At 45.5% G+C, this 72,089-nt stretch overlaps 1 protein-coding gene across 1 annotated transcript; it reads right to left on the bottom strand.

Moving 5' to 3' along the window:
* Positions 1 to 34,463: 34,463 nt before the first annotated feature.
* On the bottom strand, positions 34,464 to 40,370 carry PIM1 (Pim-1 proto-oncogene, serine/threonine kinase). The gene is made up of 6 exons (XM_030221642.1): positions 40,066 to 40,370; positions 39,847 to 39,953; positions 39,632 to 39,682; positions 38,897 to 39,269; positions 36,357 to 36,533; positions 34,464 to 35,788 (listed from the first exon to the last, which is right to left on the bottom strand). Exons 1-6 carry the CDS (start codon positions 40,148 to 40,150, stop codon positions 35,631 to 35,633), a joined length of 951 nt encoding a protein of 316 aa, XP_030077502.1. The 5' UTR covers positions 40,151 to 40,370; the 3' UTR covers positions 34,464 to 35,630.
* Positions 40,371 to 72,089: the final 31,719 nt, after the last annotated feature.

The following is a 72,089-nucleotide window of genomic DNA, read 5'->3' as shown; positions in this document are numbered from 1 at the left end:
AGACCACAAAATAGGGAGGGGGAAACAAGACAAGGAGATCAATTAAACAACAGTAAACAAAGAAAACGTGGTATTAACCTGATTATCCCCAGTTATTATTTATCTGAATCATTATTCCACATTGATTGTCTGGTTGGCTTCTTTAAACTCAAAATGGTGTATAGTCAATTTATTTCGTTGGAAACATACTTATTGTCCAATTTTAGTGGAAATAATACAACTGATTCAATTTTTTTCTCTTTTAAAACCAGAAATTATTTAACAATACAAACACTTGAGTCTCTAATCCAATTCCCACTGATTAAGGTAATCCCTGTTTCACAGGCTTCACTCCTTTTGAATAAATATACCAAGAGGAATCATTTCAAAGGAAAAAACTTTAGGAGTCGTACTCGGAACTCTGGGAAAACAACAATCTCAATATTAATCATCTGTAATAATATTCATTTTGTTCAAATTTTTCTGATCTATTAACATCTTCAAAAACTTAACCATTTCCTACTCCTGTAGAACTTAATTTGCCGTATCAATTTTTCAGATGTAAGCCGCATTGAACCTGCTTTGAGTGGGAAAGCGCGGGATACAAATGTAATAATAATTAAACATATAAACGGCAAGTGACCGACTCACCTGCAAATGCGCAGTAGAGTCGGAACGCTGAGAGTGTAGAAGTCCAAGCCCCACCTCCACCAGCAGTACAGCCCAATAGGGAGGAGGGCTTGGACATGGGCGTGGAAATTGGAGGAGGAGGGAGCAGGGAGGGAAGGAGGGGGCGGAACTGTGGGAAACAGTCGCTGGGGGGAGGGCAGGGGAGAGAGCAGGGTTGGTGGACGGGGGGGAGGCCATAGGAAAACAAAAAACTAGCCCGTTGTTACAGGCTTAACGGCTAGTAAATAAATAAATAAATTAATTAAATAATATTCATCAACTCCTTTAGAAATCCTCCAAATGATATCCAATGCAGTGGTGGTTCCGCTCAAATTTCCTGTTGAATCTTTCAGCCCCTTTGTGCCATTTAGGTGTCAGTGCAGAAAAGTGGAATATCCAGGGCAGACCAGGAAATGGTGAGAGAGGACTAAGGGAAGTGTTTTCTTTCCCAGTGTTTATCCATTAAACACCCATTTTCATTGTTCTGAATGGGGATGGTTTATTGGTGTTTATTGGTTAAAACCTAAATCAGAAGCGTTATACAAAATTCCCCTGATTATGGCAACTAAAGTTGCACTCGCAAATCAGCATGCGTAGCCGATTATGTGCGCAATTTAATTGATTAACGAGCCAATCAGCACCAATAATTAGCTGCTAACAACCAACTATTGGAATTAATTGGCATTAATTGGGAGTTATGAACATATTGTATTCTATAAAACTGTACGCGGAACTCCTATACTACTACTACTACTTATCATTTCTATAGCGCTACAAGACGTGCGTACTATCAAGGGGATGTGGACAGGGGTGTTCCAGAGGTGTTCCCAGAATTTACATACATTATTACAGAATATACTCGAACAGCACCTAAAGTTAGGCGTTGTTTATGCACTTAGCGCTATTCTATAAAGGACCTGGATCTTTTATAGACTAGCACTCAGCGCTTACATTTTTCAGCGATGATTTTTCTGCGCCATTTGTAAAATCTAGCTCAATGAGAGCAAAAGCCATTTACTTGAGTAAATAGCTATTGAAAATTTCCCACCCTCCCGAAAGATGAAAATACGCATTGATGGTTCTTTGAGGGGTCCTTTTACTAAGCAGCAATAGGGCTAACGCGTGGGTAGCGTGCGCCAAATCGACACTACTGCCCAGGTAACGCGGGCACCCGGCGGTAGTTTCTAAGTTGGTTGTGCACTGTTTCCCATGGTAGAAAATATTTTTCTACCATGCATTAGGGTGGGCTGCATGATTACCGCTAGGTCAATGGGTGGTAAGGGCTCAGGCATATGCGTGGGATAAACATAAAGGAATCCTGTTCAGAAGGAAGGGATCCTCAGAAGCTTAGCCGAGATTGGGTGGCAGAGCCGGTGGTGGGAGGCGGGGCTGGTGGTTTGGAGGCGGGGCTAGTACTGGGCAGACTTATACAGTCTGTGCCCTGACAATGGCAGATATAAATTAAGGTAAGGTATACACAAAAAGTAGCACATATGAGTTTATCTTGTTGGGCAGACTGGATGGACCGTGCAGGTCTTTTTCTGCCATCATCTACTATGTTACTACTTTAAATTTTAGTGCATGGCCATTTACTGCCCCAGTAAAAAAAAGCCTTTTTTCCCAGCTCGTGCTAGTTTCACGTGTCCGAACTACCTCAGGCCACTTTTACTTTTCAACATTTTTATTGATGACCAACAGTAAAACAAATTCACCATAATGCATGACAGAGAAAAATGTCAATAACAATATCTCATCATTGGCCATCAAATCAGCATTTACCTCCCCCCCCCCCATCCCACTCCCCACCCTCCCACTATAGCACCCCAAAGCCAACACCAATACACTGCAATCCCGAGCAGAAATTTAACAAATCTCATGTCATCATACAATGTCAAAGAACCCCCCTCCCTTCTCCCCCATCTATCCCAACTAGTCCCCAAGTTCACTACAAGTTTGTCTGAACAAACAGTGATCCCTGAAAGTACAAACTGAAAAATTGTATTTAACCCAGACCACTTCAACTCTGGAAATATAACCCTTTAAACTATAGGGGAGACCACTACTCTTCGGCCTTTCCCTACCCATTACACTAGTGTGAACCCCCAACCCCACAAACCTAACCCCCCTCCCACTAAAGTGCAGTGCCCAACTGCCACCCCCTCCAGTTAGTTTTAATTCCAAGGGAATTTGTTCAGTATTTGACTATGCGCCCTTGGCGAAATCTTGTTCAGACAAGCCTCCTGCGTCAGATTCACAGAAACAGAAGCCTGCGCGGCCGCGTTGCTGATCTGCAAGGGCAGGCTTCTACATTACTACTACTACTTATCACTTCTATAGCGCTACAAGGCATACGCAGCACTGTACACCATACACAAAGACAGTCCCTGCTCAAAGAGCTCACAATCTAGATAAACATTAACATTAACAATGTAACTTCTATTCCATTAATATCTTGCGGTTCAGAGTGGATCCCAATTCAAGAAGCCACACATATCCAGGAATTTACAATATGAAAACGAACACAGAATGTAAATCCTAAGCTAATTGTTAGATTGCAAAACAAATTCGTGAAATAGATGAATTTATGATTTATTTATGCCTGGAATAGACTTCCTGGACCTATACGTCTAGCTCCATCTCTACCTGTTTTCAAATCTATGCTGAAAACCCACCTTTTCACTGCCGCTTTTTAGCTCCCATTACTTCCCTCACCCATAACTGTCTTGTCTGTCTGTATTATTTAGATTGTAAGCTCTTTGAGCAGGGACTGTCTCTTTGTATCAGGTGTTCAGCGCTGCGTGCGTCTGGTAGCGCTATACAAATGCTAATAATAATAATAATTTTTATATTTTTCTGAAATTGAAAATAGTTTGACATGGTAAATAGAAAGGATTGAACTTCGTTACTAAGATGAGCCGCTTGAAAAGAGAATCTAGTAATCTATCCTGCTTATTTTCGAAAGGAGAAAAACGCCCATGTTCGGGAGATGGGCGTCTGTTTCCCGTGGGCGGCCAAATTGGTATAATCGAAAACCGATTTTGGTCGTCTTCAACTGCACTCCGTCGCAGGAACGAATAAAGTTGACGGGGGCATGTCGGAGGCGTGGTGAAGGCGGGACTGGGGCGTGGTTATCGGCCGAGCAGAGATGGGTGCGCTCGGCCGATAATGGAAAAAAGAAAGGCGTTTTTAGTGAGAATTTAGGACACTTTTTTTTTTACCCTTTTTTCTCACGAACAGGTCCCAAAAAAGTGCCCTAAATGACCAGATGACCACCGGAGGGAATCGGGAATCACCTCCCCTGACTCCCCCAATGGTCACTAACCCCCTCCCACCAAAAAAAACCCACTTGCAAAAACCTTATTTCCAAGCCTCTATGCCACCCTCAAATTCCGTACCCACCTCCATGACAGCAGAATGTGTTTGATCCTCTCACAGCCTTTCCCTGGGTCAGATGTGGCTCTCGGTTGCACTGCAGGGTCACATCAGCATTGCATTGTGGTGGGTGTAGGATATTGGGCTCCGTGATTTCACTAGCTTGTGTTACAGTCTCACGATGTTGGTAGTTGGTAGGCTTTTCTCCCATGGTGCTTTTCCCTCTGCTTACTGGGTCAGAGTGTGCCCTGTTTTGTTTCCGGTAGTCCACGAGGTAGTGGCCATTTTTGTAAGTCTGTTTTAGATCCCTTTCATGTGTTAGCCACGTTACAGAACTTAGTTCTTACCTTGAATGTTGCTGAAAGAGGGCATTGTACACCATTCTGCCAGCTCTGACCTACTGCTAATCTTAGTACCAGGGAGACTCATTGCCAGTGGGGCACAACCTCTGATCTGCAGTTAACTGTGAGTAAGCACGGTTATTGAAATAAAGGACGATTTCAGCGAGATTAGTCTTACGGTGTGAACTGCTGTGCCAAGGTTATACAGCAGCAACAAGTCCTTTCCCTGGAGCAGTTTTAGTGGGTAATGCAGTGCACTTCAGGCAGGCAGACCCAGGCCCACCCCTCCTACCTGTACCACTTGTGGTGGTAAATGGGAGCCCTCTAACCCCCCCCCCCCAAAACCCACTGTACCCACATATAGGTGCCCCCCTTCACCATTAAGTGCTATGGTAATGGTGTTGAGTTGTGGGGAGTGGGTTTGGGGGGGGGGATTTGGGGGTCTCAGCAGCCAAGGTAAAGGAGCTATGCACCTGGGAGGTAATTTAATGTTTTTTCCTATTTTTTAAAAGTGCCCCCTAGGGTGCCCGGTTGGTGTCCTGGCATGTGAGGGGGACCAGTGCAGTACGAATCCTGGCCCCTCCCACAACCCAAAGCCTTGGATTTGGTCGTTTTTGAGCTGGGACGCTTCGGTTTCGATTATCGCTGAAAAACAAAAACGCCCAGCTCAAACAAACGCCCACATCTCAAAAACGCCCACATCCAAAGCATTTGCCTGGCACAAACCGTATTTTCGAGACTAAAGATAAACGTCCATCTTTTTCGAAAATACGATTTGGCCCACCCCTTCAGGACCCGTTCTCGGAGATGGACGTTCTTACACATGGGCGTTTGCGTTCGATTATGCCCCTCCACGGGTCCCTTTTACAATGGTGCACTAGCGTTTTTAGCACCTATAGGAATATTATGGGCATCTAGTGTATTAACATAAGAATCAAAAGATAGCTTAGAATCAAATAAAATACCCAATACTTTTATTGAAGAAGAAAACTGATACAAAGTTTGATTCTGGCACTATTTTCTTTTTCCATAGCTGAATGACTAATCAATAGAAATTTAGTTTTACCTGAATTTTCATCCAGAAATCTAATGTATCAATGACATTATGAAGCAAAACTGACTGAGATGGAACTGTCGTCATCAGCAAAACTATAAAACAAAACCCCCGATTTCTTCAAAGTGTAACCCAGTGAACACATGTAGACATTAAAAAGAAGTGATTGTCTGGTCCAGTGATTTTCAACCTTTTTCATCTCCCAGCACACTGACAAGGTGCAAAAATGTTCTACACAAAGCGGGTCCAGAATTGGTCACAATAAAAGTCTCTTTATTTTAAAAAATCACCCGACATGGTCCACGTTTCGCCCACACATGGACTGCCTCAGAAGTAAAATACTAAAAACAATAATGAAAACAATCATCATAAAATACAATAACAAGTGCAAATAAAAATGTGAATAGCAATGTACATATATAATGTACATTTTATTAAAAACTTACAATGTATATAAAAAGTGTGTATTAAAAATGACATGCAGAACAGATATTACACATAAAGCAAGAGTGCATGAGCGTTCCAAATGCGATTTTATGGTACTTTTTAGCTTATTTATTTATTTTTTTGTTGGTATTATATGCCATTTTTAATGTTTGTTTTTGGTTATTTTTTGGAGGTTTTTTTTTTTTTATTTAGTCGATCCTTTGTTGGACAATCGTTTTGTTAATCAGGAAGTGCTTGATAGAAGTTTCCTATTTTGCACTGGCCTATAACACTGCTGGAGCAAGAGAGAATGTTATAGTCTGGATTGATCTTCGATGGGAAGCTGTAGCTTTAAAATATTTGGGGATTTTTATCCCTAGAGACTTAACTTTATTATATGAGCATAATGTTAAGGTGCTCTTGGAGATGACAAAAAACAGTTACTGTTGTGGCAGGCGCTGCCTTTATCGTTAGGGGGAAGGATAGCGCTGTTCAACATGATGGTCGTACCGAAGTGGGTGTATGTTTTTCAACAGCTCCCTCTATTTCTTAAAAAGAATGATGAGAGGAAGTTGGGGAAAGTGTTGCAAACATATCTGTGGAAAGGAAAACGCCCAAGGCTTAAGTTATCTATGATTTCCACCCCTAGAGAATACGGTGGTATGGGACTTTTAGATCTTCGTTCGTTAACAGGAGCATGCTCCATGAGGCATATAAATGATTGGTTCTGAGGCTCCTCGGACTTTTCTTTGACGGCTGTGGAGACTTCTCTTTTTCCGGAGACCCACTTTAGTCATCTGTTGCATTCTGGGGGTAGATTGCCGAGGGAGGCTTTGAGACACCATCCATTGTTGGGATCTCTGAGAGCGACCTGGAGGTGGTTATGTTGACGTCATCAGCTATCAGCTAAAGTCACGCTGTATCTCTCAATTTGTAATAATTCGGATTTCCCGCCGAGCCAGGGAGCTAGTGTGTTTAAGCAATGGGAAAAGAAGGGTATTATATACTTGATGCATGTAATAGATGAGGAGGGACAGGTTCGTCCTTTTGTTTACTTGCAGCAATGCAGCAACAATATGGGATTCCAGAGGGGCAATTTTTTGCTTATCTCCAATTAAGACATTATGTTAAGACTCTAACCTGGACGGATTTGATGGAGGATGTTTCTGACATTCTTTCTGAGGCTTACACGCTGGGAGCTCAGCTTTGTGTGCCTTTAAAATGTCATCATCAGCAGTTAAAGGATACGACCACAGAGTTACACTATGCGTCTTTGGCAGCAGACTGGTCAAAAGATTTAAACTGTGAGGTGACAGAGGAGGTGTGTAAAGCATACCTAAAACATTTATATGCGCGGCGCTTGTCGGTAATACAGCATGAAAAACTATATAGATTCCTATTACGATTACACATCTCTCCACTTCGCAAATTTAAAGCAAAGATTTCCAGTTCGGGAGTTTGCCCAAAGTGCGGAGAGGCTATGGCCCCCTTGGGGCATATGTTCTGGCTTTGCCCGCAAGTGCAGAGCTTCTGGGTGGCAGTGCTCAGGACTATAGATTCATGGTGGGGATGTACTCCGACTTGTGATCCCTTGTTGTTATTCAATAGTTTTAAATTTACGGCACGACCTCCAGTGGGATTTAAGAGATTCATACAATTGGCTATTTATTTCGGAATCAATACCATCTTGACTTTCTGGATGATGCCCCAGGGTCCTAATATTTTGATGTGGAGAACACAGTTAATTCACCAAATGAGAATAGATAGGTATGATGTTCAGAAAATGGACAGTATTCCGGGAACCCAGTTTAGAGAAATGTGGGAGCCATTGTGGGTTACATTACCACCTAAAGGGAGAAGCTACATTTTGAACATTTAGCTATCACACATGTAGGGAGGGATGGGGGTGATGGGGGGTTGGGTGGTGCGGGATAGAGTGGGTGAGTTATAACATTGTAATTGTTTAAAAGAGGGTGGGGGTTTTAGGATGGGGAGAGGGGAGGGGAATGTTGGATTTACGGAGAATTTGGCTCTGTGCTTCCTTAGTTTATTTGGTGACGGGGTATGCCTCTGGCATTGGGGATAGAACGAATGGTTTCTGGCTTGACTAGCCAGCATAATCTGGCCACTCTTGTTCTGTGATCTGGGGGGCAGACTGGAGGCTATAAGAGCCAAAGCCTCCGGTCTGGTCTGGATTCTGGCAAGATGGTGAGGCTTCTCCATTTGGTATATTATGCATGCTATAACAAAATAATAGCCCCTCCAATCACAGAGTCCAAAATGATTATATATGTTTCAGCTTGTGTTATCCTTTGAACTGTTGACTGTTGAGGACCCTTGGAAGTTGGGGAGATAGGGGCACAATTAGGGGGAATTGGAGTACATGGGGAAGTGGAGGGACTGGCGGTTCCGATATTACGTAGGTTATCTGTTGAAATAGTTATATTTTGTTAGCTAATTTGCTATTTTATTATAACACTAGTAAAAAAGCCCCGTTTCTGATGCAAATGAAACGGGGGCTAGCCATGTTTTCTTCTGTGTGCATGTGGGAGTGTGTGTGTCCCTGCCCTCTGGCCTCTCTCCCCTCCCCCCTCTGAGTCCTTCACTGTTAGAGCCAGCGATTTGATTTCATGCTCTGCTGTTTTCCTTCACTGACTGTGTTACAGAGAGGGCGGGGCAGACACTCATAGGGAAACCGGATATCTCGCCCCTTCACACTTCCGGCTGGAGGCTTCATAGAACGTTGGTGTTGCCTTTTATATAGAGAGATGTTGGAACACAATGGATAGTATAGGGAGAGGGGGAGGAGAAAATGAAAAAACAAAAATTTCTACAATTGTAATTTATACAATGGTGTTAGCTTCTTGAATGACATTTGGTTTTGTATTCTATGCTGAGAATTGTATCTAAAAATTTATGTTGTCGTTTATCAATAAAAAGATTTAAACATAGTCTGGATTGATGAGTTTTTGTATCCATAGTTAAGTTTTTGAATGAACCATATGTTTAGGATGGGTTATTTTAGACTTCTATGTTATAGTATAACTGGCTCAATAGATTTTATCTGGGGGGGGGGGGGGGGGTTCAGCTGCTGAGCATATCTCCGTAATTGATAGATAGCTCACAATCCTAAATCAATCTCAATATTGGTATGTAATGGTCTAATGCTCCTAAACTTTGCTACTTATGGCTTCACATCTTGTATAAATTTGACTTCACACAGGATTCACCATAGAAGGCTGATTTTTAATAAGATAGTTAAAGCGAATATCCACCCACCCTCCCACCCACCACAGTGCTGGTGATGATCACATCCCTTCACTGTATCTGATCTGTTGGTCTGTAGGCCTAAATTCCTTTATAATAGACTCCCACCAGACACACATTTATGAAACTACCCCCAAAAGGGCCTTATTCTATAAAGGTTATGCTCCTAAATTTACACTCTTAAAATGTAAAGCTCCAAAAATTTATGAGCATAATTTACACTCCTAAATTTATGCTCCTTAGGAACATAATCTATTTTGCAGCATAGAGTATGCTCCTAATCTAGGAGCAGAAATTTAGGAGCATAACCTTTATAGATAAAGTCCATAATGACAAGGTAATAAGATCGTACCAAATGGACACAATCTGAATGTCACACAATTTTCACTATGTAATAATCTGATTAAAATTTGTGAGGAGAACTAGCAAACTGCCACAGGAACACACACATCAAACCCAAGGATTTAGGATTGAGCCAGTTAATTTATGGCCAAGTTCATTTAGTATGAAGGTTCCATTAACTTCCTCATGGTATCTGGGTACACAAACTGGGGAATTTAGCCTGCTTGTTTCTCCCTCACCTTTTATCCTATGGTGGTCAGTGGCAGCAGTTGGTGGTGGTGGTGGTGGTGGCGGTGAGCAGCTATTCAGACTGCTTCTTGTGCCAACCCGTGCCCTCTCTCTGATGCTTCCCACCTATGCGGAAACGGGAAGTTCTGTCAGAGAGAAGACTCGGGGGCTGGGTCGCTGGCTGGGGATGGGACAGGAGTGACAGATAATTTCCACAGCACACCTGAGGAGCCAGGGGTGGTCCAAGACAGTCTGCCACCTGAGGCAAGGGGATGGTCTGCTGCCGGGCTCCACTCTGCCCTCCCCCCCCCCCCCCAGTCTGACATCTCCCCCCTTCCCTAAATTTATCTTCTTTTCTGTCTTTCCAAAAATCGAGGCGGCAGTGGTTCCCATACGCTGTCCTGCCACCGGCTCCAGCCCCTTCTATCTACATCGGCCTGCCCTGCCTCCGAGGAACAGGAAGTACATCAGAGAGGCGGGCTGTAAGAGAGAAGGGGTTGGTGGCAGGGCAGCATATGGGAACCACTGCCACCAGCCACCCCGACTTTTGGAAAGCCAGAAAATAAGGTACATTCGGGGAAGAAAAAGCAGGGGGCGATGCCAGAGCATGTCGAGCATGGGAGTGGATGCCGCTCCAAAAGAGTGCCGCCTGAGGCCCCCGCCTCAGGTGGCCTAATGGTAGGGCTGCCACTGTGGGGAGCAGCCACAGCACATCAATCAAGGCACATCAGTTGAAAACGCTGGTCTGGACCAATTTTGTGTTTCTTTGACTGCAGCTCACTTTAGGTGGACTGCCTAGTCTGCATAGTAGTTAAGCTGGCCAAGAGAGAGAGAGAAAGACTAGTACTAGCTACTTCTTTGGAAAAGAAGCAGAAAGATAAGTCCACAGTTTATGGTCAAAATGCCAGCTTCCAGATTTCTAAGAACTTGAAATGCGCAGGATGTTTCTGTAATCTCTGATTATCTGAAAAAGCCATCAGCTTGCTGGGTGAAATAAGGCCTCACGACACTTCCTGCCCTCACTGCTGGGTTTGCAGCTCTCCTCTGTATTACTGCCATCTTGCAGTGCACCTCTGGGTTCCCTGGAGGCAGAGGAGACACCAGAAAGGAAGACTGCAAACACCTGGTAGAATACTTTTTTTCCCCCCCAGTTTTTATTGAATAAAGCTCCAACATACAACCATAAATTCAAATACACAGTTGGACACCCTCCAACATAACCATGTAACATCTTCAATGTATCTTTAACCAACTGTTTTTGTCCCCCTTTCCCACCATCCCTCCTCCCCTCTCTCCCTCCCCCCTACTGAATTGTCAGGGTAGAGTCCGGTCGTGCCAACCACTCCGTGTATGGGTCCCAAATTCGGTGATATGGCAGCAAGCGACCCAAACGCATCGCAGTCAACTTGGACATCAGCTGAATATAGTCTAATTTTCGCAGAATCGACTTCAGTCCCGGCAAAGTCTGCTGTTTCCATGCTGCCGCCAGCACCAATTTGCTGGCCACCAATATCTGAGTGGCCAGTTGGTGCGCATATTTTTTACAGCCCTGAAGTCGTATGTGTAACAAGCAATGGTCCATTTTCATGGGAAAAACAATTTTTGTTATACTCACAATCAATTTCAGAACCCTCGTCCAATTCTGTTGAGCCTGTGGGCAAGCCCACCAGATATGGACCATGTCACCCTCCATACCCTGGTAGAATACTTTAAGGCCATTGCTACATTGAGAGGCCTTTGACCAGTTTCCCTGTGATCATGGCAGGATTAACTCTTTGGTGGCCCCTAAGTACCATCGTTGTATAAGTACATTGGGGTCTCGTGGGGTTCTGACTGCAGAGTAAGAAGCAGCAGGTAATAAGTATTGCTTCCTGATTTCTGCTGCCAACAAGGTTGCAGAGCATAGGCGGATGCCTCAGTGGCATAGCCAGACGGGTTATTTTGGGCGGACCTTCCAAACCACTCCCCTCTCTATCCTGCATCTCTCTCCCTCGCTTCTGTCCCCGGATCCTATGTTTTTGCCCCCACCTTGACCTGGCAACTCCCCTTCCCCGGTGTACCTCACCATATTCGCAGGTGGCAGCAGTAAAGCATATCCGCTGCCTGCGCTGGTCGCTGCAGGCTTCTCTCTTCCACGTCCTGCCCTCGCTGATGTCACTTACAGTTTCCTCTGGCAGGACTTGGCACAGGAAAGCCTGAAGAGACCAACGCAGGCAGCAGACATGCATTGCTGCTGTCGTTCACAAATGTGGTGAGGTAGATAGGGAGGGAGTTGCCGGACCACGGACGGATTTGGGGAAGGAAGAGAGGAAGTGAGGGGAGCCAAGTAGCCACCCCGGAAGTATGTTGTGGGGGGGGGGGGGGGGCGGACAGCATGGGCCTGAGCCAAGAATGGGTAGGTCTGTGCCTATCCAGACCCACCTGTAGCTACGTCACTGAGCTAAGGGCTAAGGTGATTCTCCCTCTCCCCCTTCATTCTGCCAGTAGCTAACTTACCAAGGCACAAATCTTCCTTGGTAGCTGTTGAATTAGTGCTTTTGATGTCCTCTCTTAATCATTTGGGCCATACTCCCTATTCCTTAATCTTGCCATGTGTGTGGTTAAAATATTTGGAAAAAGCAGAAGAAGCAGAAGCAGCAGCAGCAATTATACCAGCCAGCATAAAATACTACTACTACTATTTAGCATTTCTATAGCGCTACAAGGCATACACAGCGCTGCACAAACATAGAAGAAAGACAGTCCCTGCTCAAAGAGCTTACAATCTAATAGACAAAAAATAAATAAAGTAAGCAAATCAATTAATGTGAACGGGAAGGAAGAGAGGAGGGTAGGTGGAGGCGAGTGGTTACGAGTCAAAAGCAATGTTAAAGAGGTGGGCTTTCAGTCTAGATTTAAAGGTGGCCAAGGATGGGGCAAGACGTAGGGGCTCAGGAAGTTTATTCCAGGCGTAGGGTGCAGCGAGACAGAAGGCGCAAAGCCTGGAGTTGGCAGTTGTGGAGAAGGGAGCAGATAAGAAGAATTTATCCATGGAGCAGAGTGCACGGGAAGGGGTGTAGGGAAGTACGAGTGTGGAGAGATACTGGGGAGCAGCAGAGTGAGTACATTTATAGGTTAGTAGAAGAAGTTTGAACAGGATGCGAAAACGGATAGGGAGCCACTACTACTTAACATTTCTAAAGCGCTACTAGGGTTACGCAGCGCTGTACAATTTAACATAGAGGGACAGTCCCTGCTCAAGGAGCTTACAATCTAAAAGACAAGTGAACAGTCAGTCCGAAAGGGGCAGTCAAATTGGGGCAGTCTGGATTACTGAACGGTAAGAGTTAGGTGCCGAACGCAGCATTGAAGAGGTGGGCTTTAAGCAAAGACTTGAAGACGGGCAGGGAGGGGGCTTGGCGTAAGAGCTCAGGAAGGTTGTTCCAAGCATAGGGTGAGGCGAGGCAGAATGAGCGGAGCCTGGAGTTGGCGGTGGTGGAGAAGGGTACTGAGAGGAGGGATTTGTCCTGTGAACGGAGGTTTCGGGCGGGAACGTAAGGGGAGATGAAGGTAGAAAGGTAGTGAGGGGCGGCAGATAAATAAGCATTTAACTGCTGGTGATATACTAATGCTTTTCAGCAATTCCCCTGCACTATTCAGAGCCGGTGTGTACATATTTAATTTTATCAAAATAGTGTGGTTGCTGCGTTCGTCCACTTGAACGCACAGAAATAAAGCACAATAAGAATAAATAAATAAAATAGAAATAAGGTAATACCTTTTACTGAACTAACATAATGCTACATTTCTTGAGTAGTTTTTGGGAGTTACACTCCTTTCATTGAGTAAAAGCAAAAAGATGTCACTTGAACATAGACGTGAATCATAGATTATACTACACTGTTATGTGAACAGAAAGGGGGAAAGTGGAGTTGCTGTATTAATCCTTTGGCTTCCAGCTCAGTCAGGACTGGTTCTGGGACCTGCCCCCCAGGAATCTTCATTTGCAATTACTTGGGATTTCCTCTTCTTTTATATCCCCCTCCCAACTTAGTGTAGCCCGGTCACTGGAGCATCAGTCCTTCTCCTCACTCACCAAGACCCTCTTTCAAACCTTGCAGTCATGGATCTCAAGTCCAGCCACTAGGTGTCACCACTGTGCATGGACTTTGATTCCCTTCCCCCAGGTGTGCTGGATTTAATGTTTGTCCTTTTCTCCACCCCCACTGGGCAGAATACAGTATGGGCAACGGAGAAGGGAACACTCCCAACATGGAACAGAATGTAGCACTGAGGGACCATATGTGGGACTGAAATGGAATTAAGCAGGGCGTTAGGATGGGAGCTGCCTTCTGAATCTTAGCCAGTACTGGGAAGTTGCGTTTAGGCATGAGTTCAATGGATGGGACGTTGACATTAGTAATAACACCCTGCACTGAGAGAAAGTGTGAGGATTTTTTTCCACCGTCTCAGCTTGTGCTTTTTCTTGAAAGAGACTTCTGCAAAACCTGCGTTTTACTGTACAAGCTTTCTTAGTCTTGCATCGTTCCATCTCTGTTTAGCGCCACTGCGGCTACAGGATTGATCTTGTATTAACCCCGTCACATAGCAACTTTAGTATTATTGTAGCTCTGTATAGTTGCAAATCTTGTCCTCTTCCTGCACTGCTTGCGTATTTTGGAGCATTGTAAGAAATGAGGTTGCTGGGATGAAGTTACAAGACGCTGATTAAAGAGCTTTACTGCCTGAGACTGTGAAAAGAGCTTTCCACCTGTAGTCCTGGAACAGACTTCCTGAGATTATGTTTTCTGCCTGACCACTCAGACACATTCAAATCCTTTCTAAAAGCCCACCTTTTAGACATTATTTTTACGGAGAACACGACTCTTAAATCCTGGCTTGTCTCACAGCCTTGTTGATTTTAGAAACATAGAAAATGGCGGCAGATAAAGACCATATGGCCTATCCAGTCTGCCGATCCATACCAACTACTAGGCCCTTGAATCTCTTCCTTTCCTACTACTACTACTATTTAGCATTTCTATAGCGCTTATCCCATGGTTTCTTGTATTCAGATTAGAGAGCTGCATGGGATCGGGATTATTAGCGGGAATCCCATGGGGATCCCATCCAGGCCCACGGGACTCCTGCAGGGATGTATGCAGGCCTTACTACTACTACTACTACTTAACATTTCTAGAGCGCTACTAGGGTTACGCAGCGCTGTACAAATTAACAAAGAAGGACGGTCCCTGCTCAAAGGAGCTTATAATCTAAAGGACGAAATGTCAAGTTGGGGTAGTCAAGGTTTCCTGAGTAGAGGTGTAGTGGTTAGGTGCCAAAGGCGACATTGAAGAGGTGGGCTTTGAGCAATGATTTGAAGATGGGTAGGGAGGGGGCCTGGCATATGGGCTCAGGGAGTTTGTTCCAAGCATGGGGTGAAGCGAGGCAGAAAGGGCGAAGCCTGGAGTTGGCGATGGTGGAGAAGGGTACTGAAAGGAGGGATTTGTCTTGAGAGCAGAGGTTACGGGTAGGGATGTAAGGGGAGATGAGGGTAGAGAGGTAAGGAGGGGCTGCAGATCGAGTGCATTTGTAGGTTAGTAGGAGAAGCTTGAACTGCATGCGGTATCTGATCGGAAGCCAGTGAAGTGACTTGAGGAGAGGGGTGATATGAGTATATCGGTCAAGGCGGAAGATAAGACATGCAGCAGAGTTCTGAACGGACTGAAGGGGGGATAGATGGCTAAGTGGGAGGCCGGTGAGGAGTAGGTTGCAGTAGTCAAGGCGAGAGGTAATGAGAGTGTGGATGAGAGTTCGGGTGGTGTGCTCAGAGAGGAAGGGGCGAATTTTGCTAATGTTATAGAGGAAGAAGCGACAGGTCTTGGCTATCTGCTGGATATGCGCAGAGAAGGAGAGGGAGGAGTCAAAGGTTGCGACACTGAGGTTGCGGGCAGATGAGACGGGGACGATGAGGGTGTTATCAACTGAGATAGAGAGTGAAGGGAGAGGAGAAGTGGGCTTGGGTGGGAAGACAATAAGTTCGGTCTTGGCCATGTTCAGTTTCAGGTGGCGGTTGGACATCCAGGCAGCAATGTCGGATAAGCAGGCCGATACTTTGGCCTGGGTTTCCGCAGTGATGTCTGGTGTGGAGAGATAAAGCTGGGTGTCATCAGCATAAAGATGATAGTGGAAACCATGAGATGAGATCAGGGAGCCCAGGGAAGAGGTGTAGATTGAAAAAAAGAAGGGAGAGCGGGATAGGGGTAGAGGACGAACCATGAGAGTGTACTCTGAAGGTACGATGGGAGAGATAAGAGGAGAACCAGGAGAGGACAGAGCCCTGGAACCCAAAAGAGGACAGTGTGTCAAGAAGTAGGTTGTGATTGACAGTGTCAAAAGCGGCAGATAGGTCGAGGAGGATGAGGATGGAGTAGTGACCTTTGGATTTGGCGAGGAACAGGTCATTGCAGACTTTAGATAGTGCCGTTTCTGTCGAGTGTAGGGGGCGAAAGCCGGATTGAAGCGGATCGAGGATGGCATGAGAGGAGAGAAAATCAAGGCAGCGGCTGTGAACGGCGTGTTCAAGTATCTTGGAGAGGAAGGGTAGGAGGGAAATGGGGCGGTAGTTGGAGGGACAGGTAGGGTCAAGTGATGGTTTTTTGCCTTGCGAGGATCCCGCAGGGATGGACGCAGGTCCTGCTGTATTCCCGTGAAACTAGTACTGGGCCAGCCTACCTATCCTTTCCTTGTGTTTCTAAACTAGCACAGCAATTATAATAGCACTAAAAAAAATAATGGATATGGTTGATAGCATTGAAATTCCCATAAGCATTGAGAGGGGAAGTTATCAACATGGGTTACTGTTAAATTGGGTTATTTTACCACAAGTTGGGTTATTTTTGTACAAGGGATGGGCGGGGACGGATTAGATTCCAGTGGGGACGGGTGGGAATAGGTGAAATTTCTGTCCCTGTGCAACCGTCTAATTCAGGTACAGTGAGTCCTCGTCTCCACCACCTCCACTGGGAAGCTGTTCTACATATCCTCTATGCATCTATGATACGGAGGTAGAGTTTTAAATCTATCTATCATATTGCCCTTTTCCCACCTTTTTTCTAAAATGCACGTATTGACATTTTTAAGTCTGTCTTCATATGCTTAATGATGACCATTTGTCATGTTTACTGTAACTGTGGAGCGTACAATTTCTTACTGCATAACTCTGCCTTCGTCTAGTAGCAATACATACATGATATAAAGCAGCAGTAGATGGGGACAGAGCTTCAGGGCTTTACAAAAATACTCTGTGAGAATGTGGTGGTGTACGTACTATTTACACATATTGTGGTTGGGGCCTGGGGAGAAACATTTGAGCAACCTTTCTAAGTATTGCACTTCAAAGTATTTGTTCCCTGATTAGCTGCTGTGTGTGGGGGGGAGGGGGGAAGGGGCAGGATGTAATACCGCTAGAGATGTTAGAAGTGGCCTTCCTTTAGCCACTGTGGTGGGGTTTCCGATAATTGTATGTGGGTCCCCAGCACATACGGGAAGAAGGGGGAGGGGAGGGTGTGCAGGGTGAAATGAGTTCATTTCAGCTGCCATGGTGGGTTACAATATTGAAAAGGTTTTCCAGGTGTTCCAAGTTTAATAGGGGCCCATCTATAAAGGGATGTCTGAGCGGCTTACAATGGAAAGGGGGGGGGGGAGGGGAACAAAGAAGTAGAAAGGGAACGACAGCAATGCAAAGGGGATGAAATACAATATATAAGAAAGGAAAGCAAAGAGGGAGACACAAAAGGGGGAGGGGTAGCGTGATTTCCAGGGCACTGCCACTCCCATAGAGGGTGGATAGTACAGAGTTGTGGTTAGTAGGATCTCTAGACTGAAGATTATATGTTAAAAGAAACGAATCGTCACCGATTACGCATTTAGAAACTAGAGTATAGAAAGTAGATACAGAAAGCCTTTATAAAATAAGAATAACAATTTGAGTTAATATTTTATTCTTTGGGGCCCTTTTACTAAGCCACGTAAGCGCCTACGCACACCCAACGTGCACCAAAATGGAGTTACCGCCTGGCTACTGCATGGCTCTTGTGCTAATTTAATTTTTCGCACGTGTCCGAAAAATGATGTTTATTTTCGGACGTACATATCGGATGCGCGCCAAGTGGCATTTGACTCGCATAGGTCATTACCGCCCAGTTACCGCGTGAGACTTTACCACTAGGACAATGGCTGGTGGTAAAGTCTCGGACCCAACATGGACGCGTGGCAAATTTCATTTTGCCGCATGTCCATTATCGGCAAAAAATTAAAAAAGGCATTTTTTGTAGGTGACTTGAAAAATAATTCTGCACGCCCAAAACATGCGTCTGCACTACCGCAGGCCATTTTTCAGCACACCTTAGTAAAAGGACCCCCAGTCCAAAATGTAGTTATTACTTATAACTCACCTCACCAAGGTGATCAATTCAGGGAACAACAAATCACATAAAAATCATAATAAAATCCATACAACAGAAAATACAAAAATATTTATAAGTCTGCTAAAATACATAAATAAAATGAACAAGTTGAAAAGTGCATGAGTTAGTATTGCATAAAGGCAAAGTGACTGACTGTGTGTGTGTGTGTATATATATATGTGAAACGTCACTGATAATGGCTGTAAGTGTGGGGGATATGTGGTGTGTATGAGTGTGGGAAGTAGTGTTGGGGAGTGGGGCTTCTGTGTGAATGCAAGCGTGAAGTGAGAATGTGAGTGTGTGTGTGAGTGAATGGGGAGGAGATGTGGGTTGTGTCTGAATTTGTGAGGGGGTGGGGCATGCCATAAGAACATAAGAGTAGCCTTACTGGGTCAGACCAATGATCCATCTAGCCCAGTATCTTGTTTTCTAAACAGTGGCCAAGCCAGGTCACAAGTACCTGGCAGAAACCCAAATCGTGGCAACACTCCATACTACAAATCCCAGGGCAAGCAGTTGCTTCCTATGTCTGTCTCAATAGCAGACAATGAACTTTTCCTCCAGGAATTTGTCCAAATCTTTTTAAAATCCAAATACACTAACTGCTGTTACCACATCCTCTGGCAAAGAGTTCCAGGGCATAACTATTTGTTGAGTGAAAAAAATATTTCCTCCTGTTTGTTTTAAAAGTATTTCCATGTAACTGCCTCAAGTGTCCCCTAGTCTTTGTTCTTTTGGAACAAGTGAAAAATCGATTTACTTCTGCTTATTCTGTACCACTCAGGTTTTTGTAGACCTCAATCTTATCTCCCCTCATACGAGAGGAGTTCCATCCCCTTTATCATTTTGGCCGCTGTTCTTTGAAACTTTTCTAATTCCGCTATATCTTTTTTGAGATATGGTGACCAGCATAGGCGCCCCGTATAAGAGGCTTGGAGCCCAGCTCTGACCTTCCCTGCGGCCCTGCCGAGACTCCTGACGAAATCTTCTGCTGCCGCTGCTTCTATTGAGCAGCGGCAGCCAGGAACAACATCTACGCAGCTGATCCGCTGCCGCCGCTTCTCTCGGAGCCAGCATAAGAAGAAAAACAAGCACGGGGCCGCAGCAGCATTCAGACATGCGCTGTCGGCTCTGCCGGTCTCTGCCCCATGACGTCAATTTCCCGTTCCGGGGGCAGAGGACCGGCAGAACCGACAGCGCATGTCTGAACGCTGCTGCGGCCCCGCGCTTCTTTTTCTTCTGTCAGCTAAAGAGGCCCGGGCCGGAGGGAGAGAAGAGAACGTGGCCACTGGCTGGAAATGGTAGGAGGGGAGAGAAGGGGAGAGCCAGGGGACATGGCCAGCGCAGTGGAGAGCCAGAGAGCAATAGGGAGAGAAAGAGGGGACATGGAAAAAAGCAGGGCAGAGCCAGGGACATGGAAAAAAGCAGGGGAGAGCCAGAAAGAGATGGGGAGAGAAAGAGGGGCCATGGAAAAGAGCAGGGGAGAGCCAGGGACATGGAAAAAAGCAAGGGAGAGCCAGAAAGAGATGGGGAGAGAAAGAGGGGCCATGGAAAAGAGCAGGGGAGAGCCAGGGACATGGAAAAAAGCAAGGGAGAGCCAGAAAGAGATGGGGAGAGAAAGAGGGGCCATGGAAAAGAGCAGGGGAGAGCCAGGGACATGGAAAAAAGCAGGGGAGAGCCAGAAAGAGATGGGGAGAGAAAGAGGGGCCATGGAAAAGAGTAGGGGAGAGAGCCAGAGACATGGAAAAAAAGCAGGGGAGAGCCAGAAAGAGATGGGGAGAGAAAGAGGGGCCATGGAAAAGAGTAGGGGAGAGAGCCAGGGACATGGAAAAAAAGCAGGGGAGAGCCAGAAAGAGATGGGGAGAGAAAGAGGGGTCAGTACCAGGCAGCAGTCAAAAGCAGGTCCAGGAACAGGCAGTGGTCAATACCAGGCAGCGGTCAGAAGCAGGTCCAGGAACAGGCAAAGGTCAGAACCAGGTATCCGTCAGAAGTAGATCCAAAGCACTGCTACTAGTCAGTGAACCGAGTAGAAGCCGAAGCACTGATAGACTGAGGGCAGAGCCTTAAATAGGAAGGAATCAGGCAGCGGCTCTACCAGGCACAGCTGAAAACAAGATGGCAGCCCCCATCAGGAACACCCTGCGACCAAATAAGGGCTTCCTTCCTGCAGCTGCCACCTCCAAGATGGCTGCCTTGGCCTAACAGCCCTCTCCAAGATGGCCGCCAAACCCTGGAATAAACCTGAATCCAAGATGGCCACCAGTGCCCAGCTCAGAACAGCCAGGAAACGTGACAGTATCCTCCCCTAAAGGCCTCCCTCTCTACTCCGGGCCTGGTTTAGAAGGATAGCGGGCATGGAAATCACGGAGCAGCTTGGGAACGTGAATCTGACTAGCAGGTTCCCAGGAATTATCCTCAGGTCCGTAGTTTTTCCATGCCAAGAGATAGTAGAGACGTCCCTTCCTCACCTTGGAATCCAGGATGTCTTGAACTTCGAACTCTGGCTCTGAGGACACGTCCAGTACAGGGCCCACCTTGGGCCGAGGATGCCACCTAGACGAGACAAAAGGTTTGAGTAAAGAAACATGAAATGCATTGTGTATCTTGAAACGAGATGGCAGCCGGAGTCTATAGGTAACTGCCCCCAGACGCTCCGCAACGGCAAAAGGCCCAATGAATCTGGGTGCGAATTTGAAGGATGGCAGTCGGAGCTTGAGATTCTGAGTATTGAGCCAAACCCGTTGACCTGGCGCCAGCTGAGGAGCGGATCGCCTCTTGCGATCGGCGAACCTCCGATAAGTCTCCGCGGCCCGATGAAGGTGGAATTGTACGTCCTTCCATACTGTGCGGAGATCGGTCAAGGTTCTGTAGAGCTGAGGTGGAGCAGAGACAGACGCTGCCCCTGGTGCTGGTGGCATAGGAAGGGGCAACCGTGGATGCCATCCATATGCTGCGAAGAACGGAGAGGTGTGCGCTGCTGAATGGAGACTATTGTTATACGCAAACTCTGCCCAGGGTAATATGGAAACCCAATTGTCCTGTCGCGCATTAACATGCATCCGGAGGTATAGCTTCAGTGTTTGATTTGTACGTTCTACCATTCCATTGGTCTCTGGATGGTAGGCTGAGGAGAAATGGGTCATGATACCGAAGCTGGAACACAGGGCCCTCCAGAATCGAGATGTAAATTGAGGACCTCGGTCGCTGATGATGCGGATAGGCAGCCCATGCAGGCGAAAGATATGGAGAATGAACTGCTGGGCAAGAGCTGCTGCTGATGGAAGTCCCTTCAGGGGAACGAAGTGGGCATGCAAGAAAAACGGTCGATCACCACCCAGATGACGGTACACCCCTGGGAAGGTGGTAACTCTGTAATAAAATCCATTGACAGTTCCTGCCAGGGAGCTTGAGGCACTGGCAATGGTTGAAGCAACCCCCAGGGCTTCCCCATAGGTCTCTGTTGCTGAATCAGTTGACCACCGCACCGCCTACAGAGCGTCTGTGCTCAGGTTCAGACAATCCAGACCACCCGGTCCAACTCTTCTGCTCCTCCAGAGCTGGTGGGCCCGCCCGCCGGGTTCCGCCTTCCAGACCTGCCACGTTTTGATGGTAGTCCCGCCGTCTGTCGCGGATTCATTAACCAATGCCGGATGTTGTTTGACCTGCAGCCACGAGCCTTCCCTTCAGATCAAGCCAAAGTTACGTACATGATGACTCTTTTGTCTGGACCAGCCTTAGCCTGGGCTACCCCCCTGTGGGAACAGAGGGATCCAGTTTTGTTTAATTTCAGTGAGTTTTTACGCCAATTCCGAATGGTATTTGATGTGCCCGGAAGATCTTCCTCTGTAGCCTGAGAGCTGCTGCGCGTGCAACAGAGTACAGACTCCGTGGGAGTGTACGCCATCCGATTCCGGACCCTTGCAGCCGAGCTGGGCTGGAACCAGGAGGCGCTGACCGCCATATTTTGGCAAGGATTGAATAGCCGCATCAAGGATGAACTAGCCGGATGAGAAGTACCCACGTCCCTAGATGCCGTAATCTCCTTGTGCACTAGGGTAGACGTCCGGTTCCAAGAGCGAGCTCGGGAGCGGGCAGAACAGCGCCCTGGACTCAGACACTCCTCCACCCCGCAGGACTGTCGAACTCCGAGACCAGCTCCGGAAGTTCCAGCAGAGAGATCGGAGGAACCCATGGTATTGGGCCAGTCTCGGCTGACCGAAAAGGAACGAATGTTTCGGCGTAGAAACCGACTCTGTTTCTACTGTGGAGAGTCCGGCCATATGGTAGGCCAATGTCCCAACAAGTCGGGAAACGACCAGGCCCAGGACCACTGAGGCAGGTTGCCCTGGGTCATGTATCTTCTAAGCCAGAACCAGAGTCCCCGCCAGCGGAGAAGCTGGTGGTGGTTCCCCTGACCCTGCAATTTCAGGACGCGGTAGTATCCACGTCTGCCTTGATTGATTCTGGGGCAGGGGGCAACTTCATCGCTGCGGACCTCCTGCCTGGGTTGGGGAGTTCCTGTATGACCTGTGTATCACCGTTGCAGGTGACTTCAGTCCAAGGCATGGCATTGCCCTATGCCATTACCCAAGTCACAAAACCCCTACAGATGAGAATAGGGGCGAGTCACACGGAGACTGTTCAGCTCTATGTTCTGCCCAAAGCCATTCATCCGGTGATCCTGGGTAAGCCAGGAACAGAGGCAACACCCCAAACACAGGGTAAGCCAGGAACAGAGGCTTCACCCCAAACACAGAGTAAGCCAGGAACAGAGGCAACACCCCAAACACAGAGTAAGCCAGGAACAGAGGCTTCACTCCAAACACAGAGTAAGCCAGGAACAGAGGCTTCACCCCAAACACAGAGTAAGCCAGGAACAGAGGCAACACCCCAAACACAGAGTAAGTCAGGAACAGAGGCAGGGAAGACTCCTTAGGAAAGACAACAGACACAGACAGAAGCTGGGCTGGAACCCAGAGAGAGGCTAAGCAGTAGTGCAGCAGACACCTACTAACCTGACCTGGCCTAAGAGCATACTTCATGCAAAGGCCCTGACTGCAAGCCCAGCACTTCCTTATGAAGGCTCTCACTGATGAGTCACCACCAGCAGGACAGAAGCAGGAAGTTCCTTGCCTCCAAACAGAGGCTTGACACACAGAGAAAGAGAGCCCACAGGAAGGACAAGCAGGAGCCATCTTGGATACTGGCATAGAGGAGGCGGCAGCCATCTTGGAAGAGGCATAGCCCACACAGGTGAGGTCCAGTAAGGCAATCAGCACACAGAGCCAGAGAGAAACTAAGACAGAGACAGACACAGAGACAAGCAGAAGCCAGCACAGCCACTGACTCCCAGAAACAGGGTAAGTATGAGGGTGGTCACGGCCACAGACGTGACAGTACCCCCTCCTCAAGACCCCCCCCCCTCGGTCTCCCCGAGGAGTTCAGATGTCCATGGGTAACTGTGGTGAAACCTCCTGATGGGTCTCAAAACCCAGACATGGATCACTGGACTGGAAGCAACAAAGAAGTCCAGCACTGGCAGGCAGGAACGGTGCTTGTAAACAGGAGGCTCCTTCGGCTCACTGCTGGACCAACTCAGGAACTTGGATGCAGCAAGAGGAACAAAGTTCAAGAGGAACCCTTCTCTGAGGGAACCCAGACGGAAGTCAGGAAGCAAACCGGGACTGGGACCCGGACTAGAGTCAAGAAGCAGACCGGGACTGGGACCCGGGCTGGCGTCAGGAGCTTGACTGGAACTGGAACTTGGAACGGACCCAGCATCTTGGCTAGAACTGAAACTTGGAACAGACTCAGCCTCTTGGCTGGAACTGGAACTCGGAGCAGGTGCAGCATCTTGGCTGGAACTGGAACTTGGAACGGACTCAGCATCTTGGCTGGCACTGGAACTTGGAAAGGACTCAGCATCTTGGCTGGAACTAGAACTCGGAGCAGGCTCAGCATCTTGGCTGGAACTGGAACTTGGAACGGACTCAGCATCTTGGCTGGAACTGGAACTTGGAACGGACTCAGCATCTTGGCTGGAACTGGAACTCGGAGCAGGCTCAGCATCTTGGCTGGAACTGGAACTTGGAAGAGATTCAGCTGCAGGGCTGGACGCACCCCTCTGGCCGGACTGGGATGTCTCTCTAGCGTTAGCTTCAGGAGTTGTCCGCCGAGCAGGGTCCAAGAGGAAACGGCCATGGTATCCCCACAGCATGCTAGCAGGGTGCAATGCAAAAAATGGGTTTCTCCAGACCCCAAGCCGTTGAACATGCCTTCTCTCAGCTATAGCTTCGAGGGGATTCTCCCGGGCAGGATCAGAACAAAGTCTATTAAGGCCCTCCTGGAACATCATCTCCTCATCAAGGACAGTATCTGAAGCAAAACTTATGGGCTGGACGCCCACACTGGAATCCGGAACAGCCCCTGGATTGAGACCCAGACTGGAATCAGGACTTGAGCCGGGGCTGGGACCCGGACTGGCATCAAAGTCTAAAGTGGAACTGGACCTCTGAACAGGAGCTAAACCGGGACTGGGACCTGGACTGGAATCAGAGTCTTGCCTGGCAGCGCCCCTCAACCTGGACTCAGGAGCTTGGCTGGGAGCGCCCCGCGAACTGGACTTTAACTGAGGCTGGGTCTGAAGCACCCCTCGAACTGGCCTTAGGAGCTTGATTGGAGGTGCCCTCTGGACTGGAAGCAGTGGCTCCACCTGAACCACCCTTCGGACTGGTACCGGTGGCTTGGTTAGAAGCCCCCCTCGAACTGGACTCAGTGGCTTGACTGGACGGGTCACTTGTACTAGAACTGGAGGCTCGACCTGGAGTGCCACTTGCATAGGCCTTGGAGACTCCGTCAGAAGCACCCCTCGGACTGGACTCAGAGGTTTCAAAGGACGTGCCATTTGAACAAGGACTGGAGACGTACTGCGACGTCAGACTCCGAACTGGATTCAGACGCTTTCAACTCCAGCATGTTAGCCACGGCGGAGGAAGAACTTGCAAGTTGTCACCTCGGGTTGGCTGGCAGGGGTTGGGGTCCCCCGCCAGCTGAAGAAATATTTTTAAAGGCGCAGGAGGAAGCGGACGCAAAAGTAAGAAATGGCAGCGGGGGAGGGCTGGCGGCGGGAGGGGGGCCCAGGCCCCTGTGGCCCCACGCAGATATGCCCCTGGGTCCGATGTCTCACTCAGCCTGACCTCAGAGACATGGTCAGGACCATCCCTCGGGCTTAGCTGGAGGCTTCTCTCGAACGGGCTTCAAAAGCTCCGCTTGAAACTCTCCTCGGACTGGACTCAGCGCTGATGGACTGGAATCCTGAACAGGAGCTAACCAACCATGGTACCGCCGGCTGCTCGGCTGAGGCGGCTGAAGAGACCAGAGCGGAGGAAGTCCCCGGCGTCTTCTTTCGGCCTCAGCTTCCGGAGTATCCCGCAGAGCTGGCTCTTCCAGAAGTCTGAGACGGTACTCACAGAGCGAGATAGCAGGATTCATATCAGAAACTGGGCTATGGCGGACCAGACGCCACCAGAGACGCTTTCTTTCAGCTGCTGCTTCAGGAGTATCCTTCAAGGCTGGATCAGACAGAAGTTCGTCTCTGTACTCCCGAAGCGTCATAAAAGGATCAAAAAAAACCACTGGACTAGCATAAGAGTCAAGGTCAACATCAGAAACTACTACTACTACTATTTAGCATTTCTATAGCGCTACAAGGCGTACGCAGCGCTGCACAAACAAAGAAGAAAGACAGTCCCTGCTCAAAGAGCTTACAATCTAATAGACAAAAAATAAATAAAGTAAGCAAATCAAATCAATTAATGTGAACGGGAAGGAAGAGAGGAGGGTAGGTGGAGGCGAGTGGTTACAAGTGGTTACGAGTCAAAAGCAATGTTAAAGAAGTGGGCTTTCAGTCTAGATTTAAAGGTGGCCAAGGATGGGGCAAGACGTAGGGGCTCAGGAAGTTTATTCCAGGCGTAGGGTGCAGCGAGACAGAAGGCGCGAAGTCTGGAGTTGGCAGTAGTGGAGAAGGGAACAGATAAGAAGGATTTATCCATGGAGCGGAGTGCACGGGAAGGGGTGTAGGGAAGGACGAGTGTGGAGAGATACTGGGGAGCAGCAGAGTGAGTACATTTATAGGTTAGTAGAAGAAGTTTGAACAGGATGCGAAAACGGATAGGGAGCCAGTGAAGGGTCTTGAGGAGAGGGGTAGTATGAGTAAAGCGACCCTGGCGGAAGACGAGACGGGCAGCAGAGTTTTGAACCGACTGGAGAGGGGAGAGGTGACTAAGTGGGAGGCCAGCAAGAAGCAGATTGCAGTAGTCTAAACGAGAGGTGACAAGGGTGTGGATGAGGGTTTTGGTAGAGTGCTCGGAAAGAAAGGGGCGGATTTTACGGATGTTGTAAAGAAAGAAATGACAGGTCTTGGCAATCTGCTGGATATGAGCAGAGAAGGAGAGAGAAGAGTCAAAGATGACCCCAAGGTTTCGAGCTGAGGAGACAGGGAGAATGAGAGAGCCGGATTGTCCATAGGAAACAAACTCATGGGCAGGCAGCCCACCGGGAGCGCTGATCTTGCCGGGTCAGTCAAAATCAGAAACTACACCCGGATTGTCCATAGGGAACGAAGTTATGGGCAGGAACCCCACCTGGACTGATGATCTTGCCGGACTCATGGCCTTTACATCCTGTCGCGTACTCGAGGCCCTTGGTATGCTGTCAGGTCCTCGGGGCCGCACTGGGAATCGTGAGCCCTTGGGCCCCTGCCGAGGAGCGGCAGAGGCAGGCAACACCATCTTGGAACCGGACATACGGAAGAACAGGACTGGAACTCGGGATCGGAAGTAGGCAACTGGAACCGGCAGGACAGGGTCCGCTTCACCTGCGCTTGGCCACCGTTCCACTAGAGTTGAGCTCTAGCGTGCAGGTGGCCGGCAGGACTTGTAGGACAGGCCGGAGCTGGAGAACCAGAGGACCCACCCGGGTCTAGGAAACAAGAGGGAGACTAGACTAGGAACTAAACTCAGACAGGGAGCTGCTGCACCGCCACTAGCAAGAACCAGAAGGCAGACCAAGGAGACAAGACATAGGAACAAAGACTAGGGCACCATGCCAGCAAGCCAGACTGGGGATCAGGGAATACCCAGCGGGTAAACCCACTAGCTAGGAAGCAGCAGGAAACAGGGCCCACGCACTGGCAATAAACACTAGCTCTAGACAGAGAGACAGGATACAGGATATACACACAGGAAATACAAGCAGGGTAAGCAGACAGACTAGGCAAGGCAGGATTCAGGATATACACTCAGGATATACAAGCAGGGTTCAAGATAGGCAACAGAGCGAACAGAGTAAACCAGGAAGAACAGGCCAAAGGTCTTGGGCCGGCAGCAGAGCAAACAGAGTACACCAGGGATATCAAGCCAAGGGTCTGAAGCCACAGCCGCTCCACACACCTAGTGGGAACTCACAAAGGCTGAGGCTTCACGTGCAGACAGAGAACAAACACGGACAGAGGCTTCACCCCAAACACAGGGTAAGCCAGGAACAGAGGCAACACCCCAAACACAGGGTAAGCCAGGAACAGAGGCAACACCCCAAACACAGAGTAAGCCAGGAACAGAGGCAGGGAAGACCCCTCAGGAAAGACAACAGACACAGACAGAAGCTGGGCTGGAACCCAGAGAGAGGCTAAGCAGTAGTGCAGCAGACACCTACTAACCTGACCTGGCCTAAGAGCATACTTCATGCAAAGGCCCTGACTGCAAGCCCAGCACTTCCTTATGAAGGCTCTCACTGATGAGTCACCACCAGCAGGACAGAAGCAGGAAGTTCCTTGCCTCCAAACAGAGGCTTGACACACAGAGAAAGAGAGCCCACAGGAAGGACAAGCAGGAGCCATCTTGGATACTGGCATAGAGGAGGCGGCAGCCATCTTGGAAGAGGCGTAGCCCACACAGGTGAGGTCCAGTAAGGCAATCAGCACACAGAGCCAGAGAGAAACTAAGACAGACACAAGCAGAAGCCAGCACAGCCACTGATTCCCAGAGACAGGGTAAGTATGAGGGTGGTCACGGCCACAGACGTGACACTTGCCTCCTATCCCATGACTCTTTAATTTTCTCAGGAGTCTCTCATGAGGAATTTTATCAAAAGCTTTCTGAAAAGCTAGATACACTACATCAACCGGCTTACCTTTATCCACATGTTTATTCATGCCTTCAAAGAAATGAAGCAAATTGGTGAGGCAAGACTTCCCTTGCCTGAATCCATGCTGACTCTGTCCTTTTAAACTATATTTATATACGTAATTTTATTCTTTATAATAGTTTCCACTATTTTGCCCGGCACCGACGCCAGGCTTACCGGTCTATAATTTCCCGGATCACCCCTAGGACCCTTTTTAAAAATCGGCGTCACATTGGCCACCCTCCAATCTTCAGGTACTACGGACGAATTTAATGACAAGTTACATATTACTAACAGCAGATCAGCAATTTCATGCTTGAGTTCTTTGAGTACAGTAAGAATAAATCAAACATGAGCAATAGACCCCTTCACCAAGTATCAATCACTAATTGCAAGTTTTAAAGTAACGTTTTGGTGTATGCCCTTACAAACCTGTTGAGGTTATTGTGGGATTGACTCTTTGTAGTAGATTTTGATATTGTCTCTCCCGTTGGATTTCTTTTTTTGCATTGAAAGTTCGCATAGGGCATCCAATCCTCTTGCACCGGCCCTGCCTTTACAGACACTAAGTTTAGCCCAATATGTTTCTTGCTTAGTTCCCCCAGTGGGAGAGTTAGAAAATAAGGTGACTAATTTAACGAAAAGTGCACATGAGGTCAGAGACATGGTTAACATATAGATAGGTCAGAGAGTTCAGTATGGGCTGTACCCACAGCTGAGCTGATTTTAGTGAGTCTGGCGGCAAAGCGGCTCACTAACATGCTCCATACATCATTTTTTACTCTCTTTATGTGTCTCCCCGTTTTTTGTGAAAATACAATTTTTATCAAATTTTAATCAAAATACTAACGTTAGTGTGTGTCCAAACAAAAATCAATAAAACCTGTTGGTATAATTTGAGGAAACCTTATGATTTAATCATGGAGTACCTTTGAGATTTCTAGCACCAGCGTCCCTGACGAAGATTTTTTGAAACGGAAATTTCTGTAGGACGTGAATGTGAAAAACTTTCAAGATTCAGATAAGCTTGCTTCCTTTTGCCTTTTTTCCAGTGCATATTTTGCAATAAATGTGTGGTCTTAGTGACTTCAGTTACTTAGTTTATAAGGTTTCCTCAAGTTATACCAACAGGTTTTATTGATTTTTGTTTGGACACACACTAACGTTAGTATTTTGATTGAAATTTGATTAAAATTGTATTTTCACAAAAACAGGGGAGACATGTAAAGAGAGTAAAAAACTGATGTATGGAGCGTGTTAGTGAGCCGCTTTGCGGCCAGACTCACTAAAATCAGCTCGGCTGTGGGTACAGCCCATACTGAACTCTCTTTATAGTAGACTATCAGGCTCATTTTCAAAAGAGAAGGACGCCCATCTTTCGACACAAATTGGAAGATGGGCGTCCTTCTCACAGGGTCGCCCAAATCGGCATAATCGAAAGCCAATTTTGGGCGTTCCCAACTGCTTTCCGTCATGGGGACGACCAAAGTTCACGGGGGCGTGTCGGAGGCGTAGCGAAAGCGGGACTTGGGAGTGCCTAACACATGGGCGTCCTCGACCCATAATGGAAAAAAAGGGGTGTCCCTGACGAGCACTTGGACGACTTTACCTGGTCCTGGTTTTCTTACGACCAAGCCACAAAAAGGTGTCCAAACTGACCAGATGACCACCCGAGAGAATTGGGGATCACCTCCCCTTACTCCCCCAGTGGTCACTAACCCCCTCCCACGCTGAAAAAACATATTTAAAAATATTTTGTGCCAGCCTCAAATGTCATACTTAGGTCCATCACAGCAGTATGCAGGTACCTGGAGCAGTTTTAGTGGGTGCAGTGCACTTCAGCCAGGCGGACCCAGGCCCATCCCCCCCACTACCTGTTACACTTATGGTGGTAAATGTGAGCCCTCCAAAACCCACCACAAACCCACTGTACCCACATCTAGGTGCCCCCCTTCACCTGTAAGGGCTATGGTAGTGGTGTACAGTTGTGGGTAGTGGGTTTTGGGGGGCTCAGCACACAAGGTAAGGGAGCTATGTACCTGGGAGCAATTTATGAAGTCCACTGCAGTGCCCCCTAGGGTGCCCGGTTGGTGTCCTGGCATGTCAGGGGGACCAGTGCACAATGAATGCTGGCTCCTCCCACGACCAAAGGGCTTGCATTTGGTCATTTCTGAGATGGGCGTCCTTGGTTTCCAATATCGCCAAAAATCAGAAACGACCAATTCTAGGGATGACCATCTCTAAGGACGACCTACATTTCAAGATTTGGGCATCCCCGACCGTATTATCAAAACGAAAGATGGACGCCTATCTTGTTTCGATAATACGGGTTTCCCCGCCCCTTCGCCGGGACGTTTTACGAGGACGTCCTCAGCAAAACTTGGGTGTCCTTTTTGATTATGCCCCTCTACTACTACTACTACTACTACTTGACATTTCTAAAGCGCTGCTAGGGTTACGCAGCACTGTACAATTTAACATAGAAAAACAATCCCTGCTCAAAGAGCTTACAATCTAAAGGACAAATGAACAGTCAGTCCAATAGGGGCCGTCAAATTGGGCAGTCTGGATTTCCTGAAAGATAAGAGTTAGGTGCCGAAAGCAGCACTGAAGAGGTGGGCTTTCAGCAAAGACTTGAATATGGGTAGGGAGGGGGCTTGGCGTAAGGGCTCAGGAAGGTTATTCCAAGCATAGGGTGAGGCGAGGCAGAATGAGCGGAGCCTGGAGTTGGCGGTGGTGGAGAAGGGCACTGAGAGGAGGGATTTGTCTTGTGAGCGGAGGTTTCGGGCAGGAACTTTCAGCATTGTATTCCCTCAAATAACTTTCAGGCCCTTAGTTCACCCTCCCCAACCAAGACTTTGATAATTCAGCTCAACAGTTAAGATCACCCCCAACAGCGCAATCCTATAAAAATATATAATCTAAATATTCAACCTTGTTTTGGTTCTGCGCCTGTTAGGATCTATTGATTTGCTCTGGTTGCAACCGCTGTTTGTTGTCCTCTACCCCCGCCCCTCCCCCCCCCGCAGCTGCTTCCATAGGTGACAGCCTAGTCTTGCCTTATGGTTGAGCTGGCCCTATATGAAGGTACTATAAATAAAAATATAAGCCACCTGGTAATTAAGATGGTCCTTGTACATTCTATATATGGCGACTAAAGTTGTGTGCAAATTTGGCAGTGCAGCCAAATTGCATACACAAACTAATTGTTTAACAAGCCAATCGGCGCTGATAATTGGCCAACAAGCAATTATCAGCACTAATTGGCATTATTTAGAATTTCTGTAAATTGGTGCATGTAAATTCTAACGTGTGGATCTCGAAAGGGGCATGGCCATGGGAGGGGCATGGGCGGATCGTGGTTTTCTCGAAATTATGTGCACTGTTATTGAATACTACTACTACTACTAATAGCATTTGTATAGCGCTACCAGACGCACACAGCGCTGAACACTTGACATAGACAGTCCCTGCTCAAAGAGCTTACAATCTAGGTAGAACAGATAGACAAGACATAGAACAGGCAAGGGAATTAATGGGTAAAGAGAAGGAGGGCAAATGAGTAGTGGTTAGGAGCCAAAGGCACTCTCTCAAACATACACACTCCGAGGAAAACCTTGCTAGCGATCGTTTCATTTGTGTCAGAAACGGGCCTTTTTTACTAGTGTATATATATATATATATATATATATATATATACGTCTGAGAAACGGGCCTTTTTTTACTAGTATATATATATATATATATATATATATATACACGTCTGATGCGTGCTAAGTTTGGCACAGGCAATTGCACCAGGTTTTAGTTGGCATAATGGTCATGCTTAAATTTAGTTGTGGGGCTGGACGCTACGTGTGTTATATAAACCACACCTAATGTTAGGATCGGTTAATAGAATAGCGCCCAGTTGTTGTTTTTTCTGCACCATATATAGAATCTAGTCCAAAGAACCTTAAAAATCAAACTAAGAGTTTAAATTTTTTCCCAGCAGTGAACCAGCATCAATGCAGGGCCTTCAAAATAGGACTAACGTCAGCTGTTGGACTACAGTTAACCAATGCCAGGACAACAGCATTTTTTAATCTTCTGGAGTCACTGTATAGTTTTAGCCTATGAATGTTCTAACATGAACTTGTAGACTGTAGCATAAGACCAGTCAGTAATGCAAGTGGTTCTGAGCACATGCTTGCCCCCCCCCCCCCCCCCCCCCAGTGCAAAAGCATGCAACTGTAGTGTTTTAACTCCTTTTGCCATTATATGAAAGGTTGGCCTCCTAATGATAGTACGTACTGCAAGACTACCACTAGGTGCCATTATTTCCATTTTGAAACCTGGAGCTGGATGGGGCAGGGGCGGAGGGAGACCACTCTCATACCCCACCCCACCATTGAGCCAGGAAGGATGACCTCTCCTTTAGTTCTAGAGGTGGGTAGGGGTCAGGAGGGTTGGGGTGAGGACAAGTTGTGGGGGGAGAGGGAATGTTTGGATATCCATGGCATTTAGATTTTGCTCACACCTTTTCAATAGTAGCTCAAGGCGAGTTACATTCAGGTACACTGGGTATTTCTCTGTCCCTAGAGGGCTCACAATCTAATTTTGTACCTGAGGCAATGGAGGGTTAAGTGACTTGCCCAAGATCACAAGGAGCACCAGTGGGATTTGAACCAGCCACCTCTAGATGTCAAGACAGGTGCTCTAACTAGGCCACTCCTCCACTGTTTATGCAAGGTGCTTCTTTAGAAATGAGCTGCGGCAGGGTGCACTTACATCCTGCCCAACTAAGCATTTTACACAAACATGTATGAGCAAATGAGGTGCAAGTCCTTGTCTAGAGGTGTCGAGACATACACCTGACCTCTGCTTCTGAGATGGGGAATATTCATGTGCGAATTTTACTGGTGCAAAGTGTTGCACATTGGGAAGAATAATCCGAATCATGGTTCCTGATGCTAGGGGTCCACCTTAGGAATCAGCACTCAAGAAAAAGATCTAGGTGTCATTGTAGACAATATGCTGAAACCTTCTGGCCAGTGTACGGTGGGGGCCAAAAAAACACACAGGACACTAGGAATTATAAGGAAAGGGATGCAAAATAAGACCAAGAATATTATAATGCCTCTGTATCGCTCCATGGTGAGACCTCACCTTGAGTATTGCACTCAATTCTGTTCGCCATATCTCAAAACAAATATAGCGGAATTAAAAACGTTTCAAAGAAGAGCAACCAAAATAATAGAGGGGATGGAACTCCTCCCGTATGAAAGGCTGAAAAGATTAGGGCTCTTCAGCTTGGAAAAGAGACAGCTGAGGTCTATAAAATGCTGAGTGGTGTAGAACAGGTAGAAGTGAATCGATTTTTCACTCTTTCAGAAAGTACAGTGAACAGGGGACACTCAATTAAATTGCACAGAAATGCTTTTAAAACAAATAGGAGAAATGATTTTTCACTCAATGAATAGTTAAGATCTGGAACTCGCTGCCAGATTTGGTAACAGCGGTTAGCATATCTGGGTTTAAAAAAAGGTTTGGACAAGTTCCTGGAAGAAAAGTCCATAGTCTGTTATTGAGATGGACATGGGGAAATGGGGAATGTTGCTATTTACGATTCTGCCAGGTTCTTGTGACCTGGATTGGCCACTGTCGGAAGCAGGAGGATACTGGGTTAGATGACCATTGGTCTGACCCAGTATGGCTATTCTTATGTTCTTACCATGCAATCCATACCCCCTTTCTATACATGAGTGAATACTAGGCTTTCTAAAATCACTATTCATACGTGTATATCACAAATAGGGCTTCTAAAATGAGGGTTATCATCTATAAACTGAACTCACTATAGTACTGGTGCTCGACATATGAATGTTAGAATAAGAAGCTCAGAGAGAGCTTCTATCCAGCCACTGGCCAAATTTTCAAGCAAGTTTTATGTATTTATTGGCAGGAGGGAAGATTTTCATCAATTTCCAGCTGTTTGGTTTAGGTATCGGTTTAAGTTTATCGCTTAGCTTAAAATTCCAGCCCTCAGGCAAAGCAAACTGAATACATGTCATATGAGGATCCTTAAGGTCTGAGAGAGTAAGAAAGTCGTCTTAAAAAGGTTATTAGGAAGCGTTGACATGATTTTCCTTCTCTATCATCAGACAAAAGGCAACATCAGTTAAACAAATTTTTATTTAAATATATACAGTATAAAAATAAGGCTTTTCCATTTACAATTCAACTGGAATAAAATGTTTGGGCTGAATGGCATTGAAAACAGCTCCAGAGAGTGACAAAATACAAACATATGTCCTACAATTATATACAGTTCCCCCTCTTCAAAGTGATCAATTCTTTCTAGACCACCACAGAAGACAAGTACTTACTACATGTACAAAGAACCTATCAAATGATGGCCTTGGTATTTACACATGATGAAAGTTTCAGCTGCTCAATCTTATATGTACTCACAGCAGTGAAACATGAAGTAGCGCTGGGCAATGCATGAAGTCTGCAAGTCATAGACAGTGCTGGACAGCTTCTGCAATGCCGTTCAGTGCAGGCTGATTTCCTAAATAAATAAATAAATAAGCTTCTCCACAGGTGGAAAATAAATTACAATCTTCTTTTCTCCCCTCCCCCACAATAAATAAAGAACTAAATTCAAACCATGGACGTTATTCACAACTTGAAATCTGCACAATCAACTTACTATACAATCTGAACATATTTACATATTTGATATTCCCTTTTATTCTTCTGTAGGAGTTGCATTGTTTGTAGATTTGCAATGGCACCTGAGCTGCAAAATGTGAAATGCATCAAAGCAAAGCAAAATTCTGGCTAGATCTTTTTCCCCTCCCCCTCCCCTAACAAGGAGTACAAATATCAAAGTTCTACACCTAACCTTCTTTTCTCTCTCTTTAACCCCCAACTCCCTTCATCTTGTCCCTACAAAACAATGTGCGGATACTCAGATCAGTCTTTTGTAACAAGCAGCAACAGCACAGGAAGGTTCAAGTATTTCTCAGCAGAGCCTACGTCACAGCAGAAAGGCACTCGAAGATGGTGGAAAGTGAAGATGCAATGATAAAAACCGCATAGGCACCCTTTTCATGTCCCTTGTCCACCCTACCCAAGACACTGGGCCCAGTACTGAATAAAGTCTAGTCAATCTTCTCCAGAAGAAATCAAAATTCTGCAGCTTGCTATAGCTGGCTGTGCATAATGGTACATGCTAGCCCATCCTCCTCTGCAGAGCTCCCAGACACAGTGGTATATTCAGGCTCTCTATGACGTCCATAGGAGGGCTATGGCTTGATGGCAAGGTATCAAGGGGCCCTAATTGCCAGATTCCAGAGACAGACTGTGAAGGTGGATCTCTGTCATCTGCTGCGGAAGAATGATCTCCTCCATCCAGGAGTGGTTCAGAATATCTTCAAAGGATGGTCTGTCTGAGGGTCGCTGGGCAAGACACCATTTAATGAGGTCTTGACACTCTGAAAGGGGGAGGGAGGAATAACAGTGTTAAACTAACACATCAAAACAAATTACTACAGAAAATCAACATCTCGGTTGCTCTTGTACATTAACGTAAAAATTAATGCACATTACGTTCTAAACTCTAAAGCATATTAAAATTATTTTTATTAAAATTAACTACATGAAACAACTGAAAACTGGGAAAATTATCCAAACAAACCAAAACGTTCTGCCTCAGCACATGCCTACTAGGTAGAGATCCCTTAATGTTTTTCTTCCTCTTAAGACCTGGCACAATTTACTTAAGCTTATTGGACCTGCTGGGCCTGTCCCAGGTCCCCAACCCACACATGAACTGCTGTAAATTCTTTTGGAAAATCATTGCTATTGGTATTTTGCACAGGAATCACTACCGCGGCTTTGTAAAAGGAGCCCTAAATAAGCTGAATATTGGTACAGGTTATTATAGAGCTTTTATGATAAAATGTTCTAATGCTCAATGGCCCAACATTGTAAAAAAACAAATCAAAATGAATTCTTACAGAATTTTTAAAAAAGGAACTACTATAGAAGAACAGTGCCTACCTGATGACACTCTCCGCCGGAACAGGACAGGGCCCTTAAGAATTTCATCATCATGTTCAAAAGGAATATCCCCACAGACCATGTCATAGAGCAATACGCCCAAGGACCAGACAGTGGCTGAACGGCCATGGTATCTGTGATAGCGTATCCACTCGGGAGGGCTATACACTCTAGTACCTAAAGGGAGAGAAAGATCCTGCTGGTTAGAAAGGTGGGGGAGGAATAAGGCAACAGAACCTGCAAATATAAACAATACTCCAATTCTATCACAGACCTAAGTGGTAACATCTGAGGTCAAAGCACCTCATAATAAAATGATAAGACAAAATCCAGGTGTTTTGGGAAGAAGTAACGGGCTCCTTAACCAAAGTGGTGGGCTTATTATTCCCCCATGATCCCAAGTGGTGTCTACTGGGATGGGGGAACAAGGGGGGAGGGGGGGGGGAGAAGTGGCAGTGTCGAATTAAAAGAATGGGTCTTGCTGCAGCAAAAACTGTAATAGCTTTGAACTGGAAACAAGCAAGGGGCCCTAAGGGGCAAGATTGGATAGAGAAACTTAAGGTGTTGGTAGCAATGGGGCAAATGTCAGATAAACGTAGAAGGCGATATCGTCCGGATGCTGAAGAATGGAAACTACTGGAAGGTATTCTGGGTGGAGGTTTTGGAGACCGGGCTGCAGGGGGGTGGGGGGGGGGGGGGGGGGGGGGGAGGAGGGGGAAGGGGGAGAAGGGAGACGAAAGGAAAAGGGTGAAAATGTGTGAGGTAGAAAATGTGGTTATTGTTTGATTATTGGAAAAAGTTTGAGTCATTAGACTCAGTTTGTTGTTATATTAATTATTCAATAAAAATTTATAAATTAAAAAAAAAAAATGAGAAGACAAAATAATGCTAAATGATATGACATGTGGTTTAAGCATTCATGTTTAAATTAATTAGGAGAGAGCCATTCAATCATCTTCAAAACCATGTCTTTAAAAAAGCGTGAGCAAATCTAAATAATAAATATCTAACCCGACAAGGCTTTCCCCAATACAAACCCAGCATATGTTTCCCTGTCAATCTCTCCTGACTCTACACACATGCCGCCCTCTCTTCTGTAATGTTTGGCCGCTTCTGCTCTGATCTGGCAGGAAGGGAGGTGGCTAGGGAGGTCAGAGCCTGCTTTGTAGCCATGTGACAGCTTGTTTACAAACTTTAGTTTGTAAAAAAAGAGCCAGTAGCCCACCAGAGGGCACCAGCAGCTCATTGCTAGGGGACACAGAGGGAGGGGTAGCCGTTACAATAAAAACACACACACACATACCATTGAAGAAAACAAAACACAGTTATACAACCACATCTAAAGCAAACTTAGAAAAACAAAAACAGTAGCCTAATCACTGCATCTAGGGACTGTTCTGACCCATAGGCGCTTCAGTAAACAGGGCAAGATTTTTTTTAAGAAAATGAAATCATCTCCCACTCGCGTGCCATAAAGGGAAAAAACCTTGCCTTCCGATTATCAGTTTCTCCACTGAGCATCATTAAAAAAAAAAAACCAAACAACCTTTTTTGAGTGGTTGCGTCTACAAAACCTCCTGACCTGTGGAAACTCCATCTCATTTCAAAGCCAAGGCCACAAAATTCCCCATTCCCACCCCCAAGGGTGATCTAAAACCTTAATTGATTCCCCAGTGAATAGTGGAAAGTGAAAACGAAGGAAGCTGCCTGTAACCAAACCACCCGCAGATACCATTTCACAACATTCATTCCGTGACGAACAAACTTTCCAGACAAGATGAATAATTGAAAAGAAATAGAGAAAAACCAGCCCCCCTTCCTTGCTTCAGATTAGAGACACTGGTTTATTAATTACATCCATTTCCTACTTGACCATATTAATAATGCAGGACTCTCAACCGGCAGGATCAGAGCACAAAGAACCAGCAGCAAATGAGAGAACAGAACTGGGGACGGACCCTCTAAACTAAACCAGCAAATGCCTCCATCTGAAGACCTTAAGTAATTTGGCCAGGTTAACTACTGTTCACTGTGTGACCTTGACCAGCCCCTTTAGATGGCCTGAGCTCATAGGAGCCAACTTTTCAAAATTATTGGGGGTACTAAGCCCAGTGGAAATAACCCTTCCCTGGACACATACAAGGAATTTTCTCAATACTGGGGGTGCTCAAGTCGGCTCCTACACCTCAGCTCTATTTAGGTAGCCCTCTAGGGACAGAGAACGTACATCCATATAATGTGTACAGCGCTGCGTATGTCTAGTAGCAGCTATAGAAATGATTAGTAGTAGTAGTAGTAGTAGGTAGGCTCTTAACACCTTTTGTTTTAGCTTCAGATCCTTATAGGGCCGTCCCCAAAAGGAAAAGGTTTTCGGGTATGCAATGGTTGATGTTCACGACAATCTACCACATATTCACATACTAAAGAGAGAGAGAGAATACAGTCATGGGCTTTTTGCCCTTTTGAAAGCCCCTCACTTTTTCTGTCCTCTGCTTCTAGGTAAACATTCTGGGTGGGTGGGGGGAAAGAGTGGGGCTCACCGTCAAACTCTGTGTAGACCGAGTCCTTGAGCAGGGCTCCCGATCCGAAGTCGATCAGCTTCAGCTCGGCAGTGCGCAGGTTGATCAGGATGTTCTCGTCCTTGATGTCGCGGTGGACCACCCCGCAGGCGTGGCAGTGCCGGACTGCTTCCAGGACCTGTCGGAAGAAACTGCGGGCCAGGTCCTCGGCCAGGGCCCCCCTCTCCGTGATGAAGTCGAAGAGGTCCTGCGCCGGCTCCGGCCGCTCCATCACCAGGACGAAACTGTCCGGCCGCTCGAACCAATCCAGCAAGCGGATGACGCCTCGGAAGCCGCTACCGGCACAAACCTTCTTCAGGAGCAAGATCTCCATGGGGACGCGGGTACCGCCAGGCTGCAAGAAGAAAAAAAAGCACAAGGGAGGGGGGTGATGAGTAGGAAAGAAGTCCTCAGGGTCACAACAACAACAACATCAGCAGCCTGCTCGTCTGACATTGCTGCTTGGATGTCTCAACGCCATGTAAAGCTCAACATGACCAAAACGGAACTTATCATTTTCCCCCCTAAACCCACCTCCCCTCTTCCCTTCTCACCCATTACTTTCTTGTCTGTCTGTATTATTTAGATTGTAAGCTCTTTTGAGCAGGGACTGTCTCTTTGTATCAGGTGTTCAGCGCCCCCGTAGCGCTATACAAATGCTAATAATAATAATCAGGTGCTGGAAGAAATGAGCAATGGATGCGGTTTGGAACTTACCAGCTCTCCCCAGTCCACGACCCGGTCCCGGGACACATGCTTGATGGCCACCTGCGTGCAAAGAATAAACAGGCTATTTAGGTCCCACTCCTAGCCGCGCAGCATGGCAGAAATCCACAGGGCAGGTATAGAACGCGCTATAAGCGGGAAGAGACGCGCAAGGCAGGAATCCGCGTTATACGCGAAGCCACCAAGATACGCGCGAAATCACTTACCGGCGCGTTGTCTGCCAAGCGGACGCCCGAGTACACGGAGCCGAAGCCGCCGCTGCCCAGCAAGGGACCGACTTGGTAGAGCTTCTCCAAGGGCTCCTTCTCTCTTCCTAGAGGGGGGGGGGGAGAGAGAGAAGATGAAACAGACTTTAGAGGGGGGGGGGGCTGGGGGGTAAGTGCCCCTACCTTCTCCTTTACAGCAACCCCCGGGCTCCGACTCACCTGTCGGGAGCTGCAGCTTGCCCGGTAGATCTCCACCGGGACTGGAGCACAGATGCGCTAGAGAGTTAATCTTAGACAGAAGCATCTCCTGGTGTGAAGCCGGTAAAAGGAAGGGGTTTCCCGCTTTTCGGCCTCTACGTCTTGCTTCCCTTTTTCTCCTGTGCTTTGCTGTTCTTTTATTTTTCCCGCTGTGGCGGTGCTGATGCTGCCGAGTCTCGAGCCTCTTTCCGCCCGGTGCTGCGCGCGCTCTCCTCTCCTCCCCTCAGACTACCCTCTTGTGTCTGGCGCGCCGGGAACCGCTCGCGCCGCCAGTAGTATACAGGGAGGAGGAAGCCGCGCGGAGGGAGGGGCGGGGCTAGGCGGGAATCGAGCAGGCGGAATAGGAACGCCTTCTCCCTTCGCCCCTCCCCCACACCTCCCCAACACAACAGTGGAGCACGAGTTGTTGTGCGCCGCGCCGGGCTTCAGACCAATCACAAGTCTGGCTGTGTGGGGTAGTAAGAAGCGGGCGCGTGTGCGCGCCGCCTCTCTGTTCTGTCCTCCGAATGGTGTTGAGAAATGGAGGTGGGGGTTGGTGTGGCGGGAAGGTGAGGAAGGAAAGAGAGGCGCCAACTGACCGGGATTCATTTGGGACTTGAGGGAGTGGGAGGCGTGGGATCTTGCAACTATGACGATAGGTGAGGGGAAATAGTGGGGGGGGGGGCAGTAGCGGTGTGGGACGTGAAGCGCCGCTGTGAGACATTTTTTTTTTTAAAGGTTATACTAATTATCAGTAGGCAACCCCTAAAAACACTCCTGATTTATCGAGCGGCCACTTCTACTACAGTCAGGGGCTAGAACTTAGAAGAAGAATTCTTTCAGAGTGGAGGCGGGGCTCCAAGGCAGCGCGGGAGAGGAGACGCATTGGAGAAAGCCCGCGAGGACGTTCCTTCCGAATCCGAACACTTAGGGGGGGGAGACGGGCGCAACTCGGAGCCCCTCCCAACCACACCCACCTCGGCGGATCTGGGCGGCGCGCGAAGGTGTGGGCGGGAGGGCAGCGTTTGAATTTTTAAACCGAAACAACAACAAACAATAAGAGAAAAACACGATTAAAATAATAGTGAAGGAAAAGCGCGCCAAAAGCCCTTGGGAAGGAGGAGGGAGGTGTGGTTTGTTATGTCAGATACAGTTTCTAGTTTACTATTATTATTATTATTTTTTAACCGTAAACGGTTATTGAATCTCGGGGAAGGAGACATTTCTGTGGAAGAGATAACTAAACGTGACTTATATTCTGATTCATGTTATTTTTCATTTTAAGGGAAGAATAAGTCAGAAGATGGGCAATAGAGACCAGATCTTTTTGCTTTCCGGTGTTTAGACTGGAAAAAAATATTACATTTGATTGTGTACTCATTTATAATAAACCGGCCTGCAGCACGTCAGATGACAGGAAAGTGAATTCACCACTGTGTATTTTTTTTTAATTAGTATTTTTTTTTACTAAAAAAAAAAAACTTTGGACGTTTTCCGTTCAGAACAACAGTTGATTGAAACCAAGCTTTTCAACAAAGGGGCACTGACTAAAAACTCGTTTCGGTAGAAAAGAAACCATTAACTGCTGAAAAAAAAAGTTGGCTGTTAGGAACTGTTTTGTGTGTGTTTGTGTATCATACCTTTAGTAGCATTACAGAAAATTATTTAGGGGTTCTTTTACTAAGCAGTGCTAAAAAGTGTCTGCAACTGTAGACACTTTATCGAGGCAGTGAAATGTCAGTGTTCGTGGTTTTTTTTTAATGGCCACATGCTATTTTCCCCAGTAGCCGTATCCATTTCTGTGGGAGCCCTTATGAGGCAATAAGTTCTCCCTCACTACTCCCACACTAATTGGGTAGCATGCCTATTCTCTGCCCCAGAAATGCCTCCCACACTGCAAAACAAATATTTTCCAGCACAGGACTAGTGCGTGCTAAGCAGAACATTACCTTGAGATGCACTGTGCTGTCCTGCTGTAGTGGCCTTTTATCGTGCTTTAGTAAAAGGACCCCTTAATCCCAGAATAATGCACATAGCAGATTATACACCACTTAATGTACATACATTGCATAAACTAAACACATGTAACAAACAAGGATGACAGACAACAAGGCAGGCAATAAGAACAACACAAAACGCAAATTAAACACAACCTTGTCAAAATAAAATTTCATAAAAGTCTGATTAAACATTAGATAAAGGTGAGCCTGTTGATGTAGTGTATCTAGATTTTCAGAAAGCTTTTGGTAGTTCCTCATGAGACTCCTAAGAAAATTAGTCATGGGATAAGAGGCAAGTTCTGGTGTAGATTAGAAACTGGTTATTGGACAGAAAACAGAGGAGTGCCACAGGGGTCTCTACTGGGACTGGTGCTATTTAACTTATTTATAAATGATATGGAAATTGGAACAATGAATGAGATGATCAAATTTCCAGATAAAACTATTCAGGGTTGTTAAAACATATGCAGACTGTGAAATATTGCAGGAAGACCTTAGGAAATTGGAAGACTGGGCATTCAAATGGCCAATGAATTTAATGTGGACAAATGCAAGGTGATGCACATTGGAAAGAATAATCCGAATCATAGTTATCTGATGCTAGGGTCCACCTTGGGGGTCAGCACTCAAGAAAAAGATCTGGGTGTCGTCGTAGATAATATGCTGAATCTTCTGCTCAGTGTGTGGCGGGCAAAAAGCAAATAGGATGCTAGGAATTATTAGGAAAGGGATGGTAAATAAGACCAAAAATACTATAATGCCTTTGTATCGCTCTTGAGTGCTGCATTCAGTTCTGGTCCCCGTATCTCATAAAAAATATATAGCATAATTAGAAAAGGTTCAAAGAGCGACCAAAATGATAAAGGGGATGTAACCCCTCTCGTATGAGGAAAGGCTAAAGCAGTTAGGGTTCTTCAGTTTGGAAAAGAGACGGATAAGGAGAGATATGATTGAGGTCTACAAAATAATGAGTGGTGTAGAACAAGTAGAAGAAAATTGATTTTTTTACTCGTTCCAAAAGTACAAAGACTAGGGGACACTCGAAGTTACATGGAAATACTTTTAAAACAAATAGGAAATATTTTTTCACTCAATGAATAGTTAAGCTTTGGAACCCTTTGCCAGAGAATGTGGTAACAGTGATTTGTGTATTTGGGTTTAAAAAGGGTTTGGACAAATTCTTGGAGGAAAAGTCTATAGTCTGCTATTGAGATAGACATGGGAAGCATAGAGTGTTGCCACAATTTGGGTTTCTGCCAGGTACTTGTGACCTGGCTTGGCCACTGTTTGTAAAACGGGATACTGGGCTAGATGGACAATTGGTCTGACCCAGTATGGCTACTCTTATGTTCTCTTTCAATTGAAAGGGGGCATAGAATGAAGACGAAAGGGGATGGAGTCAGAAGTAACCTGAGGAAATACTTCTTCATGGAAAGGGTGCTAAATTTGTGCATTTATGCCATGTAGGCATTCAAAACTCCCGTCTCCTGCTGTTCTTCCAAAATATGTATATTGAGATCATTAACTCTGCCCCTATACACTTTATGATGAAGACCGCTGACAATTTTAGTAGCCTCACTCTGGATCCTGCTTATATCTTTTGGGGTGTGTGCAAAGGAGTTGGTTGTGCCGTTAGATGACCAAGTGCTAAAGAAGCACTGGGGGAGGAAAAAGCCATAGCGTACAAAAATTCTTTGCTTATATATTTACTGTGCAGATACTACTACTACAAATCATTTCTATAGCGCTACCAGTCGTACGCAGCGCTTCACAATTGAACATGAAGAAAAGACAGTCCCTACTCCCATGCTGGAACTACTCTTTGTAGGTGGGGATTCAGAGGAACTGAAACATTTGTGTGAATCTGGAAGAGGTGCTAGAACAAATTGATAAACTTACTAGCAAATTACTAGGACTTTATGGTATGCACGCCACAGTTCTAAAATAACTCGAATATGAAACTGTGGACGGACACACTAGTGACAATCTGTAACCCATTACTCAAATTTGATTCTGTACTTGAGGATTGGAGGGTAGCCAATGTGATGCTAGTTTTCAAAAAGGGCTCCAGGGGTAATCAAAGTAATTGTAAATTAGAGATGCTGATGCTGGGTAAAATGGTGGAAGCTGTTTGTGAAGAACAAAACTACTGCTTGTACAGATAAGCATGGCTTAATGGGGAACAGCCATAATGGATTTAGAAAAGGAAGGTCATGCCCCTAACCTATTGGAATTCTGTAGAGGTGTGAATAAGGATGAGGTGAACCAGTTGACATGAAGGGCCATTTTAGACAGCACATAAAAATTATAATTGATATGTCCAGGTTAGAACATGTCCAAATCTGCTAGTATTTCAGAAAATGATCTGCCAGTGTAGATCCTTTTCTAACATACATGCTGAAATGTACATGTATGTAGTGGTTATTTGCCTCGATATTGTTTCTAGTGTTTTGGATATTTATATATCCCAAGTTTTTGGTTTTGAATGATATATTTATTTATTTGGTTCACTTGTATCCCACATTTTCCCAGTTTATGCGGGCTCAATGTGGCTAACAAAGTTACTAGAAAATTACATAATACAACAGGATAAAATTGTTCCAGAAAAAAGTGACAAATACAAGTTCAGAAGCAGCGGAAAAAGAGAATATGGATGGGAATACAGGAGCAACAAAAGGGAAGCAGACAGAAGGGAAAAAACGGGAAAATGGAAAAAAAAGGGGGGTTTAAAGAGCATTGTGGACGTCTGGGTAGGCTTTACTAAACAAATAAGTTTTTAGTAATTTTTTAAATGTTTGATGATCCGGAGTCTCTTTCAGGAGTCTCGGCAAAGCATTCCAGGTTCGCTGGCTGATGAACGAAAAGGAAGAAGCGTAGCTCGTCTTGTATTTTAGATTTCTGCAGGAAGGATAGTGCAGATTAAGATAAGTTTGAGATGACGCCAATGAATTTCTAGGATGTAAATCAAGCAAATCACACATGAAAACTGGTGCTTCTCCATAAATGATCTTATGAGTTAAGGCGCAGATCTTGAAGTCAATACGGTCTTTAATGGGAAGCCAGTGAAGAGTCACGGAGAGGGTGCGCACTGTGGAAGTGAGAAACTCCCTTTTATGGTGTGTAGCCCCGCCCAGCGCATCCCAGGATGCAACTAAGGTAGGGGGGCCGGGAGGGGGTTCGGGGTTATTTTTACCATGGATTCGGCGGCACACAACTCTGGGAGTTGGGGTGGGCTGGAGGTCCGCCCACCCCTGTCACTCGCTGGGAGGGGGGGGGGGGGGGTTGACCGGCGGCCATTGGTCCACCAGAGAGTCTTTTTCTGGGGGTTTGGGGGGGCTGGAGACCCACCAGATATCCAGCCCTCCCTGAACCTGGGGGGGCTGGGATCGTCGGGGGGGGGCAGGATGTCCGCCAGACCTCCAGTCCCCTGTCGTTGGGGGGGGGTGTGCTTTGTGTCGGGGGGAATGGGGGCCTGCCAGCATGCAAATGCATGCTGGACAGGGCTCACCATTCCTCCCCAATGATCTGCAAACCCTAACGCCAGCTCAGAGCTCGCGTAGGGTTTGTCGCGGCCAGCAACCCAATCTTTTTTTTTTGTTACATTTGTGCCCCGTGCTTTCCCACTCATGGCAGGCTCAATGCGGCTTACATGGGGCAATGGAGGGTTAAATGACTTGCCCAGAGTCACAAGGAGCTGCCTGTGCCTGAAGTGGGAATCAAACTCAGTTCCTCAGTTCCCCAGGACCAAAGTCCACCACCCTAACCACTAGGCCAGTCCTCCTGATCATTGGGGATGAATGCGTTAAGCCCCGTTTAAGCCGCATTCAATTCAAGCATCTTCTTACCTACAAATGCATTGTCTGCCGCCCCTCACTACCTTTCTACCCTCATTTCCCCTTACGTTCCCGCCCGAAACCTCCGTTCACAGGAGAAATCCCTCCTCTCTGTAGCCTTCTCCACCACCGCCAACTCCAGGCTCTGCTCATTCTGCCTCGCCTCACCCTATGCTTGGAACAACCTTCCTGAGCCCATACGCCAAGCCCCCTCCCTGCCTATCTTCAAGTCTCTGCTTAAAACCCACCTCTTCATTGCTGCGTTCGGCACCTAACTCTTACCGTTCAGTAAATCCAGACTGCCCCAATTTGACCGTTCACTTGTCTACTAGATTGTAAGCTCTTTGAGCAGGGACTGTCCCTCTATGTAAATTGTACAGCGCTGCGTAACCCTAGTAGTGCTTTAGAAATGTTAAGTAGTAGTAGTAGTTTAATGCATTTGCATGCTACTTGCGGTAAGAGCCCTCGAGCGAGTTGTTTCACGCACTCGAGGGCTCTGATCATGGGGCGATAGCAAATGCCGGCGCTACGGTGCTAACAGCCTCTAGCGCAGGCGTTTGCTTTAGATCATCTGCTCCTTAAGGAGTAGAAATCCACGGGAGATGTATGTGTTAGGCGGTGAGAATCTGGGGAGAGGGATCTTGGAGTGATAGTATCTGAGGATCTGAAGGCGACGAAACAGTGTGACAAGGCGGTGGCCGTAGCCAGAAGGTTGCTAGGCTGTATAGAGAGAGGTGTGACCAGCAGAAGAAAGGAGGTGTTGATGCTCCTGTAGAAGTCATTGGTGAGGCCCCACCTGGAGTATTGTGTTCAGTTTTGGAGGCCGTATCTTGCTAAGGATGTAAAAAGAATTGAAGCGGTGCAAAGAAAAGCTACAAAAATGGTATGGGATTAGCGTTACAAGATGTATGAGGAGAGACTTGCTGACCTGAACACGTATACCCTGGAGGAAAGGAGAAACAGGGGTGATATGATACAAACATTCAAATATTTGAAAGGTATTAATCCGCAAACAAACCTTTTCCGGAGATGGAAAGGCGGTAGAACTAGAGGACATGAAATGAGATTGAAGGGGGCAGACTCAAGAAAAATGTCAGTAAGTATTTTTTCACGGAGATAGTGGTTGATACTTGGAATGCCCTCCTGCGGGAGGTGGTGGAGATGAAAATGGTAACGGAATTCAAAAATGCGTGGGATAAGCATAAAGGAATCCTGTTCAGAAGGAATGGATCCTCAGAAGCTTAGCAGAGATTGGGTGGCAGAACTGGTGGTGGGAGGCGGGGCTAGTGGTTGGGAGGCGGGGCTAGTGCTGGGCAGACTTCAACGGTCTGTGCCCTGAAACTGGCAGATACAAATCAAGATCAGGTATGCACATAAAGTAGCACATACGAGTTTATCTTGTTGGGCAGACTGGATGGACCATACAGGTCTTTCTCTGCCGTAATCTATTATGTTACTATGTTAATAGAGCCTTAGGTTCTATATTAGGATGCATTACCCAGGAAAAGGATCTTGGAGGCATTGTGAACAATTCATTTTAATCCCCAGCTATGTGCAGCACCTATCAAAAAGCAAATAGATTGTTAGGGATTATTCAGCAAAGAATGAAGATTAAAACTGATTTTTGTTTATGTAGGGTGTAATAGCTGGTGGTAGTCAAAGTTTTAAAAAATCTGTGGCCACTGCTGCTGAATTGTGCCTGGATATTCAGCTCTGGCATATCACTGAATATCTGGGCAGTTGGCAGCCTGCCAAGAATTAACCCGGGTACCGGCAATATTCAACAGTGGTACTTGGATAGCTATCTGGTTAATTTAGGACATCTTTTTTCTGTTCTAAGTTAATTGGATAGTTACACAGGTACTGTTGCTGAATTGTAGATCCATGCTCCGGTCACTTCTGGTCACCCCACAGCAAAAAGATATACTGGAACTGGAAAAGGTACAGTGAACGTTGACAAAAATTAAAAGGGATGGAATGGATCTGTTATGAACATATGGAGATTTTTAGTCTGATCCAGCATGGCACTTATCAAACTGGATGAACCAATTGTGTGTATATATATATATATATGTATATATATATATATATATATATATATATATATATTTTAATCTGTAGTCATCTGTAAGCCGCATTGAGCCTGCCATGTGTGGGGAAAGCGCGGGGTACAAATGTAATAAATAAATACATTTATTAGTTACAATTACATTAATATGTAATTTGTTGGCTCCTAAATATTGATTTCTGTGATAATTGATGATCACACAACATCTTTCCAACAGCCAACCAGACTGAGAGCATGACCTCCACCTATGTTTTCTTTACCCCCCCCCCCCCCCCCCCCCAATAGCTGAGTCAAGGATTATGGCAATGTGACTCTTTTAGATGTTTACAATTAAGCTGGAAACCCAAAGGAGCAGGAGGAAATTATTGGTCTTTGACCAAAAAAGTAAGTTGCTGCAAAGGTTTAACAATACAGTATTCTGGATAACAGAATGTGGGCTATAACACATTCTATTTTCATATATTGAATAAAAGAACTTTTAATATAAGGTGCTCTTCTCTACTTTTCTTAATGTCCTGTTTTTTTATATGTGTGCATGTAAAAGCTAGTTCCAGCCTGCTGCAATACAGTTCAGACCTCTTTGCATAAAGCAAGTCAGCTCTTATTGACCTGGTTTTCCTATTATCTTGCATGGCTACCTGAAACAATTTGAAAGCCACCTGTGAATATCTCTCCATTTCTAGAAAGAGCATAAATTCCAGTAGGGGAGAGGGTGAAGAGTTCCGAGCATAATCAATGCCTTTCCCCAAAGCATCTGTCAGTTCCCGGGATGCTGCTCACTCTTTTCCAGAGATAGATAAATAATGTAGGGTAAGTACGAGCTTCTGATTACTCATTCTGTTAGCATTTAGAGCAAAGAGCTACAGCCCTTGGGATATGAATGATCTCCAATCCATTCTCACATCTGAATTCCTGGGTGGGTGAGGAACACCTACTTTATACATGGTTTGGCCATGAATTGCTCAAAGTGGGTTCATTTTACTGGAAGTTCTAGTTAATACTGTGTGATAGTGGTGAGGTTACTGCAAAAGAAGAAAAAACAAAACTACTAAACAGCTGTGGGACTCTTGCTGATTAAAACCAAAACTTAAAGATTCATTTGAAAAACATCTTTCATGTAAGATGAAATAGCTGTGAATACTAATTACTGTATATTGTATTCCATGTTGAGAGTGGTTTATTGAAACTGTTAATACAGAGAGGGTTGGATTCTATAAATGATGCTCAAAATGGGTAATAGAAAAGATCTGCGCTAGATGCGATTCTCTATAGGTTTCCCTTTACATAATCGCACTTAGGGCCAGATTCTATATATGGCGCCTGAAAACTCTGCGCGGAATAAATTTCCACCTAAGCGTATTCTATAAGCGGCATCTAGATTAAGGTGTAGTATATAGAATATGCTTAGTTGATATCACAGCGCTTAAAACTACACGTATCCATTTACTCCAAGGGAAAAGTGGTATAAATACTGGTACATAGATTAAGGCACAGAGGGGCTTATTCTATAACAGTGCGCATAAATTTTGGAATGCCCACAAAATGCCTGTTTCCCTGCCACTAGCCATGCCCATTTTGGCTGTGTGCATGAATTTAGGTGCTTTGTGTTACAGAATACGCTTAGCGAGTTGTGCACATAAATTCTAATTGCCAGTTAGTACTCATTGCTTCGTAAATGCTGTTATCAATGCTAATTATGTTGCGTTGTTATAGAATAAGCTTGGATTTTGGCGCAGAACACTAGGTGCGATATATAGAATCTGGGGGTTAATGCAATTTGTTTGCCCTAATTTTAGGTGCCTGAGTTACATCTGCTGAAACCTGGTGTAAGTGCTGGCGCCCGAGTTGTGCACCCTGATCCATTATTCTGTAACAATACGTGTAGCTTTCATGGCCACACCTGTTTTTGAGTTGCACACTATGGTATTTGGTTGCCAAGTGTTATAGAATAGCGCCTAGCCAGATGAATGTGCAAATCCTAATTGGTGCCAGTTAACATCAATAATGGCCAATTATTACTATCTAATGGCTTGTTAGCCAATTAAGTTGAGCCCAACTCGGGATTGCGCCCCAAAGAACGCAACAAGAGGATCACGGAAAAGAGTACCAGATTAAACTCAGAGAAGCGAAGAGGGAAATACAGCTTTGACTGTGTGACCAAAGACATAAATAAAGAACGTGCACTAAATGTAATCTACTTGGGATTTCAGCTAAGCGTTTGATACGGTTCCTCACAGAAGACTCTTGAATAAGCTGAAATGACTGAACTTAGGACCCAAGTGGTGAACTGGACTGGAAACTGGTTGACCTACAGGCAGTAGAGGGTGGTGGTAAATGGAATCCACTCAGAGGAAAGGAAGATGAGCAGTGGAGTGCGTCGGGGGTCGGTATTAGGGCCGATACTGTTTAATATATTTGTAAGACATATTGCTGAGAAGGTTAGAAGAAAAAGTTTGCCTTTTTGCAGATGGCACAAAGATAGCCAAAAGAGTGGATATCCCAGAGGGAGTAGATACCATGAGAAGAGATCTCCAAAAATTAGAAGAATGATCAAAGGTCTGGCAGTTAAAATTTAATTCCAAAATCCAAATATCCTGGGGTTTCATATATCTTCGGTTTCTTAATCTTTAAAAATCATAAACTTGAAACCTCTCACTCTATCTTCCTATGATATTTTTAAAAAAAATTTATTCATCACCTTGATTAAATAATGTAAATTGTGTTCAGTGTTTGGCGCATTACACATGACCGCAGTCAAGATTCAAGATTTGTAATGTCGCCATCCTTCCATCACAGCACAAAAGCCCTAACCACCCTGCCTATAAAACAGGTCACCTTTACTCAGCAATTAATTCCAAAATTCAAACATATAGATGAAAAATTGCACTTAGCACTTCAAAAAAAGCTAAGTGCAATTTTTCATCTATATGTTTGAATTTTGGAATTAATTGCAGAGTAAAAGTGACCTGTTTTATAGGTAGGGTTGTTAGGGTTTTTGTGCTGTGATGGCAGGATGGTGACATTACAAATCTTGAATCTTGACATTGGTCATGTGTAATGTGCCGAACACTGAGCAAATTTACATTATTTAATCAAGATGATGAATAAAAAATTTTAAAAAAATCATAGGAAGATAGAGGTTTCTTTTCAAGTTTATGAGTTAAAATTTAATGCCAAGAAGTGCAGAGTGATGCACTTGGGGTGCCGAAGTCCAAAGGAGATGTACCAGGTAGGAATAAAGAGATTGATAAGCACAACTCAGGAGAGGGACCTTGGGGTGATGGTGTCTGAGGATCTCAAAGTGACGAAACAATGTGACAAGGTGGTGGCCACTGCCAGAAGGATGCTAGGCTGCATAGAAAGGGGTATAACCAACAGAAGAAAGGAGGTGTTGATGCCCCTGTACAAGTCATCACTTGTATTGTGTTCAGTTTTGGAGGCTGTATCTTGCTAAAGATGTAAAAATGACTTGAAGCAGTTCAGAGAAAAGTGATGAAAATGGCATGGGGTTTGCGTCAGAAGATGCATGAGGAGAGACTTGAGGAAATAAACATATATATCCTGGAGGAAAGGAGAGAGGGATGATATGATACAGTCATTCAAATATTTGAAAGGTATAAATCTACAAACAAGCCTTCTCCAGAGACAGGAGGGCGTAGAATTAATTGATTAATTAATTAATTGATTTGATTTGAATTAATTGATTTGATTTACTTTATTTCTTGTCTATTAGATTGTAAGCTCTTTGAGCAGGGACTGTCTTTCTTCTATGTTTGTGCAGCACTGCGTACGCCTTGTAGCGCTATAGAAATGCTAAATAGTAGTAGTAGTAGAACTAGAACTAGAGGACATCAATTGAGTTGGGGGGGGAAGATTCAGGAATAATGTCAAGTAGGAGGAAGGTTGAAGGGGGGCAGACTCAGGAGTAATGTCAGGAAGTATTTTTTCACGGAAAGGGTGGTAGATACCTGGAATGCCCTCCCATGGGAGGTGGTGGAAATGAAAACAGTAATGGAATTAAAAAATGTGTGGGATAAACACAAAGGAATCCTGTACAGAAGGTGTGAAACCAAACAAGCTTAGCGGTGATTAGATGGCAACACCAGTAATTGGGAAGCAAAGCCAGTGCTGGGCAGACTTCTATGGTCTATGTCCTGATCGTAACTGAATAGATGTGGATGGGCTGGAGTGTAAATTTAAGGGGCTTCGATGTTAGTTTTAGTACAAGAACAATGCTGGGCAGACTTCTACGGTCTGTGCCCTGAGAATGGCAAGGACAAATCAAACTCAGGTATACATATAAAGTATCATATAACATGTAAAATGAGTTTATCTTGTTGGGCAGACTGGATGGACTGTAGAGGTCTTTATCTGCCATCATTTACTATGTTACTATTAGGCACATTTTCGAAAGAGATGGATGTCCATCTTTTGACATAAATTGGAACTTGGACGTCCATCTCTCAGAAACGTCCAAATCGGTATAATCGAAACCCGATTTTGGACGTCTCCAACTGAAGTCCGTCGCAAGGACGTAATAATTTCAAGGGGGCGTATTGGAGGCGTGGTGAAGGTGGGACTTGGGCGTTCCTAAGACTTGGACGTCTTTGACCCATAATGGAAAAAAGCAGAGACGTCCATGTCTAACACTTGGATGTTTTCACCCAGATGTGTTTTTATTATGAATAATCACAAAAAGGTGCCCAAAATGACCAGATGACTACTGGAGGAAATTGGGGATGACCTCTCCTTACTCCCCCAGTGGTCACTAACCCTCTCCCACCCTCAAAAATCATGATTAAAAATATTACGTGCCAGCCTCTATGCCTGCCTCAGATGTCATACTCAGGTCCCAGGAGCAGTTTTAGTGGATGCAGTGCACTTCAGAGAGGTGGACCCAGGCCCATACCCCCTCCACCTGTTACATTTGTGGAGGAAACAGTGAGCCCTCCAAAACCCACTAGAAACCCTCTGTACCCATGTATAGGTGCCCCCTTCACCCGTAAGGGCTGTGGTAGTGGTGCACAGTTGGGGGTAGTGGGTTTTGGGGGGCTCAGCACACATGGTAAGGGAGGTATGTACCTTGTAGCATTTTATGAAGTCCACTGCAGTGCCCCCTAGGGTGCCCAATTGCTGTCCTGGCATGTCAGGGGACCAGTGCACTAGAAATGCTGGCTCCTTGCATTTGGATGTTTTTGACATGGACGTCCTTGGTTTCGAAAATTGCCAAAACTCAAGGATGTCCAAATCTAAGGACGTCCTTGGTATTTTTGAAACGAAAGATGGACGTGTATATTGGTAGGGGAGGGGGGCGGGAAAAAGTTAGGAGTCAATGCCCATTCCTCCTTCCAACCAAATGCTAAAAGAGTGCACAGGTGTATTCTTTCAAAGTGCATAAATAGCTTTGAACCTGGGAATTTGGTGTTATGTGCTGTCTAACAGACAAAGACAAATGGGGTTCACACTCTCCACAGGAACGGAACACAACAGTAAAGGGGTGGAAAGGACCCAAAATCAAATGATCAGTCAGCCACACAAGGGTAAGATGCTCCGAAAGAACCCTTTATTCAGACCCAACACGATCCGTGTTTCGGCTAGAACAGCCTTCTTCAGGGGTCAATCTATTGGTGTTCAGTAATATATTAATTGATTGATGGAACATTTAGATATCTTGACAAGCTTTTTAACATGCTGCCGGAACAAAATGCAAAAAATGTTAAAAAGCTTGTCAAGATATCTAAATGTTCCATTAATCAATTAATATATTACTGAACACCAATAGATTGACCCCTGAAGAAGGCTGTTCTAGCCGAAACACGGATCGTGTTGGGTCTGAATAAAGGGTTCTTTCGGAGCGTCTTACCCTTGTGTGACTGACTGATCATTTGATTTTGGGTCCTTTCCGCCCCTTTACTGTTGTGTTATGTGCTGTCTGGCATTTTGATTTCACTGTCTGGACTAGAGGGAGATTCACATCATTGCCTGCTTACAGGTTCCCCTAATTGTCTGTATGTTCTGGGGCAGTTGCCAGATGGTTGCATGAGGACAATTTATAGGACCTTACAGTGTAGTTAGCTACACTACCCACTGCCTTCCTCCTATGTTATGTCACTTACACTCTCAGTATTTCTCCTTCCACCCCCATTCTCTGTCCGCCTTTCTTCTCTTTCGCATTCTTATCTCTCTCATTCTTCACTGCAATAGGCTGCAGTATAATTTTTCCCCCAAAATTTCATACCGCATTGGCAGCAGATATTGTTGCTTGTTTCGGTTAACCTAAGAAGCTTCCCTGCAGACATCATAAGATCTGCACAGAATCCATTTCCCTTGCAGCCTCTGACTCCACATTCCAGACTAACCCTGGGAGGGGGAAAGAGGAGAGATATGCATGAGATTGAGACCTAATTACAGCTTAATTTGCCATGGGGCACTGTGACCCCCTCTGTGCTCCATGCAGTTTTCTTAGTGCTAGTAATTTACAGCAAGTTAAGAAGAGCAGATCTCTTTGTCTTGCTGGCCAAATGCATATGTCAGTAATGTATCCAGAAGTGAATTTCTGGGTGGGCCCAGGGTGAACTAGATGGGCCCATGCATTTCCTCTCCATCCTCTGCTCCTCTCCTATTAAAAATTAATACTTTGGCTGGCGGGGATTTTCAAGCCTCACCAGCTGAAGATGTCTTCTGCTGGAACCTCTCGGACTGTCTGAGCAGTGAGGAAGTCTGCTGTGCAGCAGCCCCTTCGCATGCTCAGTTCATGCGCATGAACTGAGCATGCACAAAGGGTACCAGCATCAGTAGCATTGGGGGGAAGAGGAAGTAGGGAAAGAGAAATGCTTGGTGGGGTGTAAGATTGGAGATATGCCAGGCACCTAGTGAGAGAGGGGGCAGGAAGGAAAGAGGAAATGCTGGACACTAGGAGGGGGGGGGGGTTAGGAGCAAGGAAATATTTGTTTTGGGGGGGGGGGGGAATTAAGGAAGGAAAAGGAGATCCTAGACCAGGAGCAAGCAACTTCGATTCTTGGGGGCTGCAACCCAGTAGGTTTTTCAGCATTTTTCAATTGAGTATGCATTACCTTCATTGTATACAGCTAGATCTCATGTATATTGATTGGGGAAATCCTAAAACTCAACTGGGTTGTGGCCCTCAAGAACCAAGGTGGCCCACCCCTCTCTTAGACCAAAGGGAAAGGAAGGAGGAGATTTTGGACACCAGAGGAGGCATATGACTGAAGATACCTTTGGCCAGCCCTGGAAGCATGCATCTCTTATAGATCCTTTTATCCTTCTGCTCCACTTCTTCGGTTTGTGCTTCTCCTCTAATATAGTATATATTATTCAGTTCAGAAAATGAAATGGGAAGATAGTTGCTACATTGATGAGACAAATCAGATTTTAAAGACAAGATTCAACTCAGACATAAGATCAAATACCATAGAGAAGACCTCCAGAGGGGAGCACATTTGAGGATCAGACCACGGCATCAATGACTTTCTTTCGGGATAATTTGAGGGAAAATCAAAACAATCTAGGCCCAAACATGACATTTTTCAAATATATTGATCAAAATTGACAAGGGTGTACTAAACAGAGACCTATATTCTGACCTATGTCATAACATTCTACTGCCTGTCAGCTTCAGATCACCCATGCCCCCTCCCCCCCTGCTTTACCTTTTCACACTATCATTGGAATTATTCACTTATATTTCCTGGAAACATCGCCCTAACACCACTTTGCCATACCAACTTGAGCTTAAATTCTGTCGTGGACCTCCATACCAGATCAGAAGGCCATGGGCCCAGTGTCCTTTAGAACATAACCTTCAGCTTGGGTACCTCCTTCTACCCCAAGCTGCAACAACAAACTGCCAAGAGCCAGACAACCAGAATGTTGAATCAAACATATAAAAAGAAGTACAGGAGATCACCTCAACGGGGTACAAATGTAACAACAAAAAAAAGGTGGAATAGTTGGGTGAACCACCTCCATGGAGCAGGAAAAATCTCAGCCTTGGAAACCTCACCTTAATTCACTCAGCCCACATCCCCGCCCCAGGCAAAAAAAAGCTGTCTGTCACTGGTCTTTCCTGCCGGTCCAAATTTTAAAAATTGCTACCAGTGGGTGAACGCCTTCAGCTGAGAAACCCGGCCCGGCTTCCGCTTCAGTTGAGAGGAGTTCCCCACTCCATTCGCGTGTAGCTAGGCTAGCTGCTAGGCCCACCATGATCAGAATAGCCCAGCCATTTGGGGGTGGGGGAGCAGCTCATCCCTCCGTTAATGTCCAGCTCTGAACAAGCCATCGCCTTGTGCTTCTCCACATTAATACATTGGACGCCTGATGTGCAGATCAAGCGGTCTGACATCATTTTAGGCCTAAATATGAAAAAGAGCTATTGTGGACAAAAGGGATTGAAAAGGTCAATAAGCAAGTAGAATGCATTGTGGGACAAGGTGAGTTTGGTTATGTCATGACTGGCTGGAAGGAAGTCAGGAAGGGTTGTTTAAGGCATATGGGATTAACCTGTCTGACATTGGTATTAACTTGTTTAATAATGAGTTAGAAGAGGCAGTAGAGCAGGTGTTAGGTTTGGAAGCAATTTTGTTTGTGAGAGGCTTGATCTGCTCTTCTGCCCACGCCTGTGGCAGATAACCCAAGCCAGTGGGAAAAGAAATGTCTGGTAATCACAAGATGGAAGTTCATCCAATAAGGCTGTTGATACTCTGCAGGGTGCAGTGTTGGTTGACAGGAGCTAAACTGGCAAGCATTCACCCCTTGGGCTCCTCTGAGATGGTGAAAGGAAAGGGAATTGGGAGTTGATATACCGCCTTTCTGTGGTTTTTCAACTACATTCAAAGTGGTTTACGTAGTATATACAGGTACTTATTTCTACCTGGGGCAATGGAGGTTTAAGTGACTTGCCCAGAGTCACAAGGAGCTGCAGTGGGAATTGAACCTAGTTCCCTAGGATCAAATTACTACTACTACTATTTAACATTTCTAAAGCGCTACTAGGGTTACGCAGCGCTGTACAATTTAACATAGAAGGACAGTCCCTGCTCAAAAGAGCTTACAATCTAAAGGACAAATGTACAGTCAGTCAAGTAGGGGCAGTCAAATTGGGGCAGTCTAGATTTCCTGAAAGGTATAAAGGTTAGGTGCCGAAAGCAACATTGCACTAACCACTAGGCTACTCCTCCACTCCACCCTGGGAAAAGGTTTGGAGAAGAGTGGAGGAGGTGGCACACTTTGACAGTACTGAGGTCTTAGTAGAGCTGAAGGTTACCATGCTGGGTTGGTGACTGGCTTTTAGTCTTACCATATGGAAGGGAACCAGAAGTTGGGGTGCTCAGGAGGGGTAGGAATGAACCCATAGATGGGTCAGTGATTAAGTACTGGCTCCACTGTTTTGTTTGTTCACAAATAAAAAGTGTGACCCAATTTGATCCCAATGGCTTTTTAACTTGCATTATTTTGAGTAAGTGTGTGTGTGTGGAGAATAGCTGGGAGTGCTGTGATTATAAAGGGGGTGAACTCTTGTGTGGCTATGTTAATAAGAGTCTCCCCCTCCCGATTTCCACATCAGAGGCTTGAGTATGACCTGCCCTGACCCCCAGAGGACAAATAGGAACTTTGGGATGGTGCTATTCTGCCTTGCAGGAGCCAGACAAGCTCTTCTAATAACTATCCCACAGACTCTTTTAGAAGGGGCACTGCACACAGGATGCAAAGCCTAAAATCCTCACTATTTAAAAGAGTCCCAGTTCACCCTGGGGAGCTTTGAGCTTAGTTTATCTTATGAGCGGGCTTTTTTTTTTTTTCAAATGGGGGTGTACAATACAGTCTGTGGACATTCAATGCTATTCTGTCTTTGTGAACCAAGCTTTGGGTATAGCATCCACATTCCAGTCATTCTTTGCTCTGGGTGGGCTCTTTCTTCAGACGCTCAGGATGTGGGAAATGGAACATGAAAGGAAGGGGGAGGGGTGAATGCTGCATTTCCAGGCTATCGGATTACAAAGTACAAAACAGAGAGAGAGAGAGAGACTGACAAGGAGGGGATGATCAGAAGCAAACGCCAGCGCTAGAGACTGTTAGAGCTATACTAGCACCAGCGTTTGCTAACGCCCCATGATCAGAGCCCTTGAGCGCGTGAAACAATGTGCTTGAGGGCTCTGAACACAACTACCATGCAAATGCATGGTAAACAGGGCTAAACATATCCCCAATGATCAGCGGCCAGCATACCAAAGATTGGGTCGCTGGCTGCGGCAAACCCTACGCCAGCTTCGAGCTGGCGTTAGGTTTTGCAGATTATTGGGGAGGAATAGTGAGCCCTGTTCAACATGCATTTGCATGCTGGCAGGCCCCCATTCCCTCCAACAGCAAACCTGCCAGCGACGGGGCTGAAGGTCCGATGATTCCCCCCCCCCCAGCAAAAGGGGACCTTTTGCTGGGGGGGGTGGGGAATCATCGGACCTCCAGCCCCGTCGCTGGCAGGTTTGCTGTTGGAGGGAATGGGGGCCTGACCAACCAACCCCCCCCCCAGCAACAGGGGGGCTGGAGGTCCGCTGGACCGCCAGTCCCCCCCACCCCCCAGGTTCAGGGAGGGCTGGAGATCTGGTGGGTCTCCAGCCCCTCCTAGTCCCCCAGCAAGGGGTCCCTGGTGGTCCAGTCCCCCCTACCCCCTACCTTGTGGGTTGGAAGAGGGAGGGTAGCCTGCCTCCCTCATCTTCCTGCGACACCGCAAAATGGTGGCACCCAGCCCTGCCCAGTGTATCCTGGGATGCGCTGGGTGGGGCTATACACCATATAAGGGAGAAACTCTTGGGCTGCTGGCCGTGGACCTCCAGCCCCCCTGTCGCTGGGGGGGAGGGGGATGGTTGGTCACTCACTAGGCCACCAGGGACCGTTTGCTGGGGGAGTTAGGGGGGCTGGAGACCCACCGGATCTCCAGCCCTCCCTGAACCTGGGGGGGGGGGGGGACCAGAGGTCCGCCGGACCTCCAGCTCCTGTTGCTCGGGGCAGGGGTTGTTGGGGCCTGGTGGTCCCATGGACCTCCAGCTCCTGTGTTTGACAGATTTGGGCTTTTAACAGGCCAGACCTGTCAAGCAAGTGCTGGAGGATTGTGCTGAGCGCATGCTCAGACACAATTCTCCCGCACTTCTACCCCATGATCAGAGATAATTGCGTGCTTAAATTTGCATGCAATTATCTCTGATCATAGGTCTAATAACGCCCCGTGCTGTTCCAGCGCTATTTTTGGAGCACTGTTTGGAACAGTGTGGGGTTTTGATCATCTGGCTACTGAGAGAGAGAGTGTGTGTAAGCCAGTTTTGGGAACAACACAGGCACAGAGCAGAGTTGCTGGCATTTACTGATCAGGTTTCACATCACATCAGTGCTGTGGTATTTCCTCCCTTTTAGGGGGTTGGAGGGATGGAGTTCATGATTAATGGGGAATGTAAACGTAAGAGAGTGCTGGTTCTCAATCAGCCAAGCCCCTATGCAGGCTAAGAGAGAGGGAGAGATTTAGCAGGAGCCATCCTGTGATCGTGAACAGTCCATGGGGAGCAGTTTTATGATCATCTTACTGCTGTACTTCAAAGTGGTATTTCTTATGAAGTTAATCCTGTGGCCAGAGAGAGACTAGGACTAAAACTGGGCCTTGCAATTTACATCATTCCGGCCCAAATCCAGGCTGTATGTCTTTACTGAATTACCGTTTCCCTCACCGTTTGTGGGTTCGGTCCATAACTGGGTTGGCAGAGCTGCCATATTGCCAATTCAGACTTGCCTGTGGTACTATAGGCAAACCTTCAGTGTTGTACCCCTTTTCTTCCTAGTTACATTTCTGGCCCTTGGGGCTTCCCAGAAATCATGATCACACCAAAACTACCCCTCCCAAAATAATATGGGCAAATGGGCTATTCGAAAACTGCCCACCCTCCCTGTAAAAGTACCGCCAGTTATTTCTTTGATTTTGTGCAGTTGTCAGGGTAAATTGTTTTGCTTTGAATACAACTGCTCTCTGGTGCCTTCCAGAAGCTGCTGCCTCAGGCAACTGCCTAGTCCTGCCATGACTGGACTGCCCCTATCTGGAGCTCCAAAATTGATGCAAAGGAATTTTGAATCCCTGATTACACATATCATAGTTATTGTATACGGCACTGTATAAAACATATCACAGGATTGCAAAGCCTCAAAAAAGATTTTACAAACAAAGTACACAAATGTTAAGTGTCACAAGGTCACTTGGAGGATCATTTTCACAGGTATTTCTGCAGGTAGAGCTGTGCATTTTATTTATTTATTTGTTACATTTGTATCCCACATTTTCCCACCTATTTGTAGGCTCAATGTGGCTTACATAGTACCAGAGAGGCCTTTGCAGGCTCCAGTGTGAATAAATACAGGGTGATGTTGTGGTCAGATCAAGTTCATGTGGCACAGCCACATTGGAGAATCGGAGAACGGAAGAGTTGTGTTATGTCCATTACGTGCTTTAGTTTGGTTGTGTTGCAGAGATTAGGCATTTCAGTTGGATCGGTAGAGTATGCCTTTTTAAACAGGCTGGTTTTTAGTGATTTCCGGAAGTTTAGGTGGTCATACGTCGTTTTCAAGGCTTTTGGTAATGCGTTCCACAGTTGTGTGCTTATGTAGGAAAAACTAGATGCGTAAGTTGTTTTGTATTTAAGTCCTTTGCAGCTTGAGTAGTGCAGATTTAGATAAGATCGTGTTGATACGGATGTATTTCTAATTGGTAAATGATGATTTTGTGAACCAGGGTGCAGATTTTGAAGGCGATGCGTTCTTTGATTGGGAGCCAGTGTAGTTTTTTGTGGAGGGGTTTTGCGCTTTCAAATCGTGTTTTACCAAATATAAGCCTAGCTGCTGTGTTTTGAGCGGTCTGAAGTTTCTTTAAAGTTTGTTCTTTACATCCCGCATAAATTTCATTGCAGTAATCTAAGTGGCTTAGTACCATTGGTTGTATCAGGTTGCAAAATGTTTCGCTCGGGAAGAATTGCTTCACGCGTTTGAGTTTCCACATTGAGTGGAACATTTTCTTGTGGATGTCACTTGGCTCTCGTGTTAAGTTACAGTCCATTGTAACGCCGAGGATTTTCAAGCTGTCTGAGATAGGAAGGGTGTGATATGGGGCGCTGATACTTGTGGGGATGTCCGCGCTGTGTTGGGATGAGAGGATGAGACAATGAGTTTTTTCTTTATTGAGTTTTAGTTGAAATGCATTTGCCCATGAATCTATGATGTTCAGGCCGAGCTTGATTTCGTTGGTGATTTCTGTCAGATTGGTTTTGTAAGGAATGTATATTGTGACATCGTCTGCATATATGAAAGGGTTAAGGCCATGGTTGGATAAGGTCTTGGCAAGTGGGGTCATCATTAAGTTGAATAGGATCAGAGATAGCGGTGATCCTTGGCAAGTGGGGTCTTGGCAAGTGGGGTCATCATTAAGTTGAATAGGATCAGAGATAGCGGTGATCCTTGCGGTACTCCACAGTCTGCTTTCCACGGTGATGATATGTTTGAGTTTGATTTTACTTGATATGTTCTTGTGGTTAGGAAGCCCTTGATCCAGTTAACTATGTTTCCACCAATCCCGAACATTGTGCACAGAAATAGCCTATTACCCAGTGTACCTGAATGTAACTCACCTTGAGCTACTACAGAAAAGGTGTGAGCAAAATCAAAATAAATAAATATTACAAAATTGCCTATCTAATTTGTAGGTAAATGTATGTGTGTATAGCCATGTACAATATGTGTAAGTTACTTGCTGTTTGTGGAAGATGTTAGGAAACTGGAAGACTAGGCATCCAAATGGCAGATGAAATTTAATGTAGACAAATGCAAAATGATGCACATTGGGAAGAATGATCCGAATCATAGTGACCTGATACTAGGGTCCACCTTTGGAGTCAGCACTCAAGAAAAAGACCTAGGTATCAATGTAGTCAATATGCTGAAATCTTTTGTTCAGTGTGGGGCGGTGGCGTCCAAAAAATTGCAAACAGGATGCTAGGATTTATTAGGAAAGGGATGCAAAATAAGACCAAAAATATTATAATGCCTCTGTATTGCTCCATGGTGCAACCTCACCTTGAGTATTGTGTTCAAGTCTGGTTGCTGTATCTCAAAAAATACAGCGGAATTAGAAAAGGTTCAAAGAAGAGCAACCAAAATACTAGAGGGGATGGAACTGCTCTCATATGAGGAAAGGCTAATGAGATTAGGGCTTTTCAGCCTGGAAAAGAGACGGCTGAAGGGGGATATGATTGAGGTCTACAAAATCCTAAGTGGTGTGGAGCAGGTGGTGGTGAATCGATTTTTCACTCATTCAAAAAGGATAAAGACCAGGGGACACTCAATGAAATTGCATGGAAATACTTTTAAAACAAATAGGAGGAAATACTTTTTTCACTCAAAGAATAGTTAAGCTTTGGAACTCATTGCTTGAGGATGTGGTAACAGCAGTTAGCATATCTGGGTTTAAAAAAAGGTTTGGACAAGTTCCTGGAGGAAAAGTCCACAGTCTGTTATTGAGACAGACATGGGGAAGCCACTGCTTACCCCGGGATTGATAGCAGGGAATGCTGCTAATGAGTTTCTGCCAGGTATCTGTGACCTGGATTGGCCACTGTTGGAAGCAGGATACTGGGCTAGATGGACCATTGGTCTGACCCAGTATGGCTATTCTTATGGTCATTCAAAGTGAAGTACACACCTATTTTAGAAAATACTTACATAGGTGCATACCACTAATACCAGTCCACATTCTGCCCAAACTCCACCTCTGTTCACCCATAGTGAAAAATACGTGTGTACTTTCATGCTAGTTAATATTTTTAAGAGGTCATTTACACTTGTAGGGAGCCCTCTATGATGACTAATCTGTTTAGTTCCAGTTACATTGTAGCAGTGATGCTGAAGTCAATTGGTTTACAGCAAGAAGAGCTATTATAGATGAAGAACCTTTTGTGTAAAAGGGATTGCTGTGTATTTATGGAGGGCCAGGATTCCGGATCTGGTGAATGGGGGAGGGGAGGAATTCTTTGAGGTAGTCAGGTTGCGGACAGGGTCTGTTGTCGAGTTATATGCTTAGTCTTCGGGGTTTTATCTTGAGTCAGTAAAACGTTTAGTTAAAAAGTGTGATTTTAGTATTTTGCGAAATGCAAGGTAGTCGGTTAGTCTCCTGATGTATGTGGGAAAGATGTCGCAGGCCTGGGTTGTGCGGCAAAAGGCCTTGTGTCGTGAAGAGATTACTGTATATTGTACATTACTCCTTTACAGTTTGGGAAGCAAAGTAAAAGGCAGTTTTGAGCGTCTGTCAGGGCATTTCTGATTAGAAAGTCAATCAGGAGCCTTTCCTGCCTGGTTAAACCCCTTTGAAAATTGGGCTCCCTGTATCTACAGAAAAAGAGACTTAGCTGAAAGAAAAAAGGGAGTAGCCAAGAAGAGAAACAGTAAAAAGAGGAAAAGTTTGCTGAAGAAGCAGAGAGCAAATCTTAACTGACACATAAACGAAGAGTTACTGGAAAAATATGGGTGTGAGTAACATGGCATTGTATGCATATAAGAACTGACTAACACCTACCACAATATGAGTGCATCATGGATGACACACCTTCAGATAGTCTGTGAGACCATGCAACAAACTGGCTGGATTGACATGTCATGAAATAGACACATCAACCATGTTGTCACATAAACATACTTAAACAGCATGTGCAGTCATGCATACATCAATGCAAACATACAAAAACGTTTACAAATATTTTACTCTGCCTGACTAAACAGTGTGTGTCAGTGTTGACCCCTATAGAGACCAGGGTACCCTGCTATCCACGTTCTCCATAAAAAAATATGCTGGTGACAGGAGAATTTAAGTTGCGCTATATAGAATCCAGAAGATATTGTGTAATTCAAAGAAAAGGATTGGTCTAAAACACCCGATTAAAAGAGGGCTACCACGTCTTCCAAGATACATGGGATATGATTTCTACCATAGTTTTCTACACAAAACCTGATCTGCCAAGACCATCATAACTGTCTTTGGGCCTCTTTTATTATGTTGCGGTAAAGGGGCCCTGCGCTAGTAGCAGTGCGAGTTTTTGCCGCTCGCAGAGTCCCCTTTTACCGCAGCGGGTAAAGAGGTGGAAAAAATGAATGGCAATGCGGTAAGTTCGCACTTGCCATGCGACCATTTTGGGGTCTCCCTTGCCAACCCAGCGGTAACCGGGCAGCACTGATTACCACCGGGTGGTCCCGTGTGGTGATAATTTTTTTAAAATTCTGGCAGCGCTGGAAATGCCACGCACTGGGGGCAGAGCTATCGCCTGTGGCTGCGGTGGGCCATCGGTAGTTCCGGATTGCCGTGCAGCACCCATTTTTGTCTTCCCCTACAATTTTTGGTGCATTCAGCTGATTTAATTCATATTTTCACCTCAGACAGTAGATTAACCAGTGACCTTGACTCACACTTTTTAAGTGCTCTTGATCTTCTTTCAGTTGTAGTTCACATAAAACCTAGGCAGATTACAAAACAATGTACATAAAAATGAAAAACAATAAACCGAATACTTTGAATCCCTACAGGGAAACACGTCAGCTATATTCTCAAGGAGGTCAGAGCACATTGCGATGCCATCAAGTCTTTTTAAAACTGTTGGGCCATTGTTAGATGTTGAACATCTTGAGAAATGCTCTGTCATTGATTAAAGGTCACAACCATGTGCAAATTTCTGGTTAAGTGTCAACATTTCAAAATGATTGGTGATGCCAAACACAATACAAATGACCTCTCCCTGGATGCTAGTGAATGAGCTTACTCAGGGGTCCTTTTACTAAGGTGCGCTGAAAAATGGCCTGCGCTGTTCTAGGCGCACGTATTGGATGCGCGCAGGTCCATTTTTAGCTTTGAAGAAAAGGACATTGGAGGTGGGGGGGATCCTTTTTTTTTTTTTTTTAGCTTATCCATGCAAATGTATAGTAAAGATGGGTATGACAAAATATGTTTTTTACTCACCGGATGAGCTAAAATCCTTTCTAGAAGCTAAACAGCTGAAATAACAACTCATTATAAATATTTTGGGGTGCTATGCCGCTAAGTTTGCTAAAGGTTTGTTGGAGGAGTGGCCTAGTGGTTAGAGTGGTGGACTTTGGTCCTGGGGAACTGGGTTCAATTCCCACTGCAGGCACAGGCAGCTAGCTCCTTTTGACTCTGGGCAAGTCACTTAACCCTCCATTGCCCCAGGTACAAATAAATACCTGTATATAATATATAAGCCGCATCGAACCTGCTATGAGTGGGAAAGCGCGGGGTACAAATGAAAGGAAAAAAATTATAATCTTCTCTATTCATTAGACCCCCCCCCCCCCCCCCGGTGTAATGTGGTCTGAGAAAGCAAAAATATTTTCTTTTTCATTGTTTAAATTTAATGAAGAGATGTTTAAATTTTTCCTATGAAGAGAAGGGTTCAGTTAATTCTCTGAATAATTTACCTTGATTTTAAAGAATGTTCCTTTTCTCTTTTTCTTTTCTTTTATTGTTCCCTCTGTTGTAAGAAGTGGAAGTTATTGGCTGTATTTCATAACAAGTATGTCCTTGTTAACAATTTTGAAATTAATAAATAATAAAAAAAAAAAATAAAGAATGAGCTTACTCAGGGGTCCTTTTACTAAGGTGCGCTGAAAAATGGCCTGCGCTGTTGTAGGCGCATGTATTGGATGCACGCAGGTCCATTTTTCAGTTTGCCCAGGCAAAAAAGGGCTTTTTAAAAAAAAATGTGGCCGAAAATGGACGTGCGGCAAAATAAAACTTGACGCGCGTCCATTTTGGTCCTGAGACCTTACCGCCACCCATTGACTTAGCGGTAAGGTCTCACACGTTAACTGGGCGGTAATAGTGTGCGTACACTGCCGATTACTGCCTGGTTAGCGTCATGTGGTAGAAAATAATAAATATTTTCGGACATGTGTAAAAAATTGAATTACCGCCCGGGGCACGCGGTAGCCAGGCGGTAGTTCCTAATTGATGCGCGTTGGAAGCGCCTTAGTAAAAGGGCACCTCAATATTGAGGGTGCTCAGCACCGACGGTACTCACAGTGTTAGCTTCTATGTCTGTACCAAAGAAGGAAACGAAGCATCTTGAGATGTTCACATATTTCCCCAATATACTCAAGAACAAGATGAAACTGGAATACAAAACAGGAATTTATTTATTTAGTGTATTGAGCTCTTCATCTTGCTACTGCTGAGAAAGCACTTTCTTCCTTGAAAGATCAATGAGAAAAGAAATGAACAGAAAGCAAGTGACACACAACGCTTGAACCCTCTAAAACAGAACACTATCGTCCAGTATCATCCACTAGATTTCAGTTTACAGTTCGGTAGGTTTTAACTTATGGCTGCTGTTGTATCTCAACAGCCTCAGTAAGAGGCCGATGCTCAAAACTCCGACGCTGTTCCGAACAGCGCCATAAAAATACCACTGGAAAAGTGCAGAAGAACAACTCCCTAATGCTCGATGCTAATGAGATGCAAATATAGTCGCGCTTATAGCGTTGAGCATTAGGGAGTTTGGCGGGAGAATTGTTCTTGATGTTTGCGCAAAGGAGTTCTGCGGTAAGCTCAGCTCCTGTGCTGGCAAAACCCGAACGTGAAGTACACATTGGCATCTGTTTTCTGTGGCCTACGTATTAGCGTTTACATTTTTTTTTTAGCTTGGACGCTGATATTTAAATGCAGGGACCAGATGCTAATATGTGCTTTCACTTTTGGGTCTGCTATGACTTGCGCATATTCGTTTCTCACGACTGGCGCTTAAATGCTTGCATGGGCTTCTTTCTGCTTCCAAAAGCAATCAAAGCTATTGCTCATGTTTGATCTATTCTTACTGTACACCGCCTTGAGTGAATTCCTTCAAAAAGGCGGTAAATAAATCCTAATAAATAAATAAAGCTAGCAGATTTTGAAGAATGAATCATGAGAAATCCTCTCTTCCAACACCCTCATGCCTGCTCCGACCTGGTGTTATGCTTTGCAGCGGTAAGGCAGTTGTATTTTGGGTGCTGTTTTCAGAGATTGGGGAGGAATACAAAATGACCTCATTTACATGGGCGTGAATACTTTAGCATGCTCCTTGCACTGTTCGTCTGCGTATTTCCTGTGCTCGGGCCTCTGAACATTCTGTGCAGGTAAGTGCGGGTGCTACTCTAGCGCCCGTGTTTACTTTTGAGCACCGGGGCATAAATGAATGCCCCCTCAATGAGTGAGTGTAGAGCTTTTTAGTTGTCACACCTCATGCTGAGCTGTATAACTGTGGAGGCATTGCTTCTCTATTGGGTATGTCTACTAAAGCCTTGAGGTGAACTAAGCCTCTGTTGAGCTTTACACAGCACTGCGTGATCTATCATCCTCTGAGGAAGCCATAGTGAAATGGGGTCCCATCAGGATCTACTGCAGATAAGTGCTGGTTCGCCTATATTTAAAAAAAATGTTTTTGCAGTGAATTTTGCATTGTTAAAATTTGTTCGGTGGAGGTCAACAGGAAGGTTTGGGCTCTGGACTTTCTTCAGGTTCATTGAATGTTACACAGGTTTTGGAAAGTGGTGATGAATCTGCTGTTCCAGCTACATTGATAGGCCATTTTAATTTGGAACCAGGTAGACACTGGGTGGTAATTTTTTTTTTTTTCGAAATAGAGGGACTTCATTTTTAAACTGGAAAGTGCAGGTTTTCCCTGACGTTTCACATCCCACGCAAAAGAGGAGACAACATTTTCTTCAAATGAGACCTAGAGTGCTTCAACTTGGGGCACAATTCTGGTTACATTTTCCTGTAAATGTGTCATTAAGGAGTCCTTTTACTAAGGTGCGCTGAAAAGTGGCCTGCGGTAGTGTAGACACATGTTTTGGGCGCGCGCAGAATCATTTTTCAGCGCACCTGCAAAAAAAAAAAAAAAGCCTTTTTAAAATTTTGGCTGAAAATGAACGTGTGGCAAAATGAAAATTGCCGCGCGTCCATTTTGAGTCTGAGACCTTACTGCCAGCTATTGACCTAGCGCTAAAGTCTCACACAGTAACCGGGCGGTAATGACCTACGCGCGTCAAATGCCACTTGGCGCACACCCAATATACACGTCAGAATATAAAAATTATTTTTTGGATGCACGTCAAAAATGAAATTACCACAAGAGCCACGTGGTAGCCGGACGGTAACGCCATTTTGGTGTGTGTAGACTCTTATGCGGCTTATTAAAAGGGCCCCAAAATATGTGAGGTATATATTTTTTGAACTTGAGCAATTGCCCACTTTTTTGGACTCCAAGAGCAGGGAGTCCTCGCCTCATCCCTCTGAGCTACCTAAGATTTCCCCTCCATAGCAATGAATTACCATGTAACTTCCATTAGGATTATTGTTTATTATTGGTAAAGTTTTTACTGGAATTTTTCCTTGTCCCCCTCTTTCATATTGTGGACAGAGTGTGCAGTGTTTATATAATATTTTTCTTTTTTTTTTGTCTGTGGAGATATTCTCCATGTAGATATAATTTATTTTAAGAAGGAGGAAGGAAGGAGTGGTCTGCCGCTCCTTGCTGCGCTTTCGAAGGTGAGGCGCTTAAGGTCGGTGCAGAGGGCCCCGGGTGTGGAGAGAGGGCCGGGTGGAGGGGAGCCCGGCGACCTCGGGTGGGGGTGGAAGGGGCCCCGGGGGCGGCGGCCTTGTCCTGGGCCTGGCCCAGTCTCTCGGCGGCCCTGAAATGAAATGCTGGGAAATGCCCTATTCTTTGGTGATGCTGGAAATAGGCTTAGTGTGCAGGAAAGTCCCACATTAGCTTGTGCTAAGCCCATTTCCTAGTGCCTTTTAGTAGACATAACCCTATATCATAGGAGGTCCAAGAGGAGGAAGTATAATACAGCAGTGAGGGATGAGAAAAGCATCATTTCTAGGGTAGGCTTGTGATGGCTTTTCCCTTCCGTTTCCAATAAGTGTTATAACTATGTTTTTATGTATAATTGCACACTACCAGGGAAATAAAACGAGAAAAGTTGCCGTCTTGCTGTTATATGCAGCTTCTCCAGCTAATTCATTGATGCATTTCTAATTATTTAAGAAAGCAAGTAGGCCTGAGCCCTGTGTGGCTTTTTCCTCCCTGAACTCTGAACTTTGCAGATGAGCTGTCAGAAATGTGACATCAGGGAGACATTTTCTGCACTGTGAGGTCAACCTTGTTTAAAAAGGTTCTTAACTAGTCACAAGCTTTGCCGGAGGCAGGGAAGAGGGCGTGACAGGGACCCACTTGTCTGCATGGCAGGCCTGCTGATCTGAGTTGCTTTGATCCTTTGTTGTCCTTGCCCCTACAAGAATAAATGCTGGAATCACTCAGTGGGGCATTTAAGGTCTATTCCTTGATCAGATTAACTTGCTGATGGACTATAGAAGAAGAGGGAAATAGTGCAGAAGAAAAGTCTTTAATAAAACAAGGGGGTGGCCTGGGCCAGAAGGATGCTAGGCTGCATAGAGAGGGGTATATAACCAGCAAAAAAAGGAGGTGTTAACACCCCTGTGCAAGTCCTTGATGAGGCCTCACTTGGCGTATTGTGTTCAGTTTGGAAGACCTATCTTGCTGAGGATGTAAAAAGACTTGAAGCGGTTGATAGAAAGTGACGAAAATGGTATGGGGTTTGCGTAACAAGACGTAGGAGGAGAGACTTGATGACCTGAACATGTATACCCTGGAGGAAAGGAGAAACAGGGGTGATATGATACAGACAGTCAAATATTTGAAAGGTATCAATCCACAAAGAAACCTTTTCCAGAGAGGGAAAGTGGTAGAACTAGAGGACCTGAATTGAAGTTGCAGTGGAGTCGATTCAGAAATAATGTCAGGAAGTACTTTTTCATGGAGAGTGTGGTAGATACCTGGAATGCCCTCCTGCAGGAGGTAGTGGAGATGAAAATGGTAGTTGAATTAAAAAGTGTGTGGGATACAGTTGCAGCCCTACCATTAGGCCACCTGAGGCGGGGGCCTCAGGTGGCACGCTCCAGGAGCAATACTGTCCCGTTCCCTCCTCAACCCTTTACTTTCTTTCTTTTCCAAAAAGTGGCGGGGTCAGCAGCAGCGGTAGTGATTCCCATAGGCTGCCCTGCTGCCGACACCGGCCTCTTCTCCCACTGGGACCCGCCTCTTGATAAAACTTCTGTTTCCTCAGAGGCGGGACGCAGTAGTGAAGAGGCCAGTGCCAGTGGCACCATGGCAGGGTAGCCTATGGGAATTGCTGCACTGCCACCTTTTGGGAAAAAAAATAAGGTAAACACAGGGAAGAGGGTTGAGGAGGGAAGGGGGTGTGTATTAGCATCGCAGCGGCATTTCACAAGCTATTTTTTCCGTAACCAACGGTCTTTTTAAAGACCAGTTCATGTTTGTTTTACCAGATGTATTCACCAAAGATATATGTGATTGTCAAGTATACACATCAAGACTCCTGAGGCAGGCATGTATGTGCTGAAACATGGTGCTATGTCGAGTCAGCTTAAATAAACACCTATAATTTCACTTTGGATTTCTGAGTTTGTTTTCAAAGAGCCTGATCCAGTTCCCACTCCTTGTTGTTTGACTTTGCTTCGTGGGACCTTGAGTTCCAATATACGCATAAAGAGTAATTCTCTAACTACACACCCACGTGAGCCCCTCACATTGTAAATGCAGAGAAAACTAACAAATGCATAAGTGTCCTATGCACTATTGTATATGGGAACAACAAAAACAGAACCAATCTTCGCAAGAAGCGAAGCTGACTAGCAGACACAGCGAAGATGACAATAAGGAAACATTCAGTCTATCATGGTGCTAAAAAAAGCTTTAATCAAAACAAGGCATGAAGATAACTTGTCTGCCAGGAGTACTTTAAGTAATCTGAAATGGCTTAAAAGTATATTTGCTATTGCTAGAAGATGGCTTTGGTTACTTTCCATATGGAAATGTTCCACAGTTCAGCTAGCTAAAGCAACATTACATCCTAATAAACTAGTCTTTCTCCACTAATGAACTCTGCTAGCCACAGTTTCCTTTGTCTTTTCAGAGTCTACAGTGGATATCATTATCTCCTTCTGCCCTTGATGAATGGAATTCTTCCCTTAGCCCTGGTACAAGGTACATTCCTAGAATTCCTAAAGTCTTTAGGGTGGATGGGGTTGCTGACCTCTGCAACCATGGGAAAATGCTTCTGTCCACTTATGACCAGCCTTATGGGAACAGGTCCTGGAGAGCTGGAGGTGGAGAGGTCAAGACATGGGTTACTTTTATGTCTTCAAGGCTTTTAACCTCCAACGTTGACTGTGTGGAACCTGTGAAATAAAAAGCAGAACCAAATTTTAACTAAGTTATTTATTCTATAGGTAGACCTGGAAAAATGTTGCAATTGCAGACATAATTATCATGCATTAGGATTCTCCCTGTGCAAATTTCCAGAGTGAGAAACTAAATTCCATTTCTTGCAAAGTTGCTGAGTCTGAGTTTTAAATGGATCAGGCCACAACGTTTATAAAGCAACTGGAAAGTGTAAAATTAGTAAAAGAGGAGATTGGTGGATAATTCCTCTTGGAGTTCAGTGTATCAACACATTTGTACCCTACCAAGCAGAGATTATTTTCCTTAAAGGGTGAAGAATGTAAGAGCTTCTGTCAATGGCCACCACCCTACCAACCTTCTAGGGATGGCACTCTTGGCTAGAGAGGAGGAATCACACCCCTACTCATCCAGTAGCAGAGTTACATGTACTGCTCCACCAATTTTGCCCTTCACCTCTTCAGAACATTCAGTGCTTTGCTGATACCTGGCATAATGTTTTCCTAGCAGCATCACCTTCTCCTGGGGAGGAGGAATAATGTTATATGTTAAACATAAAGTTAAACCTGCAAGATTTACAGGGCGGAGAAGAGGCACTAGGGGTTAATTTGGAAAGAGGGAATAGAAATTCTATTCTCCGAGGACAAGCAGGCCTTCATGTTCTCACATTTGGGTGACGTAATCCGACAGAGCCCGGTGTGGACCCTGACCTGTGAGTAATGTAGAAGCTTCTAGCAGC

The sequence above is a fragment of the Microcaecilia unicolor genome, chromosome 12 (genome assembly GCF_901765095.1).
Source record: "Microcaecilia unicolor chromosome 12, aMicUni1.1, whole genome shotgun sequence".
Taxonomy (NCBI): Eukaryota; Metazoa; Chordata; class Amphibia; order Gymnophiona; family Siphonopidae; genus Microcaecilia; species Microcaecilia unicolor.
This window is presented reverse-complemented; position numbering and strand designations above follow the sequence as displayed.

Bases quoted from the DNA above. Each gene is read 5' to 3' on its own strand.
- PIM1 (XM_030221642.1), bottom strand. From the start codon at position 40,150: ATGCTTCTGTCTAAGATTAACTCTCTAGCGCATCTGTGCTCCAGTCCC. The intron at 39,683-39,846 runs GTAAGTGATTTC...CTTTGCACGCAG, and splicing joins GCTTGGCAGACAACGCGCCG to GTGGCCATCAAGCATGTGTC. The intron at 39,270-39,631 runs GTAAGTTCCAAA...TTCTTCTTGCAG, and splicing joins TCGTGGACTGGGGAGAGCTG to CCTGGCGGTACCCGCGTCCC.